We start from the raw sequence: 60,948 nt of genomic DNA, 5'->3' as shown, positions 1-60,948 counted from the left end.
ATAAGTACCCATATGAGTGCCCATCAGTGCTGTCTATGAATGCCCATCAGTGCCGCATACCAGTGCCGCCTATCAGCGCCCATCATCGGTGCACACTTATCAGTGTCCGCCAGTGCAGCCATATCAGTGCCCGTCATTGAAGAAGAAAACAGCAACAATGGAGAGCATGTCACAATCTCCTGATATGGGAATTGGATGCAGTAAAATCCACATCCAATTCACATTAGTGTGAAACCAGCCTAAATGTTTCGGATTCCGCACCGGAGATCAGTTTTAGGGAGGAGGGGTTCAGACCCCGGGATTGGTATCTATTCATCAATACGTTCTAGATATGGAGTGACGGCATTGTGTCTTATCTAAAGCTTCCCTCCATCTTTAACTGTTTAAAATTGTGTGTATCTGGCATTCTCAGATCTCCCGGAGGAGGGGAGGGGGCTCTGATCATCCACAGAACAAACCTAATGACTTACAAAGTGCTGGTCCAACGGAAAGTGATATTTCAGCAATAAGTGATTGTGTATTTAGGTTGTTACCTACTAGTCAACCCCCTTTGGGATGGTGTTAACCCCGAAAAAAGGACACAGCAGGTGTTCATACCCAGGATCTCTGTACAGGGATGGTGGGAACCCCTCATAATGGGCACAGCGGATGTACAGACCCAGGAACTCAGTCCAGGGATGGTGGGAACCCCTCATAATGGGTGCAGCAGGTGTACAGACCCACAAGCTTATTGCAGGGATGGTGGACAACCCTCATAATGGGCACAGTACATGTATAGAACCAGGCATTCAGCATGGGCATAGTGGAAACGTGTCATAATGGGCACAGCAGGTGTACAGACATAGGGACTCAGTGCAGGGATGGTGAGAACCCCTCATAATGGGCACAGAAGGTGTACAGACCCACAAGTTTACTGCAGGGATGGTGGAAACCCCTCATAATGGGCACAGCAGGTATACAGACCTGGGAACTCAGCACAGGGATGGTGGGAACCCCTCATAATGGGCACAGCAGGTCTACAGACCTGGGAAATCAGCACAGGGATGGTGGGAACCCCTCATAATGGGCACAGCAGGTGTACAGACCTGGGAACTCAGCACAGGGATGGTGGGAACCCCTCATAATGGGCACAGAAGGTGTACAGACCCACAAGTTTACTGCAGGGATGGTGGAAACCCCTCATAATGGGCACAGCAGGTATACAGACCTGGGAACTCAGCACAGGGATGGTGGGAACCCCTCATAATGGGCACAGCAGGTCTACAGACCTGGGAAATCAGCACAGGGATGGTGGGAACCCCTCATAATGGGCACAGCAGGTGTACAGACCTGGGAACTCAGCACAGGGATGGTGGGAACCCCTCATAATGGGCACAGAAGGTGTACAGACCCACAAGTTTACTGCAGGGATGGTGGAAACCCCTCATAATGGACACAGCAGGTCTACAGACCTGGGAACTCAGCACAGGGATGGTGGGAAACACTCATAATGGGCACAGCAGGTGTACAGACCTGGGAACTCAGCACAGGGATGGTGGGAACCCCTCATAATGGGCATAGCGGGTCTACAGACCTGGGAACTCAGCACAGGGATGGTGGGAACCCCTCATAATGGGCACAGCAGGTATACAGAACTGGGAACTCAGCACAGGGATGGTGGGAACCCCTCATAATGGGCACAGCAGGTATACAGAACTGGGAGCTCAGCACAGGGATGGTGGGAACCTCTCATAATGGGCACAGTACATGTATAGAACCAGGAATTTAGCATGGGCATAATGGAAACTTGACCCAGGAACTCAGTCCAGGGATGGTGGGAACCCCTTATAATGGGCACAGCAGGTGTACAGACCTGGGAACTCAGCACAGGGATGGTGGGAAACACTCATAATGGGCACAGCAGGTCTACAGACCTGGGAACTCAGCACAGGGATGGTGGGAAACACTCATAATGGGCACAGCAGGTGTACAGACCTGGGAACTCAGCACAGGGATGGTGGGAACCCCTCATAATGGGCACAGCAGGTGTACAGACCTGGGAACTTTGCACAGGGATGGTGAGAACCCCTCATAATGGGCACAGAAGGTGTACAGACTTGGGAACTCAGCACAGGGATGGTGGGAACCCCTCATAATGGGCACAGAAGGTGTACAGACCTGGGAACTCAGCACAGGGATGGTGGGAACCCCTCATAATGGGCACAGAAGGTGTACAGACCTGGGAACTCTGCACAGGGATGGTGAGAACCCCTCATAATGGGCACAGAAGGTGTACAGACCCACAAGTTTACTGCAGGGGTGGTGGAAACCCCTCATAATGGGCACAGCAGGTATACAGAACTGGGAACTCAGCACAGGGATGGTGGGAACCCCTCATAATGGGCACAGAAGGTGTACAGACCTGGGAACTCAGCACAGGGATGGTGAGAACCCCTCATAATGGGCACAGCAGGTGTACAGAACTGGGAGCTCAGCACAGGGATGGTGGGAACCTCTCATAATGGGCACAGCAGGTGTACAGACCCACAAGCTTATTGCAGGGATGGTGGAAACCCCTCATAATGGGCACAGCAGGTGTACAGACCTGGGAACTCAGCACAGTGATGGTGGGAACCCCTCATAATTGGGCACAGCAGGTGTACAGACCCCAGAAATGAGTGCAGATATCTAGGTAACTGAGTCAATATGGAATAATAGAGATTGTCAGGTGGTGTGTCTCTCCAGCATACACCGAACCCTAAATTATCAGTTTTGTGTGGAGTGACTCCTATCATCTCTTTTGTGTGGCTTTTAACACAATGTATGGATCTGTCTCTGGGCCGTGTGCAGCATATTTTCTTTCATTTGTTTTTATAAATATTTTATTTTGGAAGGTACACTGTGCTGCCCTATAAATATATAACATATAAATCCCAGCAGGACACTCACCACACAGCAATAATATAGAATTCAGCTCAGCGTCTCATCAATTCTCAGTATAGTGGCATCTGTCCTGAAAATACAGGGAGCAGCTCTGCCCCTTGGTGGCGATCTCTGGCATTGCAGAGCACCATCCGGATAATGGGGACTGCACCATCTGGTGGTGATTTCTAGCATTGCACACCACCCTCCTGACCATGGGAACTCATTCCAACTTTTCACTTCCTCAAACATTTTATTCAGCCGTCCCACAGGCACGCTCTTCAGCAAATGTTTTCACCGCAACACGATTGTGTATTTCCTAACATTTTCTAATGATAGGGATTGGAGGACCATCATCTGTCTTGAGGATACAGGTAGCAGCTCTGCTCCCTGCTGGTTATCTCTGGCATTGCACACCACCATCCTGACTATGGGAACTTGGTACTGCTGAGCAGTTATCACTTCCTCAAACACTTTGTGCAGTCACCACCTGGGTATATGCATGGGCGCGTTTTTATTCAACCGCCACATGCCACGTTAGCTATTTTAAATAATTTTCCAACGTTACAACATAAAATACCATTTCGGTTTGTGATCCCTTATACAAGTTCCTCTTCTGATGTACACAGGGGGTGTGAGGATCGGGACCACCACAAGAGGGCGCACTGATCCGTGTGACCGCGGAAGAGATGGAAGATTCCAACATAGCAATTTAGGGGGGGGGGCGGAATTTTTAGCCGTCACCATCTTCTCCTGTTCTCCCCAGGTTTAAAAAACGAAGGCATTGAGTAATGTGATTGCCGCACTGTGTTTACCACATACAGAACATTCAGCAGATTATGAGGTGACAGAAACAGAAAGGAATCGGCAAACTGGTTTCCGGGACTGTACTGCGCATGCGTCACCCGCGAATCCGACGCATGCGTACTAGGAACCCGGATTTCGGGACTCTACTGCGCATGCGTGACCCGCGAATCCGACGCATGCGTACTAGGAGGCGGGATTTTCGGGACTCTACTGCGCATGCGTGACCCGCGAATCCGACGCATGCGTACTAGGAGGCGGGATTTTCGGGACTCTACTGCGCATGCGTGACCCGCGAATCCGACGCATGCGTACTAGGTACCCGGATTTTCGGAACTCTACTGCGCATGCGTAACAAGCGAATCCGACGCATGCGTACTAGGAGGCGGGATTTTCGGGACTCTACTGCGCATGCGTGACCCGCGAATCCGACGCATGCGTACTAGGAGGCGGGATTTTCGGGACTCTACTGCGCATGCGTGACCCGCGAATCCGACGCATGCGTACTAGGAGGCGGGATTTTCTGGACTCTACTGCGCATGCGTGACCCGCGAATCCGACGCATGCGTACTAGGTGACCCGCAAATCCGACGTGGTTGTCACGGGACTCTGCTAGTTTCGACACATGCGTAATTGGGGGAGACATTTATGGACGTTTCAGGGAAAGTGACAAATACACATTCAGCAGGCCTTTCCTAGTGCCTTTGGGTAGATGCAGTTGCCAGCACTATAGGGGGCAGTGTGGGGATTTCTGCCATTAATATCAGAGTGTCCTCTATACCCCAATCCTACAATGGGGGGCAGCAAAAGAAGGCCGCTGATTTGCTGGTTTATGGATTTCTGTATTTATTGTGTTATGTGGTGGATCCGGGCTCAGAGGAAACACATTTCACTGCTCAGGGAGGAAGGTGAGGGTTGTATTGGAGAAATCGCATTCAAATATAATTTGTCTGTAATCCGCTTCTTCTAGGTACATGGAGGTCCGCACAGAGCTCACCCGGGACCCCCTCCCCAGGAGGATATGCAGGTCCGCACAGAGCTCACCCGGGACCCCCCTCTCCAGGAGGATATGGAGGTCCGCACAGAGCTCACCCCCCCCCAGGAGGATATGGAGGTCCGCACAGAGCTCACCCGGGACCCCCCCCCCCCAGGAGGATATGGAGGTCCGCACAGAGCTCACCCGGGACCCCCCCCCCCAGGAGGATATAAAGGTCCGCACAGAGCTCACCCGGGACCCCCCCCCCCCAGGAGGATATGGAGGTCCGCACAGAGCTCACCCGGGACCCCCCCCCCCCCCCCCCAGGAGGATATGGAGGTCCGCACAGAGCTCACCCGGGACCCCCCCCCCCCCAGGAGGATATAAAGGTCCGCACAGAGCTCACCCGGGACCCCCCCCCCCCCTGGAGGATATGGAGGTCCGCACAGAGCTCACCCAGGACCCCCCTCTCCCAGGAGGATATGGAGGTCCACACAGAGCTCACCCAGGACCCCCCCCCCCCCAGGAGGATATGGAGGTCCGCACAGAGCTCACCCGGGACCCCCTCCAGGAGGATATGGAGGTCCGCACAGAGCTCACCCAGGACCCCCCCCCCAGGAGGATATGGAGGTCCGCACAGAGCTCACCCGGGACCCCCCCCCAGGAGGATATGGAGGTCCGCACAGAGCTCACCCGGGACCCCCTCCCCCCCAGGAGGATATGGAGGTCCGCACAGAGCTCACCCCCCCCCCCAGGAGGATATGGAGGTCCACACAGAGCTCACCCGGGACCCCCCCCCCCAGGAGGATATGGAGGTCCACACAGAGCTCACTCGGGACCCCCCCCCCCCCCCAGGAGGATATGGAGGTCCGCACAGTGCTCACCCGGGACCCCCCCCCCCCAGGAGGATATGGAGGTCCGCACAGAGCTCACCCAGGACCCCCCCCCCCCCAGGAGGATATGGAGGTCCGCACAGAGCTCACCCGGGACCCCCCCCCCCAGGAGGATATGGAGGTCCGCACAGAGCTCACCCCCCCCCCCCCCCTGGAGGATATGGAGGTCCGCACAGAGCTCACCCGGGACCCCCCCCAGGAGGATATGGAGGTCTGTACAGAGCTCACCCGGGACCCCCCCCCAGGAGGATATGGAGGTCCGCACAGAGCTCACTCGGGACCCCCCCCCCCCCAGGAGGATATGGAGGTCCGCACAGAGCTCACTCGGGACCCCCCCCCCCCCCCAGGTGGATATGTCGGTCCGCACAGTGCTCACCCGGGACCCCCCCCCAGGAGGATATGGAGGTCCGCACAGAGCTCACCCAGGACCCCCCCCCCCCCAGGAGGATATGGAGGTCCGCACAGAGCTCACCCGGGACCCCCCCCCAGGAGGATATGGAGGTCCGCACAGAGCTCACCCGGGACCCCCCCCCCAGGAGGATATGGAGGTCCACACAGAGCTCACCCAGGATCCCCCCCCCCCCAGGAGGATATGGAGGTCCGCACAGAGCTCACCCGGGACCCCCCTCCCAGGAGGATATGGAGGTCCACACAGAGCTCACCCAGGATCCCCCCCCCCCCCCCAGGAGGATATGGAGGTCCGCACAGAGCTCACCCGGGACCCCCCCCAGGAGGATATGGAGGTCCGCACAGAGCTCACCCGGGACCCCCTCCCCCCCAGGAGGATATGGAGGTCCGCACAGAGCTCACCCGGGACCCCCCCCCCCCCCAGGAGGATATGGAGGTCCGCACAGAGCTCACCCGGGAGCCCCCCCAGGAGGATATGGAGGTCCGCACAGAGCTCACCCGGGACCCCCCCCCCCCCCCCCCAGGAGGATATGTCGGTCCGCACAGTGCTCACCCGGGACCCCCCCCCCAGGAGGATATGGAGGTCCGCACAGAGCTCACCCAGGCCCCCCCCCCCCCAGGAGGATATGGAGGTCCACACAGAGCTCACCCAGGACCCCCCCCCCCAGGAGGATATGGAGGTCCGCACAGAGCTCACCCAGGACCCCCCCCCCCCCGGAGGATATGGAGGTCCGCACAGAGCTCACCCCGGGCCCCCCCCCCCCCAGGAGGATATGGAGGTCCACACAGAGCTCACCCAGGACCCCCCCCCCCCCAGGAGGATATGGAGGTCCGCACAGAAAACCCCCTCAGTGCAAACACCCCCTTAGTACATCCCCCCCCACCCCTTCAGTGAAATCCCCCCAGGTGCAAACACCCCCCCTCCCCATTCAGTACCTCAGATCATTGCATGCAGCGCCACAGCACATGGACAGAAGGTTCCCTCGGCCCCTCCCCCTCTGTACACACAAACAGAGAGGAGGGGGCTGTGCCTGTGTGCCGACCACCGCTAACAGCGCGCGGCTGTGAGAGGAGGGGATGGATGGTGCTGCGGTGTCACCCCGCAACCCCCCCACCTCTTGTACCACGGCGCTCCGATTCCGCGGCGCTCATCGCTGCAGTCGCGGGGGGGAGCCGTTTTTTTTTTAATCGGGATGGTGTCACCCCTCTAGTGGGTGTCACCCGGGGCAGACCGCACCCCCCTAGCAACGCCTCTGCATCAGAGTCTGCAGAGGCCCCCCCCTCTTACAGTGTAAGGGAACTCTGATGTAAAAGGGGAACTCCGTGGACTCTGATGTAAAAGGGGAATTTTGTGCCTAACTACATTTGATAAGAAATGTTATTTAATTGCTAAATATATGTATAGTTTCTATAAAAAAAAAATGCTGTGCACCGGGGTGAGGGGACATGTAGTCTTCTTCATGGGGGGAGGGGTAAGGGGACATGCATTCATCTGTATGGGGGAGGGATGCTGGGACATGTAGTCCTCTGTATGGGGGGGGGGGGGGGGTGAGGGGACATGTAGTCCTCTGTATGGGGGGAGGGGTAAGGGGACATTATTATTATTATTATACAGGATTTATATAGCGCCAACATCAGGGAAGACAGTACAGTTACAATACAATTCAATACAGGAGGGATCAAAGGGCCCTGCTCATTAGAGCTTACAATCTATGCATTCATCTGTATGGGGGAGGGATGCTGGGACATGTAGTCCTCTGTATGGGGGGGGTGAGGGGACATGTAGTCCTCTGTATGGGGGGGTATGAGGGGACATGTAGTCCTCTGCATGGGGGAGGGAACATGTAGTCCTCTGTATGGAGGAGGGGTGCTGGGACATGCAGTCATCTGTATTCGGGGGGGGGGGGGGTGAGGGGACATGTAGTCTTCTATATGGGTGCTGGGACATGTAGTCTTCTGCATGGGGGAGGGGTATGGAGACGTGTAGTCCTCTGTATGGGAGCTGGGATATGGAGTCCTCTGTATGGGGGAGGGGTGAAGGGACATGTAGTCCTCTGTATGGGGGTGAGGGGACATGTAGTCCTCTGAATGGGGGAGGGGTAAGGGGACATGTAGTTCCCTATATAAGGGGGTGAGGGTTGCTGGGACATGTAGTCCTCTGTATGGGGGAGGGTTGCTGGGACATGTAGTCCTCTGTATGGGGGAGGGGAGGGGTAGGTCCCTATATAAGGGGGTAAGGGTTGCTGGGACATGTAGTCCTCTGTATGGGGGAGGGGACATGTAGTCCTCTGTATGGGGGAGAGGACTGGTAGGTCCCTATATAAGGGGGGTAAGGGTTGCTGGGACATGTAGTCCTCTGTATGGAGGAGGGGTAGGTCCCTATATAAGAGGGATAAGGGTTGCTGGGACATGTAGTCCTCTCTATGGGGAAGGGGACGTGTAATCCTCTGTATGGGGGAGGGGTAGGTCCCTATATAAGGGGGGTAAGAGTTGCTGGAACAAGTAGTCCTCTGTATGGGAGGGGAGGTGTCCTCTGTATGGGGGAGGAGTAGGTCCTTATATAAGTGGGGAGTGAGGGTTGCTGGGACATGTAGTCCTCTGTATGTGGGAGAGGACTGGTGGGTTCCTATATAAGGGGGGTAAGGGTTGCTGGGACATGTAGTCCTCTCTATGGGGGAGGGGACGTGTAGTCCTCTGTATGGGGGAGGGGTAGGTCCCTATATAAGGGGGGTAAGAGTTGCTGGGACAAGTAGTCCTCTGTATGGGAGGGGACGTGTAGTCCTCTGTATGGGGAAGGGGAGGAGTAGGTCCTTATATAAGTGGGGAGTGAGGGTTGCGGGAGAGGACTGGTAGGTTCCTATATAAGGGGGGTAAGGGTTTCTGGGACATGTAATCCTCTGTATGGGGGAGGGGGGGTAGGTCCTTATATAAGTGGGGGGTAAGGGTTGCTGGGACATGTAGTCCTCTGTATGGGGAGGGGACATGCAGTCCTCTATATGGGGGGTAGGTCCCTATATAAGGGGGGTGAGGGTTGCCGGGACATGTAGTCCTCTGTATGGGGGAGGGGACATGTCCTCTGTATGGGGGGGAGGGGTAGGTCCCTATATAAGGGGGTGAGGGTTGCTGGGACATGTAGTCCTCTGTATGGGGGAGGGGAGGGGTAGGTCCCTATATAAGAGGGGTGAGGGTTGCTGGGACATGTAGTCCTCTGTATGGGGGAGGGGACATGTAGTCCTCTGTATGGGAGGGAGAGGTAGTTCCCTATATAACTGGGGGGGTAAGGGTTGCTGGGACATGTAGGCCTCTGTATGAGGGAGGGGACATGTAGTCCTCTGTATGGGGGGGGGAGAGGTAGTTCCCTATATAAGTGGGGGGGGGTAAGGGTTGCTGGGACATGTAGGCCTCTGTATGGGGGAGGGGACATGTAGTCCTCTGTATGGGGAGGGGTAGGTCCCTATAAAAGAGGGGAGGGGGGTGAGGGTTGCAGGGACACGTAGTCCTCTGTATGGGGGGAGGGGTAGGTTCTTATATAAGGGGGGTGAGGGTTGCTGGGACATGTAGTCCTCTGTATGGGGGGAGGGGTTGTTCCTTATATAAGGGGGGTGAGGGTCGCTGGGACATGTAGTCCTCTGTATTGGGGGGGTGAGGGTCGCTGGGACATGTAGTGCTCTGTATGGGGGGGGAGTGGTCGGTCCTTATATAAGGGGGGTGAGGGTCGCTGGGACATGTAGTCCTCTGTGTGGGGGGAGGGGTAGGTCCTTATATAAGGGGGGTGAGGGTCGCTGGGACATGTAGTCCTCTGTATGGGGGGGAGGGGTCGTTCCTTATATAAGGGGGGTGAGGGTTGCTGGGACATGTAGTCTTCTGTATCAGGAGGGGTAGGTCCCTATATAAAGGGGGAGGGGGGTGAGGGTTGCAGGGACACCAAGTCCTCTGTATGGGGGGGAGGGGTAAGTCCTTATATAAGGGGGGTGAGGGTTGCTGGGACATGTAGTTCTCTGTATGGGGAGGGGTAGGTCCCTAGATAAGGGGGAGGGGATGAGGGTTGCAGGGACACGTAGTCCTCTGTATGGGGGAGGGGTAGGTCCCTAGATAAGGGGGGAGGGGGGTCAGGGTTGCTGGGACACGTAGTCCTCTGTATGGGGGAGGGGTAGGTCACTATATAAAGGGGGTTGCAGGGACACGTAGTCCTCTGTATGGGGAGGGGTAGGTCCCTATATAAGGGGGGAGGGGGGTGAGGGTTGCTGGGACATGTAGTCCTCTGTATGGGGAGGGGGGTAGGTCCCTATATAAGGGGGGTGAGGGTTGCAGGGACACGTAGTCCTCTGTATGGGGGAGGGGTAGGTCACTATATAAGGGGGGTGAGGGTTGCAGGGACACGTAGTCCTCTGTATGGGGGAGGGGTAGGTCACTATATAAGGGGGGGTAAGGGTTGCAGGGACATGTAGTCCTCTGTATGGGGGAGGGGTAGGTCACTATATAAGGGGGGTAAGGGTTGCAGGGACATGTAGTCCTCTGTATGGGGGAGGGGTAGGTCACTATATAAGCGGGGGGAGGGTTGCTGGGACATGTAGTCCTCTGTATTGGGGGGGTGAGGGTCGCTGGGACATGTAGTCCTCTGTATGGGGGGGGTCGTTCCTTATATAAGGGGGGGTGAGGGTCGCTGGGACATGTAGTCCTCTGTATGGGGGGGAGGGGTCGTTCCTTATATAAGGGGGGTGATTGTTGCTGGGACATGTAGTCTTCTGTATCAGGAGGGGTAGGTCCCTATATAAAGGGGGAGGGGGGTGAGGGTTGCAGGGACACGTAGTCCTCTGTATGGGGGAGGGGTAGGTCCTTATATAAGGGGGGTGAGGGTTGCTGGGACATGTAGTTCTCTGTATGGGGGAGGGGTAGGTCCCTATATAAGGGGGGGAGGGGTGAAGGTTGCTGCTGGGACATGTAGTCCTCTGTATGGGGAAGGGGTAGGTCACTATATAAGGGGGATGAGGGTTGCAGGGACATGTAGTCCTCTATATGGGGGAGGGGTAGGTCACTATATAAGCGGGGGGAGGGTTGCAGGGACACGTAGTCCTCTGTATGGGGGAGGGGTAGGTCACTATATAAGGGGGATGAGGGTTGCAGGGACAAGTAGTCCTCTGTATGGGGGAGGGGTAGATCACTATATAAGGGGGGAGGGTTGCAGGGACAAGTAGTCCTCGGTATGGTGAGGGGTAGGTCACTATATAAGGGGGGAGGGTTGCAGGGACAAGTAGTCCTCGGTATGGGGAGGGGTAGGTCACTATATAAGGGGGGTGAGGGTTGCTGGGACACGTAGTCCTCTGTATGGGGAGGGGTAGGTCACTATATAAGGGGGGTGAGGGTTGCTGGGACACGTAGTCCTCTGTATGGGGAGGGGTAGGTCACTATATAAGTGGGGTGAGGGTTGCTGGGACATGTAGTCCTCTGTATGGGGGAGGGGTAGGTCACTATATAAGTGGGGTGAGGGTTGCTGGGACACGTAGTCCTCTGTATGGGGAGGGGTAGGTCACTTTATAAGTGGGGTGAGGGTTGCTGGGACATGTAGTCCTCTGTATGGGGGAGGGGTAGGTCCCTATATAAGGGGGAGGGTTGCTGGGACACGTAGTCCTCTGTATGGGGAGGGGTAGGTCCCTATATAAGGGGGGAGGGAGGGTTGCTGGGACATGTAGTCCTCTGTATGGGGAGGGGTAGGTCCCTATATAAGGGGGGAGGGGGGTAAGGGTTGCAGGGACAAGTAGTCCTCTGTATGGGGGAGGGGTAGGTCACTATATAAGGGGGGAGGGGAGGGTTGCTGGGACATGTAGTCCTCTATATGGGGGAGGGGTAGGTCACTATATAAGCGGGGGGAGGGTTGCAGGGACACGTAGTCCTCTGTATGGGGGAGGGGTAGGTCACTATATAAGGGGGGAGGGAGGGTTGCTGGGACATGTAGTCCTCTGTATGGGGGAGGGGTAGGTCACTATATAAGGGGGGAGGGAGGGTTGCTGGGACATGTAGTCCTCTGTATGGGGGAGGGGTAGGTCCCTATATAAGGGGGATGAGGGTTGCAGGGACAAGTAGTCCTCTGTATGGGGGAGGGGTAGATCACTATATAAGGGGGGAGGGTTGCTGGGACATGTAGTCCTCTGTATGGGGGAGGGGTAGGTCCCTATATAAGGGGGATGAGGGTTGCAGGGACAAGTAGTCCTCTGTATGGGGGAGGGGTAGATCACTATATAAGGGGGGAGGGTTGCAGGGACAAGTAGTCCTCGGTATGGTGAGGGGTAGGTCACTATATAAGGGGGGAGGGTTGCAGGGACAAGTAGTCCTCGGTATGGGGGAGGGGTAGATCACTATATAAGGGGGAGGGTTGCTGGGACACGTAGTCCTCTGTATAGGGAGGGGTAGGTCACTATATAAGTGGGGTGAGGGTTGCTGGGACATGTAGTCCTCTGTATGGGGGAGGGGTAGGTCCCTATATAAGGGGGAGGGTTGCTGGGACACGTAGTCCTCTGTATGGGGAGGGGTAGGTCCCTATATAAGGGGGGAGGGAGGGTTGCTGGGACATGTAGTCCTCTGTATGGGGAGGGGTAGGTCCCTATATAAGGGGGGAGGGGGGTAAGGGTTGCAGGGACAAGTAGTCCTCTGTATGGGGGAGGGGTAGGTCCTTATATAAGCGGGTTTCAGGTTGCTGGGACGTGTAGTCCTCTGTATGGGGAGGGGTAGGTCCCTATATAAGGGGGGAGGGGGGTAAGGGTTGCAGGGACATGTAGTCCTCTGTATGGGGGAGGGGTAGGTCCCTATATAAGGGGGGAGGGGGGTAAGGGTTGCAGGGACAAGTAGTCCTCTGTATGGGGGAGGGGTAGGTCCCTATATAAGGGGGGAGGGAGGGTTGCTGGGACGTGTAGTCCTCTGTATGGGGGAGGGGTAGGTCCCTATATAAGGGGGGAGGGGGGTAAGGGTTGCAGGGACAAGTAGTCCTCTGTATGGGGGAGGGGTAGGTCCCTATATAAGGGGGGAGGGGGGTAAGGGTTGCAGGGACAAGTAGTCCTCTGTATGGGGGAGGGGTAGGTCCCTATATAAGCGGGTTTCAGGTTGCTGGGACGTGTAGTCCTCTGTATGGGGAGGGGTAGGTCCCTATATAAGGGGGGAGGGGGGTAAGGGTTGCAGGGACAAGTAGTCCTCTGTATGGGGGAGGGGTAGATCACTATATAAGCGGGTTTCAGGTTGCTGGGACAATGTGCTCCGCCTGTGGAATGGGTGAGAACACGCTGCCCCTCCCCCGTTGTCCTCCTCTGTCCGGCGATGACCCGGGCTCACGCACACTCGGGTGATCTCCTTGTAGGGGGCGGGGTTGTTTGTGCTCGGCGTATAGAGTGGGGGCAGGGAAGGGGCGGGGCTGGTCACATAAGCAGGGCGGGAGTCGCGGAAGGGGCGTGGTCCCCGCCTTAGCAGCCGTTGTTCATCCCGCCTCACTCCTCTAGGCCCTACCCACGGAGGCGGAGTTCTCGCGAGATCCTAGTCATCCCGCGGCTGGTCTGGGCGGCCGGATCGGTATATAAAGGAGAGCGGAGGAGTCGGAGCTTCGGGCTCACTGCGGGACATGGCGACCCCCGCCAACGCCAACCCCGTGGTAAGGAGCCCGGGAGAGTCGGAGGGTGGGAGAAAAGCAAAGGGGCCCCTGGACGGGCTGACAAAATGAGTTGGGGGGCCATTTGGCCCCCATAGTGAACATAGAGGGGCCCCTGGATCGTGTGGTGGGGGGATACAGGGGCCCCCCGGCGCCGAGAGATCCATAGAGTGGGGGAGGATGGGTCCCAAGAGCCATGTAAAGAAAGGGCCCCTGAAATGTGAGAGGCGGGTGTCCTGGGGCCCCTGGACTCAGAGACTAACAGATAACGAGCAAGACCCTATAGCATGGCACAGGGGCCCCAGAGTGTGTAGTAAGGAATCTGTGGCCCCTGGGCCTGTAGGGTAGTGGATGAGGATAACTGGAGCCCCTGAATGTCTGTTTCCAGGGGCCCCTGGTTGATGTATGGGGCCCCTGGACTGTAGCCACCATATTGGTGGGGCCCCTGGACTGTAGATTCCTTATTGGGGGGGGGTAGTATTGAGTTCTCCTGCTGATCATCATAGGGATGTTTCTTGTTGTGGCCCCCAGGAGTTTTCCATGTTTGGGGCCCCTTGATTTGCCATAGTGAGGCATTCAGTGAGCGGTGGGTTCCCCTGGGTATTGGGCCCCGTATCTCTAGACTCTGTGTACGCATTTGGGGCCCCATCTCTGGGTGTTTTGTGAATAAAAGAGAACCTGTCCTGTAACACAGACACTCCCCCCCACATGGTTTTATTACACGACCCCCCCACACATTACCAGGGGTTAAGAGTATATGGGGGACCCCTATAGGGTGCAGGAACCCCCGTCGCCTGTGTATAGGGTGCAATAACCCCCGTCGCCTGTGTATAGGGTGCTAGAACCCCCGTCGCCTGTGTATAGGGTGCTAGAACCCCTGTCGCCTGTGTATAGGGTGTTTGGGCCCCCTGTGTTTAGCATGTATGGGGACCACCTTTTGCCTATGTCTAAGGACCCTTTTCACCTGTGTACGGAGTGCAAGGCCCCCGTCACCTGTGTATAGGGACCCATTTTTTTCCCTGTGTATAGGGTGCAAGAACCTCCGTCGCCTGTGTATAGGGTGCAAGAACCTCCGTCGCCTGTGTATAGGGTGCAAGAACCCCTGTCGCCTGTGTATAAGGTGCAAGGACCCCCCCCCCCGTCGCCTGTGTATAGGGTGCAAGGACCCCCCCCCCCGTCGCCTGTGTATAGGGTGCAAGGACCCCACCCCCCCGTCGCCTGTGTATAGGGTGCAAGGACCCCCATCGCCTGTGTATCCCCCCGTCGCCTGTGTATAGGGTGCAAGGATTCTCCCCCTCTGTCGCCTGTGTATAGGGTGCAAGGACCCCCCCCCTGTCGCCTGTATAGGGTGCAAGGACCCCCCCTGTCGCCTGTGTATAGGGTGCAAGGACCCCCCCCCCATGTCGCCTGTGTATAGGGTGCAAGGACCCCCCCCCCTGTCGCCTGTGTATAGGGTGCAAGGACCCCCCCTGTCGCCTGTGTATAGGGTGCAAGGACCCCCCCCCCCCCCGTCGCCTGTGTATAGGGTGCAAGGACCCCCGTCGCCTGTGTATAGGGTGCAAGGACCCCCCGTCGCCTGTGTCTAGAGTGTATGGGGACCCCCTCCTCGGTTCCTGTGGCTGAGGACCTCTGTTCCTGTGTCTGAGGACCCCCCTCCTCTGTTCCTGTGTCTGAGGACCCCCCTCCTCTGTTCCTGTGTCTGAGGACCCCCCTCCTCGGTTCCTGTGTCTGAGGACCCCGCTCCTCGGTTCCTGTGTCTGAGGACCCCGCTCCTCGGTTCCTGTGTCTGAGGACCCCGCTCCTCGGTTCCTGTGTCTGAGGACCCCGCTCCTCGGTTCCTGTGTCTGAGGACCCCCCTCCTCGGTTCCTGTGTCTAGGAGGAACCCCCCCTCGGTTCCCGTGTCTAGTGTGTCTGAGGACCCCCCCCCCCCTCTTTCTGTGTCTAGGGTGTATAGGGACCCCCCCCTCGGTTTCTGTGTCTAGTGTGTCTGAGGACCCCCCTCGGTTTCTGTGTCTAGGGTGCCTGAGGACCCCCCTCGGTTTCTGTGTCTAGGGTGTATAGGGACCCCCCCTCTGTTCCTTTGTCTGCTTGCTCTGTATGGGTATAGCTGCTATATGCAGACACAATGATGACTACAATGTATCAGTGTGGGAAGTGTGTATAAGGACCCCTGTGTCTGGGCGTTTATACAATGTATCGTTTCTACATTCTAGAAGGACCCCTGTGTCTGGGCGTTTATACAATGTATCGCTTCTACATTCTAGAAGGACCCCGGTGTCTGGGCGTTTATACAATGTATCGCTTTTACTATCTAGAAGGACCCCTGTGTCTGGGGGTGTATACAATGTATCGCTTCTACATTGTAGAAGTTCCGGCGCGGTATACAATGCACACACAGGGTGATGAGTGTATGTAGCGCGCAGCTCTGCTCTCCCAGCCTCCTGCCTGCACACAGCCATAGCAGCTCTCTATATACAGGCGGTGGGGAGGGGGAGTTTTGGCTGCTGTCGTCAGCGCTCCCCATCCCCCCACTGGCTCTGCTGGCTTTATATAGCAGTGACGGTTGGGAGGGAGCAGTGTGCTGGCAGTCGCCTCCCCTGTGTTCTGTGGGTTGGGGAGGGTGGAGGGGAATCGGTGTGCAGGCAAAGGTGCACAGTGCTGTATTGTATTGCAGAGCGTTCGCATTATTATCGCCGCTCAGATTGCTGCTGTGTGGAGGCGGCTGGAATGATTGCGTGCCAGGCGGGCAATGCTACGTGCATTGCCAGCACCTTGGTAATCCGACCGTCCCTGATTGTCTATAGGGCTCACCTGGAGCGGTGAAAATCTTCTGTCAGGGATAAGGTGCCTGCACTGGAGGGTGGAAATCACTGGCAGATGGTGTTTTGTAGTACTGGTTGTGCCGTGTTGCTTTTCTGAGAACCTGTCTGCTAGCCCAAAAGATCACACTCTGCCTGCTTTGTACCCCAGCCGTGCCCCCTTCTCGCTCTATCTGGGGAGGTGGTCAGATCAACAATGGCAGCCAGGGTAGAAGCCGGCTTCGATGTGCCGTGACAACAGTTGTGTGAATGTAGAGTTTTGGGAGAAGATGTGGTCGGGAAGCGGCATGTTGGGGGCTGTAGGAGACCACCGGGCTCACCGGTTTGCTGGCTTGTACCTGCAGTGTAGGTGATCCCCTCTAGCAGGGGCTTAGCTAGATGGAATCCCTAACATCTCATATCTGGATGCCTGTATTTGTCTTCAGGCTATGGGGGGGGGGGGCAGGGTTTTGGATGATGGTAGTGCCAGAACTTGCATGATGGGTGTTGCAGTACCCAATCGGTCTTGCTGGGCCAGTGGCTTGTCACCACTCATAGCAGGTGATCCACTAGATCAGGGGGTGCCCAACCAGTACCCCACGGAGCCCTCTTACGTGGCCCGTGACCTCCTGCTCTGGGGTGGCTGGTTGGCAAGCCCAGATCACGGATCGCCGATCCGTCATTCCCAGAGCATCAGTGTTGTGAATGAAGCCGGCAGAGGAGAAAGCAAGCAACTGTGGAGCAGAGCTGCATAAGACGATGCTTGCTGTATAGCAGCGGCTCCTGTCCCAGGCGGAGTCATACCAAATATGCAGTGCCGGCCCAAGACATTGTGCTGCCTGGTACCAAGAATGAAATGCTGCCCCCCTCAAAAAAAAATTCCGCCCACCAAAATGCCCCCACATCCATTATTTTATATCATAACTAAAGTGGACCTATCATGGCTCTATACATGTATATAGGAGTATAAAAAGGACCTGTTATGGCTCTATTCATGCAATTAACCCCACAGTGGATCGGAGAGCGGAACGGGAGGAGCGGTCGGGCGGCAATTAGCCACACAGTGGAGTGGGAGAACAGCCACCTCCTATCTGGGTACCAACCGTTCCATTCTGCCCTGGAAGAGAGAGAGGTGCTAAAAGAATGGAGAACTTTGGATGAAGACCGTTCTGTCCTCGCTACGTGTTTTCCTAACTCAACATGCAGCTGAACCCTCCTATTCGGCAATAAGCCAGACTGAATGTAATCTTCAAGTTTTATTGACAAAACAGGGTGGGGTGAAACGATTGGGAAAAACAGATGAGAAATACGTACAATCAATGTACGAAACATACAAAAAACACAATGAAATAACTAGGCTGCGGAAGGCAACAAGTCAACGCTCATTGGAGATGCTGCCTTTATAGATATAGTCCATCAACGTATGCAATTAGTGGACCTCCAGCTGTTGCAAAACTACAAGTCCCATCATGCTTCTGCCTCTGGGTGTCATGCTTGTGGCTGTCAGAGTCTTGCTAAGCCTCATGGGACTTGTAGTTCTGCAACAGCTGGAGGTCCGCTAATTGCATATCCCTGCACTAGATAGACACAGATGTCTTGTGTCTCTGTACCCTTTAGTCCCTCTACCTGGAGGATGGTTGTGGGGGAATTGGAATTGAGGGTTTTGGATAAAGACTTTGTCAGAACTGTCATGTTGGGGACTGCACTAGCCCATCAGTCTCACCGTTCAGAGGGCTTGTGCGTGTATTGTAGGTGACCACCCTTAACAGGGGACACATTGAATGAGACCCTTGGCTTCTCCTGTCGGGGTACCTGTGGTCTCTCCTCACCTAGGGGGAGGCCGACATGGAAAAGTAGGCTGTGCACTGCTCCGAGGAAGTGAAGATGCCTGCATTGGGGCCCCGGAACCAGCACACGGCTGAGGCATCTCAGGAGCGGACCTGGCTTGTCTCCACCGAAGCAGTCAATTCTGGATAAGGATAGTGTTGGCAATCACCATCCGTATCTCTGGTTCAATGTCTTGTCCTAACTGTGTAGGTGACCACTTATTGCAGGCATCCACTAGATCAGGGGTGTCAAACTCCATTTCATCGTGGGCTGCATCAGCATTATGATTGCCCTCAAAAGGGCCGGTTGTGTCTGTAAGATTAGATGTCCAACGCATCCCCTCCCCTTTACATTAGATGTCAAGAGCCACCCCACTATCACAAGTTGAGTCCCCCAATCTCTTACCTCACAGTGCACTTCCCTTTCCTTATGCTGCTGCTGGGAAGCATTGCTTGAAAAAAAGGGTCTGGAGGAGGACCAGAGGAGGGCTGGAGCTCTTCTGCAGCTACAGGAGAGGTGCGAAGGCCACATGAAATGGCATAGAGGGCCTGATTCGGCCCGCGGGTCTTGTGTTTGACACCTGTGCGACTAGCTAGACACAGGCATCTTGTGTTTCTGTACATTTTAGTCCCTCTACCTGGAAGATGGTTGTGGGGAAATTGGAATCATGTTGGGGGGCTGCACTAGCCAATCAGTCTCACCGGCCAGATGGCCTGCATTGTAGGTGACCGCCCTTACCAAGGAGATCCATTAAATGAACCCCCCCCCCCCCCCCCCCCGGATTCTCCTGTCGGGGTCAAAATAAGAAGTAATGGCCGCATATAGAGAGGTTCCAAATGCTGTTTATTAAAATGTACTGAAGTCACATCATAGGACACCAACACAGACTTCAATGGTTTTTATTAAACTCACGGAAGTGGGCCGGGGCTGGCACTCGTCGGGCTCATTTGTCTCACCTGGAGCAGCAAGTTCTTTTCACCTTCTCCTGTCGGGGTACCTGTGGTGTCTCCTCACCTGGGGGAGGCTGACTTGGAAAAGTAGGCCGTGCCCTGCTCCGAGGAAGTGGTGATGCCTGCATTGGGGCCCCGGAACCAGCACACGGCGGAGGCATCTCAGGAGCTAACCCGGCTCTCCACCCACGCAGTCAGAATGATAATCTTCCTTTTATTAAAATGGCCAGCAGGAACAAATATAAACATTTAAAAAAAATTTACAACGTAAATGGTCATCACAATATTTGCATCGGAACATGTACTGTGCTACGTAATATAAAAAAAAATACAGTACATGTAAAAATTGCGCAGCACTCCCATCTAGTGGCATAAATGGTAACATGCAGCCCACTACAGTACATATTATTAAACTTCCACCTACCTATTGAAATGAAAATAAATGCGCCCTGTAGAAATATGATCTTTTTAAAAACCACACAGTGTCTGGGAAAAACTCCATGGGGTGGATTCAGGTAGGGGCGCGCACTCTTACGGAGGCGCAGCGTACCGTTTTAACGCTGCGCCTCCGTAAATTACCTGCGCTACGCTTCATTCACGAAGCAGTAGCTCCGTAATTTGCGTGTGCGCTCCCTAAAACTGGCCGGCATAAGGGCGCGTAATTTAAATGATCCCGTAGGGGGGCGTGGATCATTTAAATTAGGCGTGTTCCCGCGCCGAACGTAGTGCGCATGCTCCGTCGGGAAACTTTCCCGACGTGCATTGCGGCAAATGACGCCGCAAGGACGTCATTTGCTTCAACGTGAACGTAAATGGCGTCCAGCGCCATTCACGATTCACTTACGCAAACAACGTAATTTTAAAACATCGCGACCCCGGAACGACGGGTATACTTAGCATTGGCTGCCCCTGCTAATAGCAGGAGCAGCCTTACGCGGAACCCGACGAACGCAGACGACGTAAAATGCGTACGGCGGGCGCGCGTAGGGTTGTGAATCGGCGTGAGTATGCAATTTGCATACTCTACGCTGACCACTACGGGAACGCCACCTAGCGGCCCTCGTAAGAATGCAGCCTACGATACGACGGCATAAGAGCCTTATGCCAGTCATATCTTAGGCTGCAGTCGGCGTATCGACCTTTCTGAATCAGGAGCATTCGATACGCCGGCGCAACTAAGCAATTGCGCTGCTGAATCTACCCTCATATAAACAAGATCTGAAGAAGCACTTCTTTTGAATATAGAATGAAAATGTTTTTCTCAATATAAATAAATTATATATACTCCATTCCCAGCTGTGCAGGAGGAAGTAATCTCACCCATAATAATGAGTATCATTCTATTCTAAATTCATACAAGCTGGAATCCTTTGTGTTATCAATAATAAAATATTTGAGGAATTATGTATTCCGTGATGCAGACATACATTCTTTACCTGCTTGCATGCACACAACAAGGACCACAAATATTGCCACATTTATATACAGTGGGGGAAATAAGTATTTCATCCCCTGTAGATTGCGTAAGTTTTCCCCACTTACAAAGGATCTATCATTTTTATCATAGGCGTATTTTAAATGATAAAGACAGAACATCAACCAAATATCCAGAAAAAAAAACACATGATACAAATGTTCTAAATTGAGTTGCAGTTCAGTGAGTAAAATAAGTATTTGATCCCCGAGCAAAACATGACTTGGTACTTGCTGGAGAAAACCTTGGGCTAGATTCAGATAGCCCTGCGTAATGTTGTGCGGGCGTAATGTATCTCCGATACGTTACTCCGCCGTAAATTAGGGTGCAAGTTCCGTATTTGGAAAGAACTTGCGCCCTAAGATACAGCGGCGTAACGTATGTGCTCCGGCGCAAGCCCGCCTAATTCAAATTTGGATGATGTGGGCGTGTTTTATATAAATTTAGTGTGACCCCACGTATTTGACGTTTTTTACGAACAACGCATGCGCCGTTCGTGAAAGAATCCCAGTGCGCATGCTCGAAATTACGGCGCAAATCGTCAATGCTTTAGACGTGAACGTAACTTGCATACAGCCCTATTCGCGAACGACTTGCGCAAACGACGTAAATATTTCAAAATTTGACACGGGAACAACGTCCATACTTAACATTGCGTACGCCTCATATAGCAGGAGTAACCTTACGCCGGAAAAAGCCTAACGTAAACAAAGTAAAATATGCGCCGGGCGTACGTACGTTTGTGAATCGGCGTATCTACCTAATTGCCATATTCCTCGCGTGAAGCGCCACCTAGCGGCCAGCGTAAAATTGCAACTAAGATACGACGGCGTAAGACTTACGCCGGTCGGATCTTAGTCAAATCTATGGGTAACCGATTCTAAGAATCAGGCGCATAGATGCGACGCCGCAACTCAGAGATACGACGGCGTATCTGGAGATACGCCGTCGTATCTCGTACCTGAATCTAGCCCCTTATTGGCAAGCACAGAGGTAAGACGTTTCTTGTAGTTGGTGACCAGGATTGCACACATCTCAGGAGGGATTATGTCTTACTCTTATTTACAGATCTTCTCTACATCCTTACAGTTTCTTGGTTGTCTCTTGGCAACTCGAAGTTTCAGCTCCCTCCATACATTTTCGGTCGGTGTTGGTAGAAGGCTACTTTCTGTGCTTCTTGAGCCACTACTTTATTGCCTTGGGCGGTATGTTTTGAGTAGTCATGCTGGAAGACGCATCCACGTCCCATCTTCAGTGGTCTGGCTGAGGGAAGAAGGATCTCATCCAAGATTTCACAATACATGGCCCCGTCCTTTAGCCCCTCAGTGTGGAAAAGTCGGCCTGTACCTTTTTTAGCAGAGAAACAACCCCAAAGCATAAAGTTTCCACCTCCGTGTATGACTGTAGGATGGTGTTCTTGGGGTCATAGTCAGCATGTTTCTTACTTCAAACACGGCGAGTCAAATGAATGCCAAATAACTCAATTTTGGTCTCATCTGACCACAGCACTTTCTCCCAATACTTCTCTGAATCATTTAGATGTTTATTGGCAAACTACAGACAGACCTGTACATGTTTCTTCTTAAGGAGGTGGAGCATGCGGGCTCTGCAGGATTTCAATCCATGGCGGCGTATTGTGTTACCGATGGTTTGTTTGGTGACTGTGGTCCCAACTGCCTTGAGATTATTCACAAGCTCCTCTTGTGTAGTTGTGGGCTGATCCCTCACTTTTCACATGATCATCATTACCCCACAAGGGAAAATCTTATGTGGCACTCCAAACGGAGGGCGATTTGATGGTTATTTTTTCCATTTGCGAATAATTGCTCCAACAGTTGTCTTCTCACCAAGCTTCTTACTGATGTCCCTGACATCCTTTGACAGCTCTTTGGGTGTTACCCATTATGATGAGGTTTGAGTGGAAGAAAAAGATTCTGTGGACAGGTGTCTTTTATACACATAACGAGTTGTCTCCCTGTATGGCCTCAAAACTTGGGGCAATGACGCTCATACAGTGTGAAAGGGCATCCTTCTTGGTGTTTGTAAAAGGCCGCTTCCTTGGGGTCGGTGTTTGTAAAAGGCCGCTTCCTTGGGGTCGGTGTTTGTAAAAGGCCGCTTCCTTGGGGTCGGTGTTTGTAAAAGGCCGCTTCCTTGGGGTCGGTGTTTGTAAAAGGCCGCTTCCTTGGGGTCGGTGTTTGTAATAGGCCGCTTCCTTGGGGTCGGTGTTTGTAAAAGGCCGCTTCCTTGGGGTCGGTGTTTGTAAAAGGCCGCTTTCTTGGGGTCGGTGTTTGTAAAAGGCCGCTTCCTTGGGGTCGGTGTTTGTAAAAGGCCGCTTCCTTGGGGTCGGTGTTTGTAAAAGGCCGCTTCCTTGGGGTCAGTGGTTGGTAAAAGGCTGCTTCCTTGGGGTCGGTGTTTGTAAAAGGCCGCTTCCTTGCGGTGGGTGTTTGTAAAAGGCCGCTTCCTTGCGGTGGGTGTTTGTAAAAGGCCGCTTCCTTGCGGTGGGTGTTTGTAAAAGGCCGCTTCCTTGGGGTCGGTGTTTGTAAAAGGCCGCTTCCTTGCAGTGGGTGTTTGTAAAAGGCCGCTTCCTTGGGGTCGGTGTTTGTAAAAGGCCGCTTCCTTGCGGTGGGTGTTTGTAAAAGGCCGCTTCCTTGCGGTGGGTGTTTGTAAAAGGCCGCTTCCTTGCGGTGGGTGTTTGTAAAAGGCCGCTTCCTTGCGGTGGGTGTTTGTAAAAGGCCGCTTCCTTGGGGTCGGTGTTTGTAAAAGGCCGCTTCCTTGGGGTCGGTGTTTGTAAAAGGACGCTTCCTTGGGGTCGGTGTTTGTAAAAGGACGCTTCCTTGGGGTCGGTGTTTGTAAAAGGCCGCTTCCTTGGGGTGGGTGTTTGTAAAAGGCCGCTTCCTTGCGGTGGGTGTTTGTAAAAGGCCGCTTCCTTGCGGTGGGTGTTTGTAAAAGGCCGCTTCCTTGGGGTGGGTGTTTGTAAAAGGCCGCTTCCTTGCGGTGGGTGTTTGTAAAAGGCCGCTTCCTTGCGGTGGGTGTTTGTAAAAGGCCGCTTCCTTGGGGTCGGTGTTTGTAAAAGGCCGCTTCCTTGGGGTCGGTGTTTGTAAAAGGCCGCTTCCTTGGGGTCGGTGTTTGTAAAAGGCCGCTTCCTTGGGGTCGGTGTTTGTAAAATGCCGCTTCCTTGCGGTGGGTGTTTGTAAAAGGCCGCTTCCTTGCGGTGGGTGTTTGTAAAAGGCCGCTTCCTTGCGGTGGGTGTTTGTAAAAGGCCGCTTCCTTGCGGTGGGTGTTTGTAAAAGGCCGCTTCCTTGCGGTGGGTGTTTGTAAAAGGCCGCTTCCTTGCGGTGGGTGTTTGTAAAAGGCCGCTTCCTTGCGGTGGGTGTTTGTAAAAGGCCGCTTCCTTGGGGTGGGTGTTTGTAAAAGGCCGCTTCCTTGGGGTGGGTGTTTGTAAAAGGCCGCTTCCTTGGGGTCGGTGTTTGTAAAAGGCCGCTTCCTTGCGGTGGGTGTTTGTAAAAGGCCGCTTCCTTGGGGTGGGTGTTTGTAAAAGGCCGCTTCCTTGGGGTCGGTGTTTGTAAAAGGCCGCTTCCTTGGCCTTCAAGAGTGAGTGCAGCACACTTAGTGATAAGTTGCTTGCTGGGTTTTGGATCAGGGAGTGTGCTTCACTCCTACTGCTGTGTCTTTTGGGGTCAGGAGGCCTGCTTTGTTTAGCTGTGACTTTTTTGATTGGGGGTCTGTTTTTTGCTGCCTCGTATTGTTGTGGTTTTTCGGGTCGGAGGTCTGTCTTGCTGCCTTGTATTTCTCTGTTTTTTGGATCAAGAGGTTTCGTTGCTTCGTATAGCTACTTTAGTTTTTTTTGTATCTGCTTTGTGGCCTCATATTGTAGCGTCTTTTTGGATCAGGGGGTCTGTTTTGTTGCCTCCTATTGTAATGTCTTTTTGGATGGGGGGGGGGGGTCTGTTTTGCTGAGTCATATTACTATGTCTATTGGATCAGGGGGCTGTTTTGCTGCTCTGCATTGATGTGCTCGCTTTGGAAACCGCAGCTTGGCATTTCATGCTATTATTGAGCTTATGATCTTCCAAAACCCCCAGATCCTTCTCCACTACGGATCAGAAGTTTTATAATACAGGAGGATTTGGTGTCACCAGGCTAGAATGTGACAGTCGTGTGACTCTTGTATCATCCTGCAGTCATTGCCAGCAGATTAATCGCTGCCTCAGGTTTCTCCCCGTCTGTCACATGACTGCACGGAGAGATCGCGGTGAGATATCAGTGCCACAGTAACACTTCAGTGGCATTTTACACTTTGAGAATGATGGGAGCCTATACCCTACATTCATTCAGGATAAGGATACTTTTCAGTGACGGTTACTTTCAGCCAATGAAATTTGGCAATTACAGCCACGTGGCTAAAGAAAGCGCTATATTGTTGTGTTAATGCTTGGTGCATTCAGGTTTCTGTCAGGTCCCATGTTACCCCCGTGGCTGCTATGCCCACTTCTTCCATGGGCCGCTTGTCAGTAGTTCTTCATTTATCAGCCACCACATAATTGCATGACGCTGGCCACAGTGAGAGAACCTTCGATCCCACCCACTATCACGGCTAAATTTGATAGACTTGTGGTGTCTCCAACCCACCATGAAATAACAACATGATTGATACGCCATGAGACTTCTGGTCTGTCGCTCACATTTTTCCCTGCTGGACAGACCAATTTGTAGGTCCTTCCAATGGTCAATGTTTTACATGGAGTAATATGTTCAAAACGGCTTTTGAGTCTTTTTCCTGAGCAGCGAGAATAAATGGCTCTGGAGGATGGCAAGACTTGGCTGAAAAGCACAGAAGGAAGCCAGAAATGTGGTCTATATCTTCCTTAATCTATTACTCTATGGAAATATTCATTCATCATTTTTAGATTATGTTCAGCATATGTTACAGTTGAAATTCAAAGGAAATAGGGCTGTTACTGATCAAAATTTTTCTGTTCGATTAATCGTTTTTTTTTTTATCGATTTATCGACTAATTTCGATTAATTATAACGCACATACAGATCCAACTACTTTAGCTGATCTCCTTGCAGGCTGATTCCCAGTGCAGCTACTAAACACTGGAAAAATGGATAGCAGGATACAAAAAACACACAAAGGCAGCGCTCGATGGGAATAGCATTAAAACTTTTATAGTCTTCAAGTAGGTAACAAAATAAATATTGCACTGGAGATAAAATCGATGTAGCTACATAAACTGTAAAAATGGTGTGAGTAATACCAAACGGTACCAAAAGCAGTCATAAAAACATGTAGCTAAGTACTATACTGGTATAAAAATGTGTACAATGATACCACTGCTGAATCCAGATGAGAGGTTAACATCAGTCCGTCGGCATGTAGATGTCCCATGAAGGGAACTATCACAATTCCCAGTGGATGGTTGTAGAATCCCAGGGTGATAGAGGGAAGTGATAGAGGGAAGTGTAACAGTCCTTGCGTGTGGCAGATAGTAAGGTCCCGCCGGCATGCAGATATGAAGGCACAGCAGAGGAGCCCTTCAGATGGTCAAGGCAAGCCCCGCCGGTGTCCGTGACGTCACCGGGTCTCCGACGGAACTTCCTGAAGGCCCAGAAGCTGCCGGAGAGGTGAGTAACAATCAAAATAATTTTAATCAATCAAAAGAATTTTAATTGATCAAAATTTTTTTAAGGTTTAATCGATTAATTAAAAGTTACTTTGCACAGCCCTAAAAGGAATGAATTGCTTTACGTGCCAACAGAGTTGTTCTGTTCAGTCACTATTGAGGTTCACTCACCTCTTCCATACAGCACAGCCAGGTCACTGACCATATTTTTATCTTTTGCAATGAAAAAGCCTTGATCAAGGCCCTTCAACAGCTTGTGATTGGATAGTGAAGGAGCAGCAAGGTAGTGATTAGGTCATCCCTGTGTGGGCTCTCCCCCTATCGGCACGTTAGATTGGCAATGCAGGCGATCGTAATTGCTCCCAGTCCTTACCTGAGCTCCTGCATTTCCTGAATTTCTTAGGCTCCATACACACTGAAGCTGATAAAAGCTATAAAAAAAACGCCAGTAGCTTTGCAGGGAGCCTTTCAACGTTTTTTAGCATTTTTGCAATAGCTTTAATCAGCGTTTTTCAGTGTAGCTTTTTTTTTTCAATGGATTAAAAAACGCAAAACGCTGGCACCGGCGTTTTGAGCTGTTTTCTACGTTTTTCAGCGTTTTGCAGCGTTTTTTCCCTCCAAAAAAAACGGAACTTTGAACGCAAATTTCAGACGTTCAGAAAAAAGCCAATAAACTCCAAAGCTCATTAACACTAAAAAACGCCCAGGTGGGCACATAGGCTAACGTAGAGTTCAGTTTATGGGCTTAAAAAAAAAAAAAAAAAAAAAAGCCAAAACGCCAATAAACTGCACTTTATCAGCTTCAGTGTGCATGGAGCCTAATACTACCCTTGTTTGAACTCACCCACCCTCGGGCTGCAAGAAAGCAATTTGCCCATCAACACAGACAGCGTCGCCAGGGGAAACGGCAATTGTATTCTTCCAGCTCGGGGGAAGCTGCCCCTGCCGGGGAAGTAACCACTAGCCATAATTGCATGAGAAATCCAGCAGGCTGAATCATGGGCGTCTGCTGAACTTTTTTCAGGGGGGGGCATCATTTTAAGATCATCCATGCTCGGTCCCTTTTTGACAATATCATGAAGGGGAGGGACTTAGTCATTATCACATAAAGCACAGGCATGCAAAGGTTTGAGAAACCTAATGCAACTAGCAACTTTGAATAACAATATCATAAAAAATGGAGCCCCCCCCCCAGGAAATAACAACCCCCTCCCCCTCTGTCAGCTGGAGCTAGAAGAGAGAGCGGCTCTAATTGGATTCGCCATGCCGCAGTCTTGTTTCCTGCCCGCTGTTTTTCTCAGAGGATCATGGCACTGATTTCTAGGGGGGGGCAAGCGCCCTCCCCTGCCCTATGGAGTGGACGCCCATGGGCTGAATGTACCCAAGTTGATCAATCAACTTGGTACAGTCAGCCTGCCCATTAACGGTCAAAAACCGGGCAAGATTTGAATCGCTTATGGCTATATATTTATAAAAAAAATATTCCAAGCTCACCTACTCTGCAACCCCCTTTATTCTCTTTACCAAACTCATCCACCTATACTACCCTTACCTGAGTTTACCCACCTCTGACTCGCTTATAGATCCTAGACTTCCTTTACCAAGCTCATGCACTTACTTAATCCATCCAAGCTCACCCACCCCCCCCCCCGACTCCCTTATACTTCCCGTTCCCAAACTCGCCCACCTATACTAGCCGTACCGGAGCTCGCCCCCCCCCCCCGACTCCCTTTTATAGATCTTTTCCTGCATTCGCCAACCTAAACTTCCATTACCAAGCTCATCCACTTCCTGCATCCGTTATACCTCCCTTACCTGAGTCCACTTTCTTTTAATTCCCTTACACAAGGCAACAAAGAAGTGGCTCAAGAAAAAGCACATTAAGGTCCTGAAGTGGCCTAGCAACCAGACCTTAATCCCATAGAAAATATGTGGAGGGAGCTGAAGGTTCGAGTTGCCAAGCGACAGCCTCGAAACCTTAAAGGGGTTGTAAAGGTAAAAAAAATAATATTTTTTTTTCCTAAATAGCTTCCTTTACCTTAGTGCAGTCCTCCTTCACTTACCTCATCCTTCCATTTTGCTTTTAAATGTCCTTATTTCTTCTGAGAAATCCTCACTTCCTGTCCTTCTGTCTGTAACTCCACACAGTAATGCAAGGCTTTCTCCCTGGTGTGGAGTGTCGTGCTCGCGCCCCCTCTCTTGGAATACAGGAGAGTCAGGATACCCTCTAACACACAGCTCCTTTCTCTATCCGCAATGTAGAGAGCATCCTGACTCTCCTGTAGTCCAAGGGATGGGCCGAGCACGACACTCCACACCAGGGAGAAAGCCTTGCATTACTGTGTGGAGTTACAGACAGAAGGACAGGAAGTGAGGATTTCTCAGAAGAAATAAGGACATTTAAAAGCAAAATGGAAGGATGAGGTAAGTGAAGGAGGACTGCACCAAGGTAAAGGAAGCCATTTAGGAAAACAAAATACTTTTACAACCCCTTTAATGACTTTGAGAGGATCTGTAAAGAGGAGTGGGACAAAATCCCTCCTGAGATGTGGGCAAACCGGGGGGCCAACTACAGGAAACGTCTAGAAAGAGATTTCACCGCTCCAGGTGAGCCCTGTACACAATCAAGGACGGTTGGATTACCAAGGTGCTGGCGATGCACGTAGCAATAGTAGACTGAAGAAAGGAAAATGGACAGCCGCACTCCAGAATAACTTTAAAAAAGTTGTCTTTTATTTTCCACTGAACATGCACAATCACAGCAACGACAGCCGACGCGTTTCGCACTCAGAATTAGTGCTTAAAGCGGTTCTCCACCCTAAAGTGGAGTCCCGCTGATCGGAACCCTCCCCCCCTTCGGTGTCACATTTGACACCTTTCAGGGGGGAGGGGGGTGCAGATACCTGTCTAAAGACAGGTATTTGCACCCACTTCCGGCCCGGCATTCACGGGCATTCCGTCACATCCCGTCGCCCCCCCCGTTGTGTGCTGGGAACACTCGGCTCCCAGCACACAGCGGGAGCCAATCGGCGGGCGCGGCGCGACTCGCGCATGCGCCGTAGGGAACCGGGCAGTGAAGCCGCAGCGCTTCACTTCCTGGTTCCCTCAGCGTGGATGGAGGGGGGAGCAGCAGGGTGACGAGCGATCGCTCATCCTCTGCTGCGATCGGCGCTGGACTCCAGGACATGTAAGTGTCCTAATATTAAAAGTCAGCAGCTGCAGTATTTGTAGCTGCTGGCTGTTAATATTTTTTTCCCATGGCACATCTGCTTTAATCATGGATTAAGCACTAATTCTGAGTGCGAAACGTGTCGGCTGTCCTGTCGTTGTGGTTGCTGTGATTGTGCATGTTCAGTGGAAAATAAAAGACAACTTTTTTAAAATTATTCTGGAGTGCGGCTGTCCATTTTCCTTTCTTCAGTCTACTATTACAGGAAACGTCTGACCTCTGTGATTGCCAACAAGGGTTTTTCCACCGAGTACTAAGTCATGTTTTGCGAAGGGTTCAAATACTTATTTCACCCATTAAAATGCAAATCAATTTATAACTTTTTTCAAATGCACTTTTCTGGATATTTGTTCTGTCTCTCACTGTTAAAATAAACTGATAAAATTATAGACTGGTTATTTCTTTGTCAGTGGGCAAATGTACAAAACCAGCAGGGGATCAAATACTTTTTCCCCTCACTGTATTTGTGATTGCTCCATTGAGGTGGCGGGGCAAATGGAAAGGTCGCTCCTTAGAGGCGGGGCTAGTAAGGAACTCCCCAAATATGTAATAAGGTATCATTTTAATCAGAGCTTTTTTTCTCAGAAAATAGGTGCAGGAACTCAACCACAATCCCGTTCAGTTTTCACAAACAGTAGAAGGATTTTAAAGGGGCATTAAATACCAGAATTGCATAACATACAGAATGCAGAGTTCAGGGGGGTTACACACAGAGTGCAGAGCTGTCACTTGTAAACACAAAAACTGAACTTCTGTGTTTAAAAGTGATTGTGGTGAGCAGGCACCAAAGGGTCTGAGCCAGAGGTGGTGGAACTGAGTTCCCCCAAGTTCCCCCTGAAAAAAAGCCCTGATTTTAAAGCGGGGGTTCACCCTTAGAGGGCACTATTTCCCCTTAGCTTCCTGCTCGTTATTACTAGGGGAATCGGCTATTTATTTTAAAATATGTGCAGTACTTACCCGTTTACGAGACGCATCCTCTCCGTCGCTTCCGGGTATGGGCTTCGGGAATGGGCGTTCCTTCTTGATTGACAGGTTTCCGAGAGGCTTCCGACGGTCGCATCCATCGCGTCACGATTTTCCGAAAGAAGCCGAACGTCGGTGCGCAGGCGCAGTATAGAGCCGCGCCGACGTTCGGCTTCTTTCGGCTACGAGTGACGCGATGGATGCGACCGTCGGAAGCCTCTCGGAAGGCTGTCACTCAAGAAGGAACGCCGGCTCCCGAAGACCCATACCCGGAAGCGACGGAAGAAGATGCAGCTCGAAAACGGGTAAGTACTGCACATATTTTAATATAAATAGCCGATTCCCCTAGACCGAACGAGCAGGAAGCTAAGGGGAGATTTTTTTTTTTTTTTTAAATGGGTGAACTCCCGCTTTAATATTCAAAGGTCCACATAATTTTTTTACAAATTGTCTCTTTATCTCAACAACTGCGCAGAAGACAAGGAGACTTCACCCGTGTACTAGCAGAATAGGGAGGGGGTCTTTGCAGTAAGTGTGCCAAAATCAATATACAAATTGATCCTTTGGATACATTATGACTCGGGTATTGATCTGGGAGCCTCTGTGGGGTTGTAGCACTTCAGTTTTTTCTGTATGATGGTCTCTACAAGAGGTCTTAGTAATATTAATTGCCGCCTTTTCTTCTTACAGCCTAAACTGTACAGATCGGTGATTGAGGATGTGATTAATGATGTGCGGGAGCTCTTTCTGGATGAGGGAGTAGATGAACAGGTTCTGATGGAGCTCAAGACGGTGAGTGTACACAACAGGATTTTGTTAAATAACCGGTTTGCCCAAAAGTAATATTGTTGGACCCAGGGGCGGACTGACAACTCATGGGGCCCCTGGGCAATAGAAGATTATGGGGCCCCCCCGGGCTTACAGATGGCCACCACGCCAGGAGGCAGAGCAGCTAAAATCTCAGGATTTTCACATCAAAAGCATGTCGGTTTCGGATATATCAGGGACAGATGTAAAAAAAAACACAGAATTTTACATACTGTCCCTGGTTTTGAGCCTGGCAACCCTGATGGGTCCCACTAGTGGCATGGGGCCACTATGAGAGCCTCAATGGTCAGTCCCTCCCTGGTTGGACCCCTTTCACATCGGGGTACTTTTGCGCTAAAAATAGCACCGGAATAGCTCCTGAAACTGCTTCCCATTCATTTCAATGGATGTTTTCACACTGGGGCGGGGCAGTTAAAGTCCTGTAAGCAGCATCTTTGGAGAGCTTGACCGCCTCAAAAACGCCCCTCTCCTTTGATACGAATAGGAAGCGCAGCAAAAGTGCTTCAAAAGCCCTGCAATTTTTTTATTTTTTTTTGGTCGTGTCACGTGACCATAAAAAAAGCGCACCTTTAAAAGCACCCAACGTTTTATGGGCAGTTTTTTTTAAGCACTTCAGTGTGAAAGGGGTCTTAGGCGGTGTTACTTTATCTCTTAAAGGGGACCTCTACCATTATTTTATTATAGCTCCCACAATATACAGTATATTTTGGCCTTTTTACTTGTCATGCTGATTTAAAGCGGAGCTCCACCCTAAAGTGGAACTTGCGCTGATCGGAACCCTCCCCCCTCCGGTGTCACATTTGACACCTTTCAGGGGGGAGGGGGGTGCAGATACCGGTCTAAAGACAGGTATTTGCACCCACTTCCGGCCCAGCATTCACGGGCAAAAGACGGGCATTGCATCTTATCCCGTCACCCCCCCCCCCCCTGTTGTGTGCTGGGAACACTCGGCTCCCAGCACACAGCGGGAGCCAATCGGCGGGCGCAGCGCGACTCGCGCATGCGCCGTAGGGAACCAGGCAGTGAAGCCGGAGCGATTCACTTCCTAGTTCCCTCACAGTGGATGGCGGGGGGGCAGCAGAGTGACGAGCGATAGCTCGTCCTCTGCTGCGGACGGCGCTGGACTCCAGCACAGCTAAGTGTCCTAATATTAAAAGTCAGCAGCTGCAGTATTTGTAGCTGCTGGCTTTTAATATTTTTTTTGGCTGCACATCCGCTTTAATTGCTCTCTTCTGCAGATAGATTAATTCCTTTGATCTTTAGATGAATGAAACCGAGTAGATACAAAAGTAACAATGTTACTTTGAATCTCTATCATGTCTGATCAATGTTTATAAGCAATGTTACTTTGTTTATAAATATTGTTCAGACAGAAGATGGAGAGATACAAAAGTAACATTGGGTCTCTCCATCTCCTGTCTGCTGAATGTTTAAAAACAATGTTACTTTATCTGTCTCCTATCCAAACAATGTTACTTTCTATCTCTCGGTCTCATTTATTTTATGGCTGATCTGTTTTTTTGGGAGCAGCAGCTTCTACATCTGTTCTATTTAAAAAGCAACTCCTGGCTGTCATTTTGACAGTCAGAAATTTACATCAAGGGTGTTGTGCAGAAGGACAGAATGTGTACTGCACATGCTCTATGTACTTTGGTGTTTAAATGTAAATTACTAACAGTCCAGAATTTTAACAAATGCATTAAACTGATCTAAAAATGTAGGGGCAGATTCACATACAATTGGACAGGCGCGGCGTATCAGACATACGCTACGCCGCCGTATCTTACCTGGCTTAAATTCGAATCCAGGAAGAATTTGCACCGTAAGTTACGGCGGCGTAGTGTATTTCTGGCCGCGTATTTGAAATTGGGCGGGTTTCATTTAAATGAAGTGCGTCCCCGCGCCGAATGAAATGCGCATGCATCGTTCCTAAATTTCCCGCCGTGCATTGCGCTAAATGACGTCGCAACAACGTCATTTTTTTAAACTTAGACGTGACTTACGTCCATCCCTATTCACGGACGACTTGCGCAAAAAAAATAATAATCAAATTTCGACGCGGGAACGACGGCCATACTTTAACATGGCAAGTCTATCTATACGCCACAAAATAGCAGCTTTAACTATACGCCGGAAAAAGCCGACTACAGACGACGTAAGAGAATGCGACGACCGCGCGTACGTTCGTGGATCGTCGGAAAAAGCTCATTTGCATACCCGACGCGGAAAACGACGCAAACTCCACCCAGCGGACGCCGAAGTATTGCATCTGCGATCCGAAGGCGTACGAAGCCGTACGCCTGTCGGATCTTATCCAGATGCCGTCGTATCTTGGTTTGAGGATTCAAACTAAAGATACGACGCGGGAAATTTGAAAGTACGCCGGCGTATCAGTAGATACGCCGGCGTACTTGCTCTGTGAATCTGCCCCGTAATGTGTACATGAATGGGGGGGGGGGGGGGGAAGAGACCCGAGACCCCCTTATGATTGCCGTTTTGTTTACAACGCACCAATATATTTTGGCGCTGTACAGGTAGTAAATGTATATAGACATGTGAGGTATCTGTACAGTCTGGCAAGCCAGGGCGCACAGCAGTCATTTTTATAAAGGCGTTTATAGTAGAATGAAGTGAGAAAGTACTGGGTGTATTCCCAGCATGCACCAAAACTAACACGTATATTATATATATATATATATATATATAGGACTTGTAGTTCTGTAATCGGTTGTTATGAACGGCTTTGTTTTTTTTTCCCCTCCAGCTCTGGGAGAATAAGTTGATGCAGTCAAAGGCAGTGGACGGGTTTCATTCAGAAGAGCAACAGCTTCTACTGCAGTCTCAGCAGCAACAGCAGCAGCAGCATCATCATCAACAGCAGCACCACCACCATCATGTCCAGCATCACCAACAGCATCATCAGACCACGGCACACCAAACTCAAGCACAGCAAGTCCTTATCCCCGCCACACACCAAGGTCAGTCCATACGCTGCAATCGGATTGTACACATTCTAGAGCATAGCTCAGCTTTGTATGTACGTTGTGAGATGAGGGTCAGTCTTTGGGATTGAATTTGGGGGAAAATGACAATAAAACACCTTTTGTAGAATTGCTCTACATCATGTGATCTGTTGGTTGTACAATCCATCTGTGTGCGCAGAAATCTTAGAATCGCGTGCCTGCAAAGATGATATTGTTTTCCTTTTGGGTGGCAGTATCTAATCTCAGAAAAGCCGGTTGGCTAAAAGTCCTTTGTTTTTTATTCTTTTTTTTTTTTAAATTAAAAAAATCAGATTTTTTATTTAATTTTTTTTTTTTTTTTTTTTTTTTTTTTTTTTTATAAAACTTATTTGAATAAAATGCTTTTGGCGTAAAAAACTATTTTAAAGGTAGTTTTTCTATTTTAAGATACATTAATAATTTAGTTTTTTCATCATGAAATGGACGTCCCTCACCTTGTTGTGTCACTGCCGCATCACCAGCCGTCCCATTAAAGTGAATGGGACTGTCGGTGAGTCAACAGCCGGTCAGAGGAGGAGACGCTGCAGGACTGAGATGACAGTTGCTCTTTAAAATTTTTAGATTTAAATCATGTTGATTTAAATGGAGCCTGTTTACTAGTGATTTAAATCAAATCCACCCTGCAGAAAAGCATAAATGTGACATAAAACTCAGTGTGTGGCCAGCTTAACCAAGATCCTTGGGGTGGCTTCACTGCCCCGCTGCATTTTTGCTACAGTGCAGCTAACCCGCAGTTTTCATGCAGGCTAACTGTGCTTTCCTATAGACTTCTATGATGTCCAGCTCCAAGGATGCTGCTTGCAGGACTTTTTCTAACGTCCTGCAAGCGCACCGCTCCACTGTAAAGGCACTAAGGCTTTCACACTGGGGCTGCAAGTAAGGCGTTTTTCAGGCGCGTTACATGCGCTATTTTTAGCCCTTTAGCACCAGAAACACGCCACAGTGTGAAAGGGGTCTTAAGCTGCATTCACACCTGAGCGTTTTGTCGCCTGAAGCACGACGCTCAAAGACGCTAGAAGGGGAAAAATAACATTTTTCTCTATGGAGATGGTTCACATCTCCAACGCAAAACGCAGAACGCCTGAATTTCAAACAAGTCCCGGACCCTTTTTTGACGCGCGAATCGGGCGGCTTGGGCGTTTTCCATTGATACCAATGACCTGTAAAAAAACGCCACAATTTGTCGCTGTAAAAAACGCCGCAAATCGCCTACGCTTAGGTGTGAATGCAGCCTAATAGTGTAATTTTGTGAAGCAGACGACCACAAACGACAGCAGCAGCACCCCATATAGAGCATAGCAGAGTCTCTGTCCAACATAGAAAGGAAGACACAGGGGCATACCCAGGCTTGGGTAACAAAAATAACAACCTAATGCAAGGCAACCATTACCCTCCAATATGCAATGCAGCAACTCGCATGTTTGTAAAAAAAAAAAAAAGCAAGCATGTCTATTAATCCATCCCTAGGCATGAAGAGTCTACACGGGAGACCTACATATCTCTACAAACGTGAGTTGCCCATTGTCGTGTTTTAATAAATTAAGATGATTTTTAATACTGCACTTAGTCTGGCGCCCAGGCCCGGATTTCCCACAAGGCCACCGAGGCCAGGCCTTGGGGCGGCAGGGTGCCAAGGGGCAGCAGTGGCATGGAGTCCCCCGACGGCCGTAACATACAGTTGAGGGCGGTAAGTTGCTGTGTGGGAGAATTGAGTGGGGAAATCCGCTCGCTCAATGTCACCAAAATCACTTGTCAAATGTGTGCTGATGTCTGTCCTACCCTCCCCCCACATACCTTTCTCTGCTTGCTCTGCCTTCGGGACTCCTCCGTCCTCCCCCCAGCCGCCGAGTCTGTCTCCTGTCCCTGTCGCCGATGTACACAGTGAGAGGGGTGAGTTGTGCTCTTCCCAGCTCAGCTGTGACAGGAGTTTTAGCACAGTGCTAGGACTTTTGTTTTGGAGGTGACAGGGTCAATAAAGAGAACCTGTCACCTCCAATTGCTATCACACAGGGAATTGTTTTCTCCTGTGTGACAGCAATAAAGTTAAGTGAATTTTTTTTTATAAAAAATAATAATAATTAAATTAAAAAAGTAATTAAAAAGTAAAGAATAAGAAAATTACACAAAAATAAAAAAAAGTAAGCGACAAGCTACAAATACAAAAAAAAAGTGATAAAGTAAAAAAAAAAAGAATATTTGAACTAACCGTGCCGCCCCTGTCCCCTCCGGTTGCCATTCTCCGTTGATTGGGGGGGGGATTGGGTTGGCGGGGAGGGGGTGCATTGTGGAACCTGGCCTTGGGGCGGCAGGGAGAGCAAATCTGGCCCTGAACCCGAGCTGCGCTCCCGTAAATGGACATTGTCCATTCATACAAAGAGCATGACTCGGCCCCGCCCCCATTCTCTTCATTGGCTCACTGGCTGTGATTGATAGCAGGAGCCAATGGCTCCCTCTTCTGTGTGAGCCAAAGAGGAGAGCGAGACTCAAGACGGCTCTCGTGCACATCGCTTTGTTCGAGATGGGGCTCAGGTAAGTATAGGGGGGGGGGCTGCACACAGAAGGGTTTCTCCTTTCTGACCTTTTGATGCCGGTATTTCCTTATTGGGGGCACAGACAGCAATAAAACCTGACATGTTCTAATCTCTCTGCACTCCAAAACTAAAAACTAAAAAAAAGGGGCCCTGGAATGGTCAAACGGTAGAGCCAGGATTGGAGCACCACTAGTGTATACAAAGTCCACTAAAGGTTTATATCATGGGTCTTCAAACTACGGCCCTCCAGTTGTTCAGGAACTACAATTCCCATCATGCCTAGTCATGACTGTGAATGTCAGTGTGTTACAATGCCTAATGGGATGTGTAGTTCTACAACAGCTGGAGGGCCGTAGTTTGAGGATCCCTGGTTTATATGAACAGGTTTAAGGATACTTCCAAAGCGTTTTTAAAGTGCTCATAACTCCCTCTTCATCTGGGCCTAAGTGCTTGCAATGTTAATGGATAGCAGTTGTGGAATTGGATTGCAGATCACCAGTCTGACCTAATTCCAAGTTATAAGCAATTGCTGCCCAGCATACCCTTGTCGATGCCAGCACCTAAGTCCTGATAAAAGGGAGTTCTGACACACACAAAACCTGTTTGATATATCTCACATGTTGTCGAGATAAACTGCGCTTGGTATGAACTTGTGGTGCTCTCCTTCTTTATGTACAGTTTGCTCTTTTGCTGACTTATTGTTTTTCTAAAAGTACTAATATAAGACTTTTAAAGCAGCAACGTCGGGTGGCGGCACATGCATCTTTAAAAACTAGTTGTCAGTGACCGCTCCCCTGTTTTCTAGCTTGACATGAACGCTTTAACAATATGGCTGCCCAGTGTTCTGCTCAGTGGGTTGCCTAGATTTCAGGTTGGATCTGCATATTTTGTTGTAGAATAATGGCTTTGCCTGGTCTGTTAAAATCTCTGTTCTGTTTTCAGCTTCTCAACAGCAAGTTCTGATTCCAAGCAACGATTCCAAGCTGATCCAGCACATGACTTCCCAAGGAATGGTATGATCCAAATGCTCCACCGCTTTGCACACTCATGTCCAGGATATGAAAAAAATCAGACAAGACTTTCACTTAAATTCTATTCTCTATCTCTTGCAGAGTGCAGCAGCTACAGCGGCCACCCTGGCGCTACCTGCCGGCGTGACACCTGTTCAGCAGCTCATCACCAATTCTGGTAAGCATAGCGTGGCCTTTAGGGGAAGATTTGTGTTTGCAATATATATAAGTTGACAATCCTGGAGTAAAGGTTGGACATAGTAGTGGAGTGCTTAGAAGTCAATGTGCCATTATCACTGTTCTGGTTATTAATAGGCTGACTGGTAGTCACTGGCCTATATGGTGTGTGTGTGTGTCCACGGAATGATGGTTAACATGTGACTTCCATGATTGTCCAAGGGGTGTTGGTAAGTCGTCTTTTAACATTTGACTTTTCCATCATTGTACTCGGCTCTGCAGTCTTCTTTGGCCATCAGTCTTCTGGGGGCCTCGCCCCAGACAAGAAGCTTGCTGCATGTGATCACTGGCCTGTGTGTGTGCGTCTAGGACAGTGATGGTGAACCTTGACACCCCAGATGTTATGGAACTACAGTTCCCATGATGCTCATGCACTCTGCAGTATAGTTGAGCATCATGGGAAATGTGGTTCCAAATCATCTGGAGTGCCAATGTTCACAATCACTGGCCTAGGAGGTGGTGACTGGAAGCTCCTACCCCCTTGCTATTTGTGGTCATTGGCCTATATGTATGTACAAGCAAGGTCCCTTTTAACATGTGGCTTTTCCAGCATTATACTGGGCTCTGCAGTCTTCCTCCCCTTGAACTCCTGAGCCTACCTCTAGATGGGTAGCTTGCCACGTGTGGTCTTTTGCCTGTGGTGTGTGTATCCAATGGCTGGTGGTGGAGGGTTCTCATTAACAGGTGGCTACTCCAACATTGTACACAGCTCTGCAGTCTTCTTCTTCCCAAGCTCCTGTACTGCTCTCAGCCATTAGTTTTCTGGGGGCCTACCCCTAGACAGGGAACTTGCCACATGTGGTCACTGGCCTGTGTGTGTGTGTCTAAGGGGTGATGGATTGAAGATCCTACCTCTAGACGGGGAACTTGCCATGCATGGTTACTGGCTTGTGTGTCCAAGGAAGGTCCTCTTTTTTTAATGTGACTTCTGCTGCATTTATTCAGCACTGCAGCATTCCTCACCCCCAGCTCCTGTCCTGTTCTTGGCCATCAGTCTCCCAGACAGAGATCTTGCCACGTGTGGACACTGGCCTATGGTGTGTTTGTATCCAGCACCTAGTGGTGGGAAGGCCTCTTTAACATGTAACTTCTCCAGCAATTCTACTCTTCACTGCGGTCTCACCCTGAGCTCCTATGCTGCTCTCAGCAGACGGTCTTCCAGGGTCCTACCCCCCCCCCCCCAGACACGGAACTTGCCACCTGAAACGACTCATTGTGTATTGTTTAATCCTGTCCAATGATCTCTCTTGTCTCCCTCTTCACAGGTCAGCTGCTACAAGTGGTGAGAGCAGCTAATGGCGCACAGTATATTCTACAGCCCCAGCAGCCCATGGTCCTACAGCAGCAAATGATCCCGCAGATGCAGCCTGGAGGGGTACAAGCTCCAGTCATACAGCAGGTGACGTCCTGATATCCCATGTATTTCTGTGTATATACGTCTTCCAGTTTGGAGGGCCTGACTCCCCTTTTGGCAGTTTTATATTACTAGCAGTCTGTTCTAAGTGATATGAAAGATCATTTTGTTTCTAATAGGTTGATAGGTCGCGCGTGTGTGTGTGTGTGTGTGTGTGTGTGTGTGTGTGTGTGTGTGTTCTTTTGCCGCAAATGATTTTCCCTTCCCTCTAAATTATAGCATGTCCAAACAAATCTGTTTTGCCTTTGGTCCCCCATTGAGCTTTTTTTGGGGTCCTCCCGTCTGACATCCAGAGCTCTGCTGTGAGTTATGTTTGCTGTCCCCCTATGACTGACTGTGGAGAGCTCTCTGGGTGACGGTGACACCTGTGTAGTGTTGTCACTGGCCCTCTAGTGGACTTCTGTAGCAATATATGGAGAATGCACTCCAGGGAGGCAGCAAGTATTGCTCACAAATCTGTGTAAAAGTACTTATGTAGGTCAATAATGTAAATGACGAAATAAAGTAAATGTACTTCACTAATGATTACAGCTGTTCAATAATAAGTTAGAGAACTCCAAACACTACAAACCAAGTAAGATATTTATAATTTATCAAGATAGATAAATGGTGCGCTTATTCAAAATCCTTGTGACCTATAAAGGGAAACCCAATGACATATGAATATAGAAGAAATACTCAATGAAGCAGTAATCTACCAAACTAAAAGATGCCCATATCCAGTATGCCTCATTCAAAAAACAACAACCATCAAAAAATGTCCAAAGAAGAAATAAAACTTTTTTTGTGATCCAATAAAAAAAATTGTGAGTATTTCATCCACGGGATGAATGTTATTGAACGTGCCCAAATCCTAAATTCCTGAATAGGTCCCTTCACCTGTTATTAAGTGAAAATGGTCAAACTGCACCTTTTTTGCATACAATAAGGTCTTCAGGTTCTGTGTGGTCCGGCCTGATACGATCCGTCTCATCAGTGGCCCCCCCTGTTGGGACTATCTCAATCCACTTCTCTCACCAGCAGTCCCCCTGTTGGGACTATCTCAATCCACTTCTCTCACCGGTGGTCCCCCTGTTGGGACTAACTCAATCCACTTCTCTCACAGGCAGTCCCCCTGTTGGGAATATCTCAACCCACTTCTCTCACCAGAGATCCCCCTGTTGGGAATATCTCAATCCACTTCTCTAACCAGAGGTCCCCCTGTTGGGAATATCTCAATCCACTTCTCTCACAGGCAGTCCCCCTGTTGGGAATATCTCAACCCACTTCTCTCACAGGCAGTAGTCCCCCTTTTGGGAATATCTCAATCCACTTCTCTCACAGGCAGTAGTCCCCCTGTTGGGAATATCTCAATCCACTTTTCTCACAGGCAGTAGTCCCCCTGTTGGGAATATCTCAATCCACTTTTCTCACAGGCAGTCCCCCTGTTGGGAATATCTCAATCCACTTTTCTCACAGGCAGTAGTCCCCCTGTTGGGAATATCTCAATCCACTTTTCTCACAGGCAGTAGTCCCCCTGTTGGGAATATCTCAATCCACTTTTCTCACAGGCAGTAGTCCCCCTGTTGGGAATATCTCAATCCACTTCTCTCACAGGCAGTCGTCCCCCTGTTGGGAATATCTCAATCCACTTTTCTCACAGGCAGTAGTCCCCCTGTTGGGAATATCTCAATCCACTTTTCTCACAGGCAGTAGTCCCCCTGTTGGGAATATCTCAATCCACTTTTCTCACAGGCAGTAGTCCCCCTGTTGGGACGATCTCAATCCACTTTTCTCACAGCGGTCCCCCTGTTGGGACGATCTCAATCCACTTCTCACGCCTCCCGTTTGTCTCTGGATATATAAGGAAGAGTTCATAGCAATATTGCGCTAAAACCATACATTTTACTAGTTTAAGAATAAAATGTATACACTCACATTTACAACATCTTTCTGGTATCTGAGACAACCGGATTCCTAAAGAAGCCATGTGACAAGTGACGCAACGCATCGGGTGGCGCCAGTTAGATAATTTCCGGTGTCTCCGATACCCGGAAGTGTGGCGAGGAGGTGATCAGCCGAGTTACTAATGCTTTAATGCACTGTTGAAATATTGTAAATATGAGTGTAATACATTTTAGCTCTCTTCCACACTGGCGGACTCTGTCGCTACGGAGTTTGCCAGCTCACCGGGAGATCTCTCCGCTGAGCCGGCGGATGACAAGTCCCTCTGCTCACTGAGCGGGGAGGGGACTGTACAGCGCCGCTGTCTCCTATGGGGGGGAGATCTGATGAAAACGCACAGCATGTCCGTTTTCATCAGATCTCATCCGATCCGCCATGGACGGATAGGGACGAATCGGCATCCGTTCTTCTTTTTTTTTTTTTTTCATCGGATCGGGCCCGATGTCAGCGGACATAGGACTGCATGGAGCCGTCAAAACTGACAGGCGGACCTGAACGGTCCGATCGTGTGACAGGGGCCTTATTCTTAAAATAATGGATGGTTGTAGCAATATTGCGCTATGAACTCTTCCTTGTATCTCCTGAGACAAACGGGAGGCGTGAGGAGGGGATCCAGATTGTCCTAAAAGGGGGGACCGCAGGTTAGACGGATCGTATCAGGCAGGAACACACAGAACCTGAAGACCTTCTTGTAAGCAACAAGGTGCTGTTTGACTGTTCTGGTCATTCCTGAAGGTGAGCGGCCATTTCACTTAATGGTGGCTGGTGGAGGTACCTATTCACAAATTTAGGATTTGTGCACGTTCAATAACAGGGGCAAATCTCCTACACATTTTTTATTGGATCATCACAAAAAAGCTATTATTAATAATATAAATATATATATATATATTATATATATTTTTTTTTATTATATATATATATATATATATATATATATATATATATATATATATATTTTTATATTGTATATAATTTTTCACAAGTATTTCAGTTTGTTGTTTGTTGTAACATTAACCATCCTGTCCTCCTGCAGGTCTTGGCACCCCTTCCAGGTGGCATGCCTCAGCAGACGGGGGTCATTATCCAGCCACAGCAGATTCTCTTCACCGGGAACAAGACCCAGGTCATCCCAACCACTGTGTCGGCCCCGCAAGCCCCTAGCCAGGGGCAACTTTCTGTAGCCAATGCCCAACAGCCCCAGCAAGGGCAACAGCAGGCTCCTCTCGTCCTGCAGGTGGATGGGGCCGGGGACACCTCGTCGGAGGAGGATGAAGACGAGGATGAGGACTATGATGATGAAGAGGAGGAGGATAAGGAAAAGGATGGAGAAGATGGACAAGTGGAAGAGGTAAGAACCCCAACATCTGATAAAGAAATGGCCAGGCTTTGTCCCATTATACTTGGAAATAGAGAGAGGGTAATCATATCCAATGGAGGAAAAGCTATAAATAATATGGGGGTTCCTTTACCATATTTGCAGAGGTTGTACTACAATCTGTACATTGATATACTTATATGAAGCTGGACACGTGATGGCAAACATGCCTTTGTAGTCCCAGTTTGAGTGATCTTGCCTAAATATAAGAATTTCAGGCTCATATTTACACTCACTGGCCACTATATTGGGTACACCTTGCTACTATCGGGTTGGACCCCCTTTTGCCTTCATTTTTCGTGGCATAGATTAACCAAGGTGATGGAAACATTCCTCAGATTTCTCTCCATGGTGACATTATGGCATCACGCAGTTGCTGCTGGTTTGTCGGCTACACATCCATGATGGGAATCTCCTGTTTCACCACATCCTAAATGTGCTCTATTGGATGAGATGTGGTGAGTGTGGAGAGGCCATTGGAGTACAGTGACCTCATTGTCCAGTGGTGAGATGACTGGAGCTTTGTGAAATGGTGCATTATCCTGCTGGAAGGAGCCATCAGAAGATAGGGACACTTTAACCAATAAACACCCGGACCATATTGCTGGTCAAAGACCAGAGCACTTTTTGCGATTCGGCACTGCGTCGCTTTAACTGACAATTGCGCGGTCGTGCGACGTGGCTCCCAAAGAAAATTGGCGTCCTTTTTTTCCCCATAAATAGAGCTTTCTTTTGGTGGTATTTGATCACCTCTGCGGTTTTTAGTTTTTGCGCAATAAACAAAAATAGAGCGACAATTTTTAAAAAAAATTAATGTTTTACTTTTTGCTATAATATCCCCCCCCAAAAAAAAAAATATTATATATATAAAAAGTAAAGCAACATTTTCCTGTTCATCAAACAAGATAATTAAGACAGACACAAAACATATATATATATGGTAGACATGTACATAGAAATACAGTTTCTAAATAAAAATATTATATATATCCTAAACTGAGGAAAATATATTATATATATATATATATAATTTCCTCAGTTTAGGACGATACGTATTATTGCGATTTTTTTTTTTTTTTTTTTTTTTTTAGGAAAAATATGTAGAAGTGTTTATTGATTGGTTTGCGCAAAAGTTATAGCGTTTACAAAATAGGGGGTATTTTTATGGCACTTTTATTAATATATATATATATATATATATATATTTTTTTTACTAGTAATGGCGGCGATCAGCGTTTTTTTTTTTCCGGTACTGTGACATGGTGGACACTTTGGACACTTTTGACCAATTTTTGGGACCATTGTCCTTTTTATAGCGAGCAGTGCTATAAAAATGCACTGGATTACTATAAAAATGCCACTGGCAGTGAAGGGGTTAAGTATGCTCCCTGGGTGTGTTCTAACTGTAGGGGGAGTGGCCTCACTAGGGGAAATGACCGATCTTCTGTTCATACATTGTATGAACAGACGATCAGCATTTCTCTCCCTGACAGGACCGGGAGCTGTGTGTTTACACACACAGCTCCCGGTCCCCGCTCTATAACGAGCGAACGCGTGTGCCCGGCGGCGATCGTGCCCGCCGGGCACGGGAGTCGGGGGCGAACGGGGGACGCGCACGCGCCCCTAGTGGCCTGTGTGAGAGCTGACACATAGCTACGGGCTCTTGCGCAGGGGAGCCAACCTGCCGCCGTAAAATGACGGCGGCTGGTCGGCAAGTAGTTAATCATTAAAGGGATGGACATGGTCAGCAACAATACTCAGGTAGGCCGCGGTGATTAAACGATGATCTATTGGTAGTAAGGGACCTAAAGTGTGCCAAGAAAAGATCCATTACACCACCATCCTGAACCGGTGATACAAGGCAGGATGGATCCAAGCTTTCAGGTTTACACCAAATTCTGACCCGACCATCTGAATGTCGCAGCTGAAATCCAGACTCGTCAGACCAGACATTGTTTTTCCAATGTTCTATTGTCCAATTTTGGTGATTCTGTGAGAATTGTAGCCTCGGTTTCCTGTTCTTAGCCGACCGGAGTGACACCCGGTGTGGTCTTCTGCTGCTGTAGCCCATCTGCTTCAAGGTTCCATGTGTTGTGCATTCAGAGATGGTATTCTGCATACCTTGGTAGTAACGAGTGGTTATTTGAGTTACTGTTGTCTTTCCATCATCTCCAACCAGTCTGCTCATTCTCCTCTGACCTCTCCAAGGCATTTTCCTCCACACAACTGCCGCTCACTGGATATTTTCTCTTTTTTTAAGTTCAGACAAAACTTGGTCACTAAGATACCTTGCACTTTGTTCAGCCTTTTTTTGATTTAAAACTCTCCCCTGTTCTTCCCCAGGAACCCCTGAACAGTGAAGATGACGTCAGTGATGAGGAGGGTCAGGAGCTGTTCGATACAGAGAATGTCGTTGTGTGCCAATATGACAAGGTGGGTGGAGGGAGTATGGGGGTTCTGTAAACTGCAATTGCTGCTCATAGCAAAGTTTGTGTCTATCTTTTATACAGTCAAAATCGGTCTAAATGGCCTGGTCCGTGGCGAGGGTGGGTGGGCGGCCTGGTCCGCGGCGAGGGCGGCCTGGTCCGCGGCGAGGGCGGCCTGGTCCGCGGCGAGGGTGGGTGGGCGTCCTGGTCCGCGGCGAGGGTGGGTGGGCGTCCTGGTCCGCGGCGAGGGTGGGTGGCCGTCCTGGTCCGCGGCGGGCGGCCTGATCCCAGCAAAGATGGCGCACAAGATGCCGGTCGGGTATTATCTCATGCATGTAATGTTTGCCACTATCCCCTTAGTGCCTGACAGGGATAGGTTTGTGGAGAATATAAAAGCAATTCTAAGAGTAATCTACCGGAAGAAATCAAAACTTGAAGATTAACAACATTTTTGTTGCCCCACCTGAAATTTTACATGGTGTATAATTCAGTATTTTATCCCTAAACTGACCTCTCTACGTACGTGTGTGTGTGTATGCACACAATTGTCAAAGGTATTGGGACACCTGTCTTTACATAGTAAGTGAGGTTGAAAAAATACTCCAGTCCAACCTATGTGTGTGATTACATGTCATTATAATCACACATGAACTTTAATGGCACCCCAGTCTTAGTCCGTAGGGTTTAATATTGAATTGGCCCACCATTTTGCAGCTATAACGGCTTCAACTCTTCTGAGAAGGCTGTCCACAAGGTTTAGGAGGGTCTATGGGAATGTTTGGCCATTTCTTCCAGAAGCACTGATGTTGGACAGCAGTCTCCAATCTGCTTCATCCCGAAGGTGTTCTATCGGGCTGAGGTCAGGACTCTGTGCAGGCCAGTCAAGTTCCTCCACTCCAAACTTGCTCTCCTGATGGGGTGCAGGCAAAAAGAGGCCCTGGCCTAGTTTCTCTGGCTTTTTATCTCCTCCTTCACTGCTGCTGCCTGATGATTGGCTCAGGCTCCTCCAATAGGGAGTTTACAGACAAGCAGTTCTGAGTGTCTGTGTGAAGAGAGAAGGGGGGGGGGGGGGGGGGGGCGGCGAAAAAGCCCACGCTGCTACAGCAGACAGTTCTCTCCATCATAGATTAGATCAGTCTGAAGAAGTACCTGAATATATAATATATATATATATACACACACACACACACACACATACATACATACATACATACATACATACATACACACGTTGAGTTTTATATATATATATATATATATATATATATGTGTATGTTCCAGCATCACGTCCAAACGGCTAAAGATATTTACAACTTGGCACACATGTTACTTATATGTCAGCAACAAACATAGGATAGGTGGTTTAACCCTTACCCACCCCCATTTGCCATGGTCGGGGTTTTTCTTTAAAGTCCCATTCAACTCTATGGGAAATACATGTTACTTCATAACTTCCAAACGGCTGTAGATATTTCGATAACACTTGGTCACATGTTACTTATATGTCCACTTAAACTATAGGATAGTTAATTTATCCCTTAACTACCCCCATTTGTGAGGGTCGGGGTTTTTGTTTAAAGTTCCATGCAAATCAATGGGAAATGTATGTTCCCACATAACTTCTGTACGCCTGGAGATATTTCAATAATACCTGGTACACATATTACTTATATGCCAAATAAAAATATATGACAGTTAAATTAACCCTTACCTACACCCTTATATAAAAGATGGGTATATTTATATTACTATGATTTTCCTCCCCAAAAGGTTAAGATAGGAAGACCGGACAATGCCGGGTATTCAGCTAATATATATATAATGATTTATTTAGCGCCAACTGGATGGAGATATATATTATATATAAAAAAGTGTGTGTGTGTGTGTGTACAATATAAAATTAATTATATTTGAAAAAAAAAAAAAGCGCTGCGTAAACAGTTGGCGCTATATAAATCCTGTATAATAATAATAATAAAAAAAGCTGCTTAGATGCAGATGGCGATTTTATGTCATGTTGGTGTCGCCGGTAGTTATAACATTTCACCAGCAGATGGCAGAAGAGTTCTTATTTGAAACGGCGTTCTAAACTACAAAATGAGAAGCTGGAAATCTTCTATTGTGATCTCCAGCTGGAGGTTAACGAATTGATCCGACTTGGATCAGCTAATTCACTGTTGGCTACTCGCCATCTTCACCCATCAGAAGGTAAACCCATCATCACATTAAACTTTGTGAAATAGAGTATAGCTTTAGTTACATTTGACCCCGTGACCCTCGTTGTCTCTTAATGTGTGTTGTCTCTATTGGAAGCCTGTGTGGCAGTCTGACAATGCCAGGAGCAAATTTAGGAGACATAGTTGTCATCTTATTACAGGAAATGCCTGAAGGACCTTCATGGCAGGATCGCCAGGGATTATTTTAACCACTTAAGGACCAAGCCTGTTTTTCAGACTCTGTGTTTACAAGTTTAAAAACGATTTATTTATTTTTTGCTAGAAAATTACTTAGAACCCCTCAACATTATTTTTTTTCTAACACCTAGAGAATAAAATGGTGGTCATTGCAATACTTTTTGTCACACCGTATTTGCGCAGCGGTCTTGCAAGCGCACTTTGATTCCCCCCCCCCCACAAAAAAAAGAAGAAACAACTTGTTTTACTTTAATAAGACAACAGTAAATTTAGCCCATTTTTTTTTGTTTTTTGTATTGTGAAAGATAACATTACGCAGAGTAGATTGATACCCAACATGTCACGCTTGGAATGGCGTCAAACTTTTACCCTTAAAAATCTCCATAGGCGACGTTTAAAAAATTCTACAGACAAAGACTGGACAGCCTCACTTCCACGAAATTCTTAAAGTTGCTTTTAATAGTAAAAAATGGAAACGGCACTACAAGTCACAGCAGACAGTGGGGTGGATAGTTGACGCATTTCGCACTGGGGTATCAGCGCTTAGTCATAGCTATGCTTTGTGCATTGCCTGCACCCACGCTTCAGAGGACACTGATTGCTGAGTGCACTCACCTGGAGCAGCAGTTTCCCTTTTTCTCTAAAAAATTCTACAGGTTGCATGTTTGGAGTTACAGAGGAGGTCTAGGGCTAGAATTATTGCTCTCGCTCTAACGATCGCGATGATGCCTCACATGTGTGGTTTGAACACTGTTTTTATATGTGGGCGCTGCTCACGTATGCATTCGCTTCTGCGCGCTCGTCAGGACGGGGTGCTTTTAAAAAGCTATTTTTTTTTCTTATTTATTTTACTTAATATTTTAATTTATTTTTGCCCTGTTTTAAAAAAAAAAATACATTTGGTTCACTTTTATTCCTATTACAAGGAATGTAAACCTCCCTTGTAATAGAAAAAAGAATGATCGGTCCTCTTAAATATGAGGTCTGGGTTAAAAAATACACTAAAATGCAATAAAAAAAAGACAAAAAAAATGTCCCTTTTTTAAGAGCTATGGGTGAAAGTGACGTCTCTTCCGCCCTGCTATGGAGATGGGTGGGGCCATCTTGCACTCAGTCATATCCATACCCAGGAAGGAGAAGGACGCGATCGCTTCCGCCACTACCGACGACTCCGATAAGTGGCAGAGGATGTGGGAGAGCGGCAGGAGGGGGGCCTCTCCCGCCACCAATAACGGTGAATTTCGCCGCAGAGACCACCATTATCGTAAACCGGACCGCCGCCTGAAGAGATGGATACCTCGGCTATGGCAGCTGCTGCCATTCCCGAGATATCCCTCTTCAAAGTGCCAACGTATATAGTCGTGCGACAGTCTGGAAGTGGTTAATGAGAGTTGCAGATTTATAAAGATTAAACATTTTCTTTTGAAATTACATTAAAGCGGTTCTCCACCCTAAAGTGGAGTCCCGCTGATCGGAACCTTCCCCCCCTCCGGTGTCACATTTGACACTTTCAGGGGGAGGGGGGTGCAGATACCTGTCTAAAGACAGGTATTTGCACCCACTTCCGGCCACACGCTACGGGCAAAAGACGGGGTTTTCTGACTTCCCGTCTGTCGCCCGTTGTGTGCTGGGAACACTCGGCTCCCAGCACACAGTGTGTGAGCCAATCGGCGGGCGCAGCGCGACTCGCGCATGCGCCGTAGGGAACCGGGCAGTGAAGCCGCAGCGCTTCACTTCCTGGTTCCCTCAGCGTGGATGGCGGGGGGAGCAGCAGAGAGACAAGCGATCGCTCGTGCTCTGCTGCGATCAGCGCTGGACTCCAGGACAGGTAAGTGTCCTAATATTAAAAGTCAGCAGCTGCAGTATTTGTAGCTGCTGGCTTTTAATATCTTTTCCCCATGGCACATCCGCTTTAAAATGTTAAAGCTTCTATGAGATTTTACTGATTGGGTTGCGACTACATCCTATGTTTCAAATTTCCCACCTTAGAAATCAGAGTAGAGTAAATCGTTTTAGTTGGGTTGCCCACATCGCAAATAAAAATATTTGTGCCCATTCGCACTGCGGCGTGCTGACCTTCTACCATAGAGGCCACCTTGACCAAACCCCCCCCCCCCCCCCCCCACCTTTCTGCATTTTGCAGGTAGAGTGGCTGATGTAGTCTTTTGTGTCTCTTCCAGGAACAGTCAGCTGTGACCGTCTTGTGATCACACGTTGCTTGTCGGTGAAGCGGTCCAGAGAGCAAAGACGCACTCAGGGCTGTAACCCCGAGCAACCAGTTAGACTTTAGCTAAATCTGACCTCTAGCCTTCCCTTCAGTCACCCTCCTGGACTGAAATGGCTTACTCTGATTTTGCTGCACGCTGTGAGCTCCTCACAATTTGCATTAAAAGCTGTAGCAACTAGCAAAGACGGAGCCCACCTCATTTTGTGGCTGGAGGATGTCCAGTAACATCTAGCTCTTTCCTCCCCAGTCGGACAGTCCTTGGCCCGCCCCTTTTTATTCATTGGATTTCAGTTCTTTCAATCATGGAGGCTCAGCATCTCATGTGCATACCTGCCAACATTTAAATAATCCAATGCGGGACATCTTGTTGACCGGGGATCAAAGTTGGGGGGGTCAAAGTTGTTGAGCGGGGGGGGGGGGGCTGGGAGCTCTGTCCCGACTCACCGCCTGCAGCCCGCTCCATGGTGTATGACTGCACCTACATCTTCCGTATTTAACCTCGCACTGTGATTGGTCATGTGCGGAGGACTGGACTTCGAGACGATCGCAGACAGGCCAGCCCCACGCCACACATGACCCCCATACGCCCAATCACAGGGCACCAGACACCAAACATTAGCGGCGGGAAACCCAAACCAAACATGGAGGCACGGAATGTCGCCCCACCAAATGTCGCGCCCGGGGCCCTGTTTTGCGGGATTCTTGTCTAGTCCGCGGGACCCCGGGACACACTTTGAATTGCGGGAGGATCCCGCGGAATCCGGGACGGTTGTGAGGTATGCATGTGGGATGTTGTAGTCTGCCTAGAAAAACCCACTCCTCCAAGGAATTTTCATATTTGCGTAACTCCTCCCAAGAGCCAACCTACCGGTTTGTCTCAGGACTGAGGGCGGGTGCTGTGATGTGTTCAGGAAGCTACAGTGCCTTGAAAAAGTATTCATACCGCTTGAAATTTTCCACATTTTGTCATGTTACAACCAAAAACATAAATGTATTTTATTGGGATTTTATGTGATAGACCAACACAAAGTGACACATAATTGTGAAGTGGAAGGAAAATGATAAATGGTTTTCAATATTTTCTTTTCTTTTTTTTTTTTTTTTACAAATAGGTGAAAATTGTGGGGTACCTTTTGTATTCAGCCCCCCCTGTGTCAATACTCTGTAGAACCTCCTTTCTCTACAATTACAGCTGCAAGTCTTTTTGGGGATGTCTCTACCAGCTTTGCACATCTAGAGAGGGACATTTCTGCCCATTCTTCTTTGCAAAATATCTCAAGCTCTGTCAGATTGGATGGAGAGCGTCTGTGATCAGCAATTTTCAAGTCTTGTCACAGATTCTCAATTAGATTTAGGTCTGGACTTTGACTGGGCCATTATAAACACATAAATATGCTTTGATCTAAACCATTCAATTGTAGCTCTGGCTGTATGTTTAGGGTCATTGTCCTGCTGGAAGGTGAACCTCCGCCACAGTCAAGTCTTTTGAAGACTCCAACAGGTTTTCTTCTAAGATTGTCCTGTATTTGGCTGCTTCCATCTTCCCATCAAGTCTGGCCAGCTTCCCTGTCTCTGCTGAAGAAAAACATCCCCACAACATGATGCTCCCACCACCATGTTTCACAGTGGGGATGGTGTGTTCAGGGTGATGTGCAGTGTTAGTTTTCCCCCACACATAGCGTTTTGTTGTAAGCCAACATTTTTGGTCTCATCTGACCGGAGCACCTTCTTCCACATGTTTGCTGTTCACCCCACATGGCTTCTTGCAAACTGCAAATAAGACTTCTTATGGCTTTCTTTCACCAATGTCTTTCTTCTTGCCACTCTTCCATAAAGGGCAGATTTGTGGAGTACATGACTAATAGTTGTCCTGTGGACAGATTCTCCCACCTGAGCTGTGGATCTCTGCAGCTCCTCCAGAGTTTTTATGGGGCCTCTTGGCTGCTTTTCTGATGAATGCTCAGTTTATGTGGACGGCCATGTCTTGGTAGGTTTGCAGTTGTGCCATACTCTTTCCATTTTCGGAGGATGGATTGAACAGAGCTTGTGAGATGTTCAAAGCTTGGAATATTTTTTTATAACCTAACCCTGCTTTACACTTCTCCAACTTTGTCCCCAACTTTATCCCTGACCTATCTGGCGTGTTCCTTGACCTTCATGATGCGGTTTGTTCACTAAGGTTCTCTAACAAACCTCCGAGGGCTTCACAGAACACCTGTATTTATACTGAAATTAAATTGCACACAGGTGGACTCTATTTACTAATTAGGTGACTCCCGAAGGCAATTGGCTCCACTACATTTTAGTTGGGGGTATCAGAGTAAAGTACAAATAGACGCCACACTTTTCACATGTATGTTTTGTTTGTATAAACTTTTGAAAACCATTTATCGTTTTCTTTCCACTTCACAATTATGTGCCACTTTGTTTATCACATAAAATGGCAAAAAAAATACATTTACGTTTTTCAAAAGATTATTGCAAAATTTGGAAAATTTTAAGGAGTGTTAATACTTTTTTCAAGGCATTGTATGTACAGCACCCTGCAGGTCCACCCACCAGCCATGATGTGAGACTCGGTGATGACATCACTGGATCTAAAATATGGTACATCATGAAATGAAAGTTTTTATTTAAATATTTAATTGGCATGTGGATGAATGAGGAACCAAGGAAGGCAAAATGGAAGCAAACTTCAGCTTTAACCAAAACCTGTGAAATGTGTTTCTGATTTGTATTCTGTTTATTTTTTTTCCCCCAGATCCACCGGAGTAAAAACAAGTGGAAGTTTCACCTCAAGGATGGGATTATGAACCTGAACGGTCGTGATTTTGTCTTCTCTAAAGCCATTGGTGATGCGGAGTGGTGAAAACCTCCCCCCCACCCCACAGCCATCCCAATGAAGTTTTTTTTTTGGAGTGGGGTGACGAGACTGAAAACTGGTTAAACTGAAACCAATCCTGACAGCGTGGGAAACGCCCCTTTCCCTGGTACCAATGACAAGAAACTGAAGTGGCATGTCCTTGTGGGATTGGTGGACGGGCTGCACTGCAGGAAGAGACTGTGCGGGATCGCTGCCCACCACCCCCTACATATACATTACAGTCCCCGCCCCTTCCTCGGTCTTCACAATTATGGCTCCTGAGCATTTTCCGAGAAGTTTCTTTTACTGTTCTCTTTGCCTGATCCTCTCTGTCCTGTATATTTTGACTGATCCGATCACATGGTTTTTATCTCCCACCCCTAACCCCGCCCCCAAAGACCTTTTATAAGTGCTTTTATTGGAAGTATTCTTCTCTCCCCAGCCAGTCACTGGTGTCCCAATGTATTGTACAGGCCTCCCTCGTCTCCCAGCAGTTCACTTTTATCCTTCCTGTCTCCCAAAGCTGATATGTTCTTCTCCAAGGTGTCCCATCCTCTCCGGTCCTGACATCTGTGTGTAGTTTCCAGGGTTGGCTGATCTCTTTGCCTTCCAGTGGATGTAGCAGTCCCCTGGGGAAGGTCATCTGGGTTGCACTGTGAGGGAAGGGACTAGACTGCTGTGACTTCCTTCGGGAACCTTGCATACCCAACCCCTCCCCCCCCACGGGCCATTCCTGGTTAGCGGAAGTTGCAGCAGAGCTCGCCGAGCAGTGGTTGCCTTATGCAGTGCTTTACTGCCCTGTACATGACACATCACCAGAGGGGGGGCTAGCGGAGATGTATGCGAGGGGGGGGGGGAACTAAATTTTACTGCCTTGTGACTAGTGCCTATGCTAAAGAGATGGAGGCTACGGTTGACCAAAGCCCGGCTTTCATATCGCATATTAGAAGCGGAGCCCCATTTTTGGCTGGTTGGGGGGGGGGGGATTGTTGCGGTCTCAGAGCTGCCCCCTAATGGCCAGTGCTCACCTTACCGTCTGGTTTTTATATGGACTTTCAGAACTTTAAGGCCGGGCATGGCTCATGGTTTAGGGGGGAGCGCTCGGCGCGTCAGGTTCCGCCTGCACAAGACGCCCTAATCTTCCTGTTCTCACGTGGTTTTTGGAGGCCCTCTTCAAATACAGATCTTCTGCTTTCCAAAAAAAAAACGCAATCGACAGGGAGCTGAGAAGACGCAGGTTAAGGTTTGTTAAATGTGAATTTCTTTGTACGTTGGCCCGCTCCTGTGTGACATGGAGGTTCTTAGATTGGATTTTTATAGGGGACTGACGGGAGGGGGGGATTTTTTTTTTTTTTAATTTACTAATGTCAACTGCTGTTGTACATACAGTTCTGTGGAATTGGGGGGGCAAAGCTATTTATTATCTCTGTAAAATTCTGTACAATGGCAGACGGAGGTTGCTTTTTTTTTTTTTTGTTGTCTCATGTTTTTAAATGCCACGCTTTAGACTCTGATTAGACAACTTATTTGATCTTTTATGTTTTAATATTTTACCTTTGCAAAAACCTTTAATTAAAGTTATTTTAAAAACGTGGTTGTGTCTGTTGTGATGAACGGCTTCATGAAAAAATGCAGAGAGCAGCGTGAGACCTCAAAACGGTGCTGCTGCCGTGGAGTGACCAGCACCCTTTAGCATCAATGACCGCTTGTAATCTGTTTTGAATGAGGCCCTTGATTTTTATTTTATTTAAAAAAAAATTCTCTGTGATGAATCTTCCGAGTCGTGTAAATGTTCTGGTTGTCTAGCGTGATCTCCCCAAAGTAGTTGAATGATGTTGCGGTCAGGAGATCCGTGATGACCACTCCAGATCTTTTTCTGCTGAAGACACTGAAGAGTCGACGTGGCCTTATGTTTTGGGTCATTGTCAAGTTGGAAAGTCCACCTGTGCCCCATGCGCAATTTCCATGTCAAAGAATGCAAATTCTTCTCCAGTATTTTATGATCCTTTGACACCCAGCATGCATCATAGTTTGTGTGGGTTTTTATTTTCTCAGCTCTGCTGATTTTATGATGTTTTATCTTCATACCATGTTCTAAGGGACTGTTGTTTAATATGATGCTTAAAGCGGAGTTCCACCCAAACTTCCGCTCATCTTATTCCTCCCACCTTCGGGTGCCACAATTGGTACCTTTCCTTGGGGACAGGATACCTGTCTTTGACAGGTATACTTTCCCACTTCTGGGAGTCCCTGCCGCGGAGCTGCGACGTCACCGTGGGGCTTTCTCCTCCTCCCTCGCCTGCCGGATCAATAGGAGAGAGGAGCGGGGCTTCGTGCATGCGCAGTAGGGTTCCCGGCGTGAAGCCGAAGGCTACACTGCCGGGTTCCCATAACCGCAATGGCGGCGGAGCACCTGACAGCTGATGGAAACATCAGCTGCGGACTCATCGCTGGACTCCAGGGTAGGTAAGTGTCCATTTATTAACCACTTCCGTACGGTAGGAGGTCATATGACATCCTGGACTTTAGTGGGGAATATCTGAATGATGCCTGCAGCTACAGGCATCATTCAGATATCATTCAGATATCCTTCTCTTCAGGTGGCGATTCTGCGCATCATAAAAATGATCATTTTCGCGGTTCCGCAGCTTGATCGTTCTTATAGGCGGATAGACATCCCCTTCCCGTCGCCGTCTGGTGCTTCTCTGGCCTCTCCCGTGCCATCGGAGGCCCGGAGAACGAATCGGCCACTGCCGGATAGGGAGGATAGAGATTTCCGGTCTCTATGGCCGTCGGAGGCCCGGGCGTGATGTCAGATTCTGTCCTGGGCAGAAATCAATGTCACCTCAATCAGAGAAGTCCACATCAGGGGTTCAGAGAATATGCTGGCGGACTATGTGAGCATCAGTTCCAGCGGTTGGGAGTTACATCAAGGCACGTTCCAGGAGATTGTGCTAAGATGGGGCCTTCCTGCAGTGGATCTTTTTGTCTCTAGTCCCAACAGAAAGCTGCCGGTATTTTTCTCACTGGAGAGAGAGATGGGTCCTTGGGGACGGATGCTCTGTCCTTCCCGTGGGATTTTGCTCTGGTCTACACCTTCCCTCCTTTTCCCCTCCTACCTCTGGTAGTTCGGAAAATTATTCAGGATTGAGCAAAAGTGGTTCTGATTGCCCCCTGGTGGCACAGGAGGAGTTGGTTTTCCTCTCTGAAGACCCTGTCTGTGGATCTTCCCTGGCCCCTACCAGAGAGTGGCAGGCAGTGAGATTCCCCCCAATATTGTGTCTCTGCCTCTCCCACAATGATGACATTTCCACAATATTATGTCTCTGCCCCTCCCACAATGGTGAGATTCACCCAATATGTTGTCTCTGCCCCTCCCACAAAGGTGAGATTCCCTCAATATGTTGTCTCTGCCCCTCCCACAATGGTGAGATTTAAAACAATACTTTATTTCTGCCCCACCCACATTGGTGAGATTCCCCCCCCCAATATTTTGTCTCTGCCCCTCCCACAATAATGAGATTTTCCTGCAGTAATTTATTTCCACCTCTCTATATCAGTAATGAATGGTCCCCGCCTTTAAGGCTCATTTGCATTAGCCTTCTTGAGCGCAATTTGCTGTGGATCAATATTCAGAGGTCATTTGACGGGTGGTGATGAGGCAACAAATTGTCCCCTTGCCATCTGTGAAATGCCCCTCTGGGCATTGGATTCAGCACACCCGCAATCACAGTAACCCAAAATATTAGATTTGGTGGACTTAATTTGCCAATTGAGTCGTATCCTCGGGCCAGATTCACATAGGTTAGCGGATCTTTAGATCCGCGTAACCTATGTGATTTAAGATCCACCGCCGCTAGTTTTTGAGGCAAGTGGGTAATTCACAAAACGCTTACCTCAAAACTTGCGGCGGCGGATCGTAAATTCAAATTCCGCGGCTAGGGGGAGTGTAGTATTTAAATCAGGCGTGTCCCCGAGCCGATTTAATCGTGCATGCGCCGTCCGCGAATTTTTCCGGCGTGCATTGCTCCCAATGACGTCGCTAGGACGTCATTGGTTTCGGCGTGAGCGTAACTTGCGTCCAGCGCTTTTGTGAATCGACGTACGCAAACGACGTAAAAAAAAAAAATTGGACGCGGGAACGACGGCCATACTTAACATTGGCTGCACCTCATAGAAGCAGGGGTAACTATACGCCGGGAAAACCCTTATGTAAACGGCGTAAAGTGACTGCGTCGGGCCCGCGTACGTTAGTGAATTGGTGTATCTCGCTGATTTACATATTCTCTGCGTAAATCAGCGAGAGCGCCCCCAGCGGCCATTTTAAAATTGCAGTTAAGATCCGACGGTGTAACACACTTACACCTGTCGGATCTTAGGCATATCTATACGTAACTGATTCTATGACTCAGGAGATACACCGTCGTATCTCTATCCGAATCTGGCCCCTCATGTGCAGCAAATTTTAAACAGACGACATCAATGGATGGAATTTAGAGTTTTGCTGCATTTTCCAGCTGAAGTTTAAATCACTTTCAGGTTTCAGTAAAATTTACCCCCCGGTTTTTGTGTTGGATTCAAATTTTCTGAAAAAGTTATGATCACGAAGTGTTCTTGATTTTGTTAAATGTCTAGCTGTTTAGTGTGGATGAGCCTGGAGCAATAATGAGCGAATTCTTCAAGAGGTGGCCACTGGCTCTCTGTTCTCCTCTCATGAGAAACTCTCCTTCCTTTCTCTTATGGACAAAGCCCAGACAAATTTAGAAACTCTTCAGGATGGCCCTGCAATTAGTCATTGTAAACAAGCTTGCTGGAGGACCCAGGGGTGGGGTTTGCTTCTTTTCTGTATATTCCTTTCTGAGCCAATGGCATCACTCTGTCCTGGGTCGAAATTTGCAAATAGTATCAGCTTTTAAATTGAAGGAGAATCTGCATTTGCTAGGACTGGGACCGGTGATGACTTGCCTGTCTCTGTTCCTGCTTTGCAGTTGGCTTAGTCACCAGCAAAGAGTTGGCAAGTCTGTAGCATCTAGAAGGAAGGGAGCTTGGAATGGTGCATTAGACCATGGGTCTTCAAACTATGGCCCTCCAGTTGTTCAGGAACTACAATTCCCATCATGCCTAGTCATGTCTGTGAATGTCAGTGTGTTACAATGCATCATGGGATGTGTAGTTCCACATCAGCTGGAGGGCCGTAGTTTGAGGATCCCTGCATTGGACTAAACATTAGTGGAGGAGATCGAGTTTGGTATAGGAGGAGAATGTGCAAAGTCTGGGCATTGGTGGAAAGTATACTTTCGACTGTGCGTAGTTGTATTGGGCTAGGCATGGGTGGAGACTATACTTTGGGTTCGGCATGAGGAAAAAGGGTACATTGGACTAGGAATAGGAGGAGGGGTATACTTTGGGATATGCATGGGTGGAGGGGGTGCCATGGGCTAGGCATTAGTGGAGGGTATAATTTGCAAGGAGGGAGGGGTTGTATTGGGCTAAACACGGTTGGAGAATATACTTTGGGTTAGACATGGGAGGGGGGTATTGAGTTGGCTATAGGGAGAGAAGGTGCATTGGGCTAAACATGGGTTGGGAGTATACTTTTGGCTAGATTAAATTAGGCTAAGATACGAGCGGCGTAAGTCTCCTACGCCGTCGTATCTTAGGGTGCATTTTTTTCCGCTGGCTGCTAGGTGGCGCTTTCGTTGAGTTCGGCGTAGAATATGTAAATGACTAGATATGCCGATTCACGAACGTACGTGCGCCTGTCGCAGTAAAGATACTCCGTTTCCGTAAGAGGTACGCCGGCGTCAAGATAAAGCTGCCCCCTAGGTGGCCTAGTCAATGTTAAGTATGGCTGTCGTTCCCGCGTCGAAATTTAAAATTTTTATGTCGTTTGGGTAAGTCGTCCGTGAATGGGACTGGACGTAATTTACGTTCACGTCGAAACCAATACGTCCTTGCGGCGTACTTTGGAGCAATGCACACTGGGATATGTACACGGACGGCGCATGCGCTGTTCGTAAAAAAACGTCAATCACGTCGGGTCACAATCCATTTACATAAAACATGCCCCCTCATCCTCATTTGAATTAGGCGCGCTTACGCCGGCCCCATTTACGCTACGCCGCCGTAACTTAGGAGGCAAGTGCTTTGTGAATACAGCACTTGCCTCTCTGACTTAAGGCGGCGTAGCGTAAATACGATACGCCGCCGGAAAGATGCGCCGCCGTACCTGAATCTAGGTACCTGTCACGATCTCACACAGGAGATCAGTGGAGTCGGTAAGGAGATACTATATCAGAGGTGGAGGAATCTTTTTCTTGTAGGACCACGGCACTTTTCCCCGGGTGTTTCAGTATTTTCAGTCACCTTCTCATATTCACTGGAGGACATTTATTTTCTGTGACTTTTGGAATAGCTTTACTTTCCCTCTTTTTATATGGTTTGCTTCAATGTCATTCACATGTGAATTTGGTTGTTTTTTATACACAGAATTTTTTTTGCACTAATTTATGATGTTCTTAATTTTTGTTGATTAATTTTGGGTCTATAACGTGTCACTTGTCATGCAAGAGATACATTAATATTGCAGCGCAGCTATATATATTGTATACACTGGGTTAGGCATAGATAAAGCGTGTCATTTGGACTAGGGACAGGGGGGCACATTGAAATAGCTATAGGAGGGAGTGGTGCATTGGGTTAGGTGTAGGGTAATGAGGATGCATTGAGTTAGGCACATGAGGGGCAGGTTCTTTGACTCAAGTATAGAGGGTGCATTGGACTAGGTATGGGGTGGGGATGGTGATCCCTGTTGATGTTGGCCATCAACAGAGGGAATGAGTTAGCTATGGCGGAATGGATGGAATTTTGTTTCTGCAAGAGCAGAGGGGGTGCGTTCAGCTAAATATAGGGGTGGATTTGGTGGGTTCTTGGCTTGCAAACATATACAAAGCTTACGGGCATGTATCCAAAAACGTTAAAAGCATGTGAGTAATCGCTACTCCTTTGTTCTCTCTCTGGGTCACACGTGACAAAATGGTGCTATGATGCTGCATAACTGAGTCGGAACACATGTACGGTGCATTGAAAAATTATTCACACCCCTTTTAAATTTTTCCACATTTTCTCATGTTACAACCAAAAACGTAAATGTATTTTATTGGGATTTTATGTGATGGACTAACACAAAGTGGCACATAATTGTGGAAGGAAAATGATAAATGGTTTTCCACATGTGTGTTTCTCCCTTTGTGCTGGGGTTCTCACCCAGTGGCGGCTGGTGTTTTTTTATGGGGGGGGGGGGGACTTACCACATTTAGGCAGCAGGCATAGTGCAGAGGCTCCTGTGTCCTTTCCTCCATTGGCCATGCATCCCCTCCCCTCTCCCTAGGTGTCCAATAGAAGCACCTGTCTTTTCAGCCAATCAGGTGACAGGTCTCAGACCCGCTTCCTGATTGGCTGGGAGGAGGATCAGTGTTACAATAGTGAATATTTGTTTGCTATTGTAACACACCTTGGTGGGCTCCAAGTGCGTTCTCCCCCCCCCACCCGAGTCCACCCTATTTTGAAGCCTTTTAGAGCCTCTGTCTGTCCTTCTTCAGGGATGGTTCTGCAAGAGGAGTGGTATAATCTACAATTTTTTTTATCTTTTTATTTTTAGAACACATACTATAAATGTACTGTATCCTATTATATTTGTATGAGTGTATAATACACTGTATATTCAACAAGAGAGTAGAGAAAATGGAAAACCAGATTTTTGATAAAAACAAAGCAATTTGCAACCATTCCTTTTGTACGCACATCTATAAGGTCCCGCTCACCTGTAGCCCACCAAACAGTCACTAAGGTCACCTGAATGCCAACATGTGAGGAGAGGTGTATTAATATCAAGATATAACAAAATTGTAAAATGGACAAAAAAGACTAGCGTACACACGACTGTTTTTAATGTCATGGAAAAAACAAAGTTTTTCTCGACGTGATTCTTGTCAAGCCTGCCTTGCATACACACGATCGTGAACAAAAATGCTTGAACAAAGCGCGGGTGACGTACAACGCGTACGACAGCACTATAAAGGAGAAGTTCCATTCGAATGGCGCTAACCTTTGGGCTTCTTTTGCTGATTTCGTGTTAGTAAAAGTTTGGTGAGAGACGATTTGCGCTTTTCA

General features: G+C 49.0%; 1 protein-coding gene across 2 annotated transcripts; it reads left to right on the top strand.

The window, feature by feature from the left end:
- The first annotated feature begins 13,486 nt into the window (after positions 1 to 13,486).
- Positions 13,487 to 54,370, top strand: GTF2A1 (general transcription factor IIA subunit 1). 2 transcript variants are annotated; one of them, XM_040332166.1, is made up of 10 exons: positions 13,487 to 13,615; positions 31,172 to 31,273; positions 34,074 to 34,287; positions 35,800 to 35,841; positions 37,806 to 37,876; positions 37,976 to 38,051; positions 39,376 to 39,509; positions 42,505 to 42,819; positions 45,190 to 45,279; positions 52,675 to 54,370. In XM_040332166.1, the coding sequence occupies exons 1-10, from the start codon at positions 13,586 to 13,588 to the stop codon at positions 52,780 to 52,782; spliced, it is 1,182 nt and encodes a 393-aa protein (XP_040188100.1). In that variant the 5' UTR covers positions 13,487 to 13,585; the 3' UTR covers positions 52,783 to 54,370. The 2 variants fall into 2 exon arrangements, with proteins under 2 accessions (XP_040188100.1, XP_040188101.1); XM_040332167.1 differs by lacking the exon at positions 35,800 to 35,841 and having other exon boundaries at positions 13,488 to 13,615.
- The last annotated feature ends 6,578 nt before the right edge of the window (positions 54,371 to 60,948 follow it).

This window comes from Rana temporaria, chromosome 13 (assembly GCF_905171775.1).
Source record: "Rana temporaria chromosome 13, aRanTem1.1, whole genome shotgun sequence".
Taxonomy (NCBI): Eukaryota; Metazoa; Chordata; class Amphibia; order Anura; family Ranidae; genus Rana; species Rana temporaria.
Note: the sequence above shows the minus strand (reverse complement) of the source record. Positions and strands in the feature narration are given on the sequence as shown.

Bases quoted from the DNA above. Each gene is read 5' to 3' on its own strand.
- GTF2A1 (XM_040332166.1), top strand. From the start codon at position 13,586: ATGGCGACCCCCGCCAACGCCAACCCCGTG. The intron at 37,877-37,975 runs GTATGATCCAAA...TATCTCTTGCAG, and splicing joins ACATGACTTCCCAAGGAATG to AGTGCAGCAGCTACAGCGGC. The intron at 39,510-42,504 runs GTGACGTCCTGA...GTCCTCCTGCAG, and splicing joins AAGCTCCAGTCATACAGCAG to GTCTTGGCACCCCTTCCAGG.